Below are 72,089 nucleotides of genomic sequence, written 5' to 3' on the forward strand. Positions count from 1 at the left end.
TATTTTTTATATCTTTTTGTATTTTTTTTGTGTTTATTTGTTTATGTGTTCATATTTTGTGTGTCTCTTCCACTCTCGTACGCGCTTTCATTCACTAATCACATTCAGTGGTTGCTCATGAATGGAAATTCTGTTTATTAGACACCAATGCCTAGCCAAATCAATTAGTAACATTGGTCTAAAATTTATTAGCTGACGTTACTTTGTGATATCGGGAATTTTCCGCTGGAAAGCTTAACACAGAGAGACAGAGACTGTCAGAACTAAAATTGGAATATGTTGAATACTCCGAAAAAGATCAGTAACGTAATATTTTTTTGGACTAAATCATTTTTTTTCGAAATATATGGTATGATTCAACAAAATATAATTTATCCGTTTTTCGAAGTTATCCCCGAAAATCAAAAATATTTGTCTTCGAATTTCGATTAATTAAAAATGCTATCTATGGTCGAGCAAGTAATTTTGAAATAGAAAGTATTGATTTTTTTCGAATAACCGATTTTGTCGGTTTTAGAGGCTAACTTCGAAAAACAGTTAAATTACCTTTTTGCTTGAAAACACTTTACTCATAAAAAAATAATTTCTTGCCTTTCGAAGTTATCCTCGAAATTCGAAAATAATAAATATCTCGATTTTCGAAATTTATCTTATGAAAAAATGCAATCAGTAGTCAAAATCGGGACAGTGGTTTTGAAATTGAAAGTTTATATAATTTTTTTTTTTTCGAAGTTTGGAAAATATTATACACTACCCATATATTTTTAGTAATCACGTACTATAATTAATAATAAAATTTTTCAATAAGCCTAATTTCGAACTTCGAAGGAAAATATTTGGGCTTTAGAAGCTAACAAGCTCGAAAAATATTTTGGACACTCGGAAATAGATCTGTTAGGCGATAGTTTTGATATTGTTGTTACAAAAACATATATAAATCATGGTATAAATTCTAATCTATCACACTGTACAATGCCTGGATATTGTACAAAAAAATTTCGAAAAATATGTCATATTTTCCCGTTTTTCGAAGTTAGCCTCGAAAGTCGAAAATAATTATTTTCGAATTTCTGACCTAGAAAAGTTACCATAATTGATAATACAAATTTTTAAGAAACTTAATTTCGAACTTCGAAGGATAATATTTTAGTATTAGAGACTAACTTCGGAAAACAGTAACATTTCTTTCAATCTTGGGACTCGATCTCTCGCCAAAATTTTATTGTAGGATATAAAACTAGGATATTTTGCAGACTCCGAAATGGATCTGTTACGTAAAAATATTTTTTCGAATTTCGAAAGTGAAACTAATTTTTTCGAAGATCTCATATCCCAACTTCTTGAAAAAATTGTATGGTCAGATATAACATTGGGATGATTTGGCGATTCCGAAATGGAGTTGTTGTTGTTGCATATAAATTCCGATCTATCATGCTGCCCAACACTCGCTTGGGTATTGAACAAGAACACATTTTTTTCGAGAGATTAAGTTTATTGGAAAATTGTATCACTGTTTTTGAAATAAAAGTAATTTTTTCGCAGATCTGATTTTGATAAAGTTTCACCGCAAAAAAATTATCATTGACGAAAATCGAATATACATAGGTCGCCTAAGAGCGAAACATATACCAGTAAAGCAAGAGCAAGCTACCTTATTCACCAGACTTACCGTCATTTTTTCTGCGGGCTTAACTCAAATAATCCTGCTGATGAAAGTTTTGAATATAATATTTTTAGAATAGATCATTTCCCAAATGTTCGCTTCACGACTAAATACTGTCATCAGAAGTAAAATCTCCACAGTTACATACGAGACACACACCAATGTAAGAAACAGAAACTCGATCAAAGACTTATTACTTCAAGTGTTAACGTCATAATTTTACTTTTACTACCTTTGTTGTGCTTGTTTTTGTTTTCAATCCGTTCGATTAATTTGTGTGGCGTCAACTGGCGTCTCAAATAGTAAACAGACCAATAATTAATTAGCACATTTAATTCACAATTGTAGCAATCAATCAGCAGTTGACAGGCATTGCACAGGTGATTTCTCTCCGCGATTATTTTGTATCGACGAATTTACTGTGTGGACTTAAAAAATTAGCGCTTACGCTAACCGGTTCACTGAAGCTACAGATGTAGCGTTAAAGTTCGTAAGCTGCGCTAAAGTAGAAAGACATAGGTACAACCTGTACATATGTAAGTCCCGATTTAGCAGATGTTAATTCACAATTTATTTATGGTTTTTTTTTATTTGATGGTGTTTTTTTTTTATATTATATCAGATACTACTTAAGGTGCCTCCATTCGTAAGGTTGCAATGTGCCAAGGATTTTGTAAATATTTTTCTGAAGTTTTCATGTAGAAATCTTGTTCCAAGTAATAACTTTTCTCAAGAGACTCAAATTGTCTTCTATAACCTTTTGTTAAGATAAAAGAAAGGCATTATAGGCATAAGCTTGCATCCGTAAGATACATTGAAGGCACCAGCAGTTCCAAAACTAAGTCCTAAACCTGGTTGCAGCTGCGTACAAGGAAAAATATATCCTGGTTTCCTTAGTTTTACTAATGTGGGTTATTTTTTGTTCAAAGCTGTGTTTCATTCTTCCTTTCTTGGTAATCCTTCATGCTATATTTCTGGCCTAATAATGAAAATAGGAATATTTATCAACGAAAATGTTTTTTTTTTTCGATTTGGCTCGTCTTGGAAGACCCACACGGTCGATTGCTGTTTTGTTTCGGGCTCATACGCATAGATCCACGATTCGTCACCTGTGACGATCTTATAAACGTCTTTTGAAGCACCGCGATCGTATTTTTTCAGCATTTCTTTACACCAATCCACACGAGCCTTTTTTTGAGCGATTGTCAAATTGTGCGGGATCAAACGAGAACAAACCTTCTTTACGGCCAGCTGTTCATGCAATATCGAATGTATGCGATGAGAAATGCATAGGCATGCCTCTATCTGAAGGTATGTTACATGACGGTCTTGCATTATCAGTTCACGTACGGCATCGATGTTTTCTGGCACAACGGCTGTTTTTGGACGACCTTCACGGAATTCGTGTTTGAGCGAGCGTCGGCCACGATTGATTCGTTCTACCAGTTTTTCACAGTGCTATAGGATGGTGCTTCATAGCCATACAAAGATTTTAATTCATCGATGCACTCTTGTCGTGATAATCCACGTCGAAAGTTGTGAAAAATGATCGCACGAAAATGTTCACGAGTTAATTCCATTTTTTGGCCGAGATGAATTTTTTAATTCACTGTAAATAAAACAATTCACGATTAAATGACAAAACGTTCTGAGTGATGTTATGCTAAAAAATGTCAAACTTTCCAATGGAAATGTTTTGCACCTGGCAACACTTAGTGTTGCCTAGTCCAGAAATATATATAGCAGCCTACGTATGCCCAAAGATCTGTTTGCTAAAAATAATTTATCCGAATAATACATATTGAGTTCTGGATTCATTAACTTCACTTCCTGCGGAAGCTTCGAAGGAAGGTCCGAGTCAATGTTAGGATCTCGAAGCGTACGCACCTCTAAAACACTGGAAACGTGTTTCCGTCTGTCACAACATGATGGATCTGGTTTGTGATTTCTCGATCCGGAGGTAGCTTCACGAATTTTCTTATGCTGGAATCTAATACTTCAGATAACAATATTTCGTGCCCCGGCGAAGTCGATAAGCCTCAACCCATTTGAGGAAGTTTCATCATGGAGGACCGTTGTGCCAAAGATACCTTCTTTGCTCACCCTGATGTTAAAGTCCCCAAGCCCGAGTTTTATATCGTGGCGAGATAGCTTTCAAGCACTCATAGAAGACATCTGTGGACGTGGGCGCAAATCATCGATATGTCGCTTCCACCGGGTTGAATGCCAGGGTTTAACGACGGAGTCTCTCTAACACCACGAATCCCACATCGAATTTGTGCCCCTATATATAGCCACTGCAGTAAATTCCACAAGGACCAACCCGTCTCAGTTCTTGTCCCGTCCGTCACACTTTTTGGACATCGGTGATGTCAGCCTTTACTCTTGCGAAGGCATCAACCAGTTGGCAGCAGCACCTTACCAATTAAGGGACTGGACATTCCAGGTGAAAGCCCTTAATACGTTTGCAGTGGTCGTCATCAAAAGAGGTCTCTCATCCGAGGCTGTTTTCTACTTTTCATGTGGCATGTTTTTACGTGGTGGGTCCCAAACCCAGCGGATATGTGGATGCATGTTTTGCCTTCAAGATCTTTTATAATTTAGTAAGCTTATTATTTACTTTTATATGCCACAGGGTTACAACATGAGGTTCTTAAAGTCTAAAGATTTCATCATCGCCCGCTCCTTATTCACCACTCACGTAAAAGGAAAATTTCCAAAAACCCAAAAAATACAATTCGGTGCAGTGAACAGTAACTGTTCATTGTTTCGCAGCATTCCGTACAGCTTTTTTCGCATTCGCAATGCGCAAGCGCAGGCTACTAAATATTTTACGATCTTATCCGCAGCGCATTCAATGCAGCAGCCACAATGCGCCACTAATTGAGTGCCGCAGAAAACAGCAAAAGCGAGCAGGCAACCAGCGCAGTTGGCATTGTCATTGGTGAAGGGCCACTACCACGGCTGCAACGCGCCAGTGTCAGTGGCGGCGAAGGCGGCAGCGGTGGCAGTGACAGTGAAATCGGCAGTAAAAATTGCTTAATGTTGCAAATAAATCTTATTAATAACACAAATGCAGCGATGCGTTCGCGATTCAACTTTTTGTTCTTCATGTTGCATTTGTCATTTGTTGTAGTTGTTCTTCCACTTAGAGTTGTGTGCGTGCGACTGCTCCTTTGCGTTTGATTGCTGATGCGGAATATAAATTAGCGCTGTTGCATTTTTAATGCGCGCCGAAAATTTATTTCGTTAAATTCTGATGAGTTTCGTGATGGCGATCGTAAATTTTCATACTTCTTTTCTAGATTTGTTTCGCCAATGTGTTGCTTACAGTTCGGTGGCGTGCTGTGGCCCTTCGTTGAAGCGCAAATCGTAAAATATCAAAAATCACAGCGAATTTTTGTAAAGTGTTCTAAAAAATTTTCCAAACAAATTTCAAAATATCTGTCGGAAAGCGATCTCTTTCATCTCAATTCGTTTTTTTTTTAGTTTTAATGAACCTTCTATTATTTAGATATGTCTAATCTCTCGAAGTTGCCAGATTAAGATTACGTTGGGGTTACGTTAATTTCATGAAGAGATCCAGAATAAGAACTTAGGCAACCAAGTATGTAACACTCTTTTTATCGTTCAATATATCTTCACCTCCTCCAAGCAACTGAGTTTAATGTTTGTTAAATTTTTACCGACAAACATGATGGTGGGACAGTCGTGGCTAGGATCTTTTCTCCAGCCTATTCTGATGTATGGAAGAACATAGCATATCTGTTTGTATTTAATAATTCCTATGCCACAAATTAATCTCAGGTTTAACAAGTGTGTTATTGAATTATTGATAATACATTCATAAAATCAAGTACATTCCCTTTATTTTTATTGCGTAATAGCAAATTTATTTTCACTTAATAAATAACTAATGTGATTTTTTTCCATTTTCAGAACACGAGCCGTCGGTTAGTCATAACGCGTAATAAATCGTTCAAAAGTGATTCACAAAACATAAAATAGTGTATGAGTGTTAGAATATAAATGTTAGGGCAATAAAAAAAAGTGATCACGCGAAAGAATAAATGTCATGTGAAGGCATTACTCGATATGTGTTCCGAATAAGTCTAGCCAAAGTGATTATTGTGTATGAATATAGGAATAATGGTGAAATTGTGAAATTCAGGTAAGTGCATTAGTTATACTAATTTTTTAAGTTAAATGTTTGAAATAAATAATATTAAAAATTTTGAAAATATTTTTTCTCACATGAGATCTTCAGCATTAGATCGAATCGATTGATTTTTGGCGTTATTACATTTAGAAATTTTTCTATATATGTACATACTATTGATATACCATATACATGTGTGATCCATTTCGAAGTATCCCTTTATTTTTAAAGAAAATACAGATAAACTTCAAATTTAATGGGGAATGTTTATAGATAGGCGAGGAATGTACTGCGACCTTAAGTCCAATGTTTATTATAATTCGAAGGAACATTCTTTGACATTTATTTTTTAAAGAATATCTCTTTCAAATGTTGACCGCGGCTAAGTCTTAGATGGTCCATCCATTGAGTCCCATTTTCCAATGACTCATTCGAGTATTGCGACTGGTAACTAACGAATAAAACGAGTGATTTTATCTCCAATTCCTGAATCGAAGCGAGATTGTAGCATTGACTTTATTCTTTACATATCCCCACATGAAAAAGTCTAAAGGTGTGATATCACATGATCTTGGTGTCCAGTTGACCGTCCCAAAACGTGAAATCATCTGCTCACAAAAGTATTCTCTCAATAAATCCATTGATTGATGTGATATGTATGAAGTGGCGCCGTCTTGTTGAAACCATTTGCCGCCAAGACCCCGAGCTTCAATTTCAGGAACCAAATAGTCGGTTATCATGGTGTGAAAACGGTCGCTACTGACGGTTATGTTCTCACCAACATAAATTTTGAAGAAATATGGACCGATGATTCCACCGGCCCACAATCCACACCAAACCGTTTTTTCCGTATGAAATGGCAGCTCTTGAATCTCTTCGTGCCGATTTTCGTCCCAAATGCGGAGAAATGGTCTTTTCGCTGAACAAAAATTGCCTCGAAAACGTCGGATCTTCTTGGAACTTTACAAGATCCCATAGAGCGAAGCGATGTCGCTTGGGAAGCTCGAACTGCTTCAGTTCGTGCACAAGCTACATTTTGAGAGACCATAGAGCGAAGTGTTGTCGCCTGGGAAGGTCGAGCGGTTTTAGTTCTTGCCAAATCTGTATTTTGTACGCTTCTAATTTAATAATTGTATCTAGACTTAAAATGCGCCAAGTCGTTCCATACCTCAGTCTAAGTTACTGCGAAAGATACCGGATCGACCCTCCAAGGTCTTCTTTCTCGTTGCAACTCAACTCAATAACTTTTCTCTGTTTTCATGAGTAAATTTTATGATGAGAGCAGAGAAAAGACCAATCGAAGACAGCTATTATAACCCTGAACGACGACGTTAGTAATACCCAGAAGGAAACGTCTCAGACCCTTTGAAGTATATACACATAAGTATATAAAAAATCAGTGCGACGAGCTGAGTCGATTTAGCCATGTCCTTATGTCTGTCTATATATACGCGAACCAGTCCCTCAATTTTGGGATATCGAAGCCAAAATGTCGCGGATGTCGCACAAATATAATATAGACAGAGCCGCATTAAGAAAAGCAGAGATGGTTGTAATGAGTTGTTGAAGAAAAAATCTACAAGACATTGCTGCAGACCACCGGATCTCTTGAGAACTCCGTGCCCGAGAGGAGTTGCCGCCGACCTCCCCACTCTCATTTTCGCTGCATAAAGGCGCTAAACAAACTTATCGATCAATCTCAAATCCTTGCATGAATTTCTCTTTGAAATAATGCCCCTAAATGTAGGCAATATTTCTTAGATTGTGTTTGTTAAGAAAAATATATCGAATGGAGACTCCAACCGGCACCACTAAAGAATAAAATAAATCATGAGAATAATCTAGTAACGGAAATTATTGAAATTTTTGCTAAGCTTTTCGTTTAGTATCTCGTACAGTGGGCTGGTTTGATAATTTAGCAGACAAATGTTTTTTTTTTTCTTTGAATTTGAGCCGAGGAAGTTTTTACCTGCTTTTAGGGGTTTAATGGTAGGATCTATATCTATTATGGCTATCTATATATATTTGCAATGGATATATTCACTAAAAATTGATCAAATAAATGAATTGCATGTAATACATCCCTACTCCCCGCTTCCCCTGCTTTGGGTGTGCATTATTTTGTTGTTGTTATTGTTTTTGTTGTATTTTTCGCATATAATTAGCTGATGTAATTAGTTGTATTCATTGCGTTGGATTTATTATTAATTAATTTGTTTATTTACTGTTCAATGGAAAATTGTTCAAGCGCAACTGTTGCGGCGGCTGTTTTGTTGTGCTTGTTCTTGTTGTTGTTGCTGTTGCTGTTGCTATTATCGTTGTCATTGCACTTGTGTGCCATTAAAAGTGCACAGTTATTACCATTTCATTTTCATTTTATTTTTTATTGATTGCTTTTGTTGCTGTTTTGATTGTTGTTGTTGTAATATTTTGCCGCTAGTAATTTTTAATTTCATGTCAAGCCATTCTATTTTGATTTCACGGCATAAATTCGCTTAATGACTGCAAGTCCCCATCCACTTGTGTATGTGTGTGTACGTGAGTGTGTCTGTTTGTTGGAATTATTGCTCGAGTGTAGATTGCATTTGTCCGTAAGCATGTTTGTATGTCAATAAATAATAAATGCAGCACGAGCAAAATACTTACGTACGCCCCGGGTATAATATGATATGTCCGTTTGTATAGCGGTTTGTGCCGGCGGCGTCGCAGTTCAGTGACCCGAGCGCCGCGTAACATTCTCTACCCTCTGTTGTCAGCGGCAACAGGTGTCTCCTCGGGTTCGACGGCGGTTAATGCTAGCGAAATATTTTTTTATAATTTTACATTTGTTGTTGTTGTTTGGTATTTGTTTATTTTGCGCTTAATTGCACTGATTTTACTTGGAATTGGGTGACGAGCGAACTTTATGGCGACTAGACAATTTGCGTTGCATACAAGCGCTTGCATATATTTATACAATGCATTTGGGTATATACTAGTATATATGTAAGTATGTGTGTGTGTTTGCAAATTTTATTGTTTTTGGTTCGTGTTGCCGTTTTAAGTTATTAAAAATATATTTTCGAAGCCGAAAGTCGGGAGCTTGGTTTGAAATGTCAGTGACTCTTTTATCAGAGGCATTTCTTTCAATAAAGCAAAGAACACATAGGCTTTGCGATGGGTTCATTTTCTTCGATTTGAAAACATCAGAAAATCGCTAGAACTGGAGTTTTTTGACAACTGCTCTCAGACCTTTGTTTTTTTATCTGACATTCATTTGGCATCTGTTTGACGTCACTTTGACATATCTATCTGACATCGTTCATCTGAGGTCAGTATGCCTCATATGATGTCGATTTGACACCTGCCATTTGACGTTAATTTGATAAAAGTTCAAGATCAAGTTCATGTGATTAGACATTTGCTACCTGCCATCTATCTGACGTCCGTTTGACATCCTTCGTGTGATATTTTTTTGACATTTGCCCTTTGACATCTGTTTGACGTCTCCAATCGACAGCTGAGCACTGACGTCTGTAACTGGCATTCATTTGACAACTGAGCACTGACATTTACTTGGCATCTAACGTTGGTTTGGCATATTCCATTTGACGTAAATTTGATACATCTATCTGCCATCAATTTAATATCTGCCATTTGACATCTTTCATCCGACGTTCCTTTCCCATCTAACATCCATTTGACATCTGCCACTGAGTTCCAGTTGATTTCTTTCAACTAACATTAGTTTGACAGTTCCTATCATTTCCTTTGACATGTTCCATATAACGTCACTTTGACTCATCAGTCTGACATCGGGCATCTGACGTTAGTTTGTCACATATGACTTCGATTTGACATCCGTCATTAGTTTGATACATGTTGTTGACATCTCCGATTTGACACCTGCCATTTGACGTTAATTTGACACATCTGTCATTTCATATCTTCCGACTAAAGCCCATTTAATCCTCCATGGTTAAACATTTGCCATTTAAAATCTGTTTTACAGTTTCTATCTGTCCATTTGACATTCTTCATCTGATATTTGTTTGACATTTGTCCTTGGAAATCCGTTTGACAACTGTTTGACAGCTTCTATCAGGTCTTAAAATCTTCCAATTGATCTCCATTTGACATCTTTCATCTTACGTCCATTTGATATCCTCAATCTGTCGTTCGTTGAACTTTGCCATTTGAAATCTTCTTGACAACTTGTATTTGACAGCCTTTTGACATTAAATTTTGTTTAGAAATTTGTCCTCTAAAATTGAGAGAAGTCTTGGCTTGATTTAATATCTTTCAGTGACAGATTTACTTATTTGGTAATTTAAAACGTATAGGGTTTGACTATAGAAACAACCAAGTCCAACTAAAAAAACAGTGCATACCTCGTTGAGTCGATTTGTGTCCGGATCACGATATACCTACATACCTTGGTCCCAACTGACAAGATTTTTGAAGGCATATTGGGTGTGTTCGGGTTATGTGGTGCTACTCCTTCTCTATGATATTTTCAGCTATTTTCATCGAAATGACCTTCACTTTGTTTATTGTATCTCGGTGTATTATTGGGCTAAACTACTTATGTCTGAGACCCCCACTTGGCTTCCCATAACAAGTGGTCTCCAAACTGGTACTTCATGAAGGCCATACGGATTATAACTACACCAGATAATAACCTCACCTCTCAGTTCTGTAATAACTTAATTTTCAATGGTGCCATACTTGAAAACAATTTCATGTGATCCCCACTTTCCCTTCCCCTAGAACCCCGCTTTCTTGCTAAAACAATGGCATTTCCTCATATTGCAATCGGACAAGAAAATTACATCAGTTCATTCATGCAAAACCAGTGCGCATTCTGTTGCAGCGCATTGTTTATCAATCAATTGCCAATTGTAGCAATACCAACAACAGCAACAGCAACAACCGCATTATGCAGTTAAAACAAAAGCCATAACTTATCAAGTGTCCGATCGAAAGCAAGCAGGTGTTCTCCAACCGATCGATCGAGATATTGACTTTGCTCTATTGCTATTGTTGTTGTTGTTGATTGTTGGAACATGTGTAAGCGTTTTGTTGCTGTGTTCTAGTTTCGCCCACTCGAGAGTGACGTAAAAAGTCGCGATCTGCCTCCGAATGGCAGCGGCTAATAATCGCAACGTATGTGGTAGAGAGGGGCGTGTGCGCGCCATATGGCAGCCGGTTGCAGCGACAACCTGGCACTGTGTTATACGGCTGAAATTAATTATTGACTTCTGAGCTGTGATACGAGTATGTGTACATTTAAATGCATGTAAATGCCTTGTAAGAATTCATTGGTTGATGAAATGTTGCCGTATTTATTACTTCGATTAATTTGGTATTCAAAATAGAGATGATTTTATATACATATTCATTATATATACTGTTGTGGCCTGAATTATAGAATCGAAGCCATAATAACGGTAAGCGATCATCCATGTAAGGAAAAAAGATATTTTATGAAGTTCGTTTTGTTGATTTTGGTTGATCAATTTGTATGGCAGCTATATGCTATAGTGTCCCGATCTGAACAATATCTCTGGAGATTGCATCATTGCCTTCAATAATAATCTATGCCAAATTTGGTGAAGATATCTCCTCAATTGAAAAAGTTTTTCATACAAGCACTTTATTCCAAACGTTCAGTTTATATGACAACTATATGCTATAGTGGTCCAAACTGAACCATTTGTTCAGAGATTTTATCGTTCGTTACCTTGGCCAATAATCCACGTCAAATTTCATGAAAATATCTTGTCAAATAAAAAAGTTTTTCATACAAGATCTTTATTTCATTCGTTCAGTTTGTATGACGGCTATATATTGTAGGGGTTCGATATCGCCGGTTCCGTTAAATAAGTAACTCTTGGGAAGAAAATAACGTGTGCAAAATTTCAGATCGATATCTCAAAAACTGAGCTACTAGTTCGCATTGTAATCTCCGTCGTAGAAAACGCGACTGGCAACAAGTATCTGAGCTTCGACAGGTGAGGCTGTTTCTGGAAGGGATCGGTGCCAAAAGTTTGAAGAACTCCCAAAACAAAGGCAGTTTGTGGGATCTTATACAGATCACTATATGGTGCTAATAACAGCAGAGGGCACGATAGAGACCGCGGGTCGCAGTGCATTCCACAAATTCCAATATCTCTATCTAAAAGGTGATCCACTTCTAGGTTCCTTACTTTTTTAATGAAAAAGCACAGATACTTCACAAATAATGAGCACCGCGCCTACGTCTCGGATGGTCCATCTGTTCAGTCCAATTTTCCGTGGCTCGTTCAAGCATTTCGACTGGATTTTAACTGGCGAATGACACGCGTGATGGTTTGCTCCAAGGCTTGAATCGAAGCGGGACGAAGCGTCCGCATAGACTCAAGACTTTACATATCCCCACAAAAAAAGTCTAACGGTGTGATATCACATGATCTTTGTGGCCAGTCGACCGGCCCAAAAACGTCAAATTATCTGCTCACCAAAGAGTTCTCTCATTATATGCATTGATTGTTGCTATGTGTGGAAAGTGGCGCCGTCTTGTTGAATATGTCAGCTCTTGAATCTCGTCAGGGTGCTCTTCGTTCCAATAAAATTTGGCTCGTAAGCATCGGATTTCTTGGAAAGCCCATAGAGCGAAGCGATATTGGTTGAGAAGGTTGAGAGCGGCTTCAGTTCTTGTATAAGCTGTATTTTGTACGCTATTAATTTAAGATCTCGACGTGAAATGCGCCAAAGCGTTCCATACGTCAACCCGAGTTGCGAATCGACTCTCCAAAATAGTACAGGTACAACTTATCTCAATCTCAAAAACAATATTTATCTATTAGATACTAATGTCAGTATAATTACATAATTGTAATTCTTTAAATACACTTAATTACAAATTAAAACAAAGTAAATTACTAAATTTATCTCCAACAATATTTACCATATAAAGTCTGCCGAGCTCTTGATTTCATAACACTGAACGTGAAGGCGTCTAGCGCCAGATAAGCCCACAGCACTTACAGCAACAGCATATGGAAGAGGTAATACTAGGCAACTAAGTTGCCACCTGTTTTACTACTACTCAACTTTTTTGTTGTTGTCATTTGTCTCATTGTTTCTCTAATGAAGACGCTAATTCAAAATGACTTCGAATAAGCAATTTACTAAGTCTCCATATGCATATGATTACGTAAACCGTTATATGGCAGCTGACACATTTCTCCACTTTTTTGTTTTGCTCATTAAAAGCTTAACAATAATTGTCAGTGCCTTTTAATTGCGTTTGCCTGTTCATAATGTTCGTAATTTCATTTGTAATAAGTAATCGGTTGTTGTAATGTATTCGGTGATAAATACCACCTTGCCGCATATATAACGTTCAATTTGCATAAATATTATATATTATTACTTATATTTTTCTATAATACTCGTGCCTCGGTATAAATTTTCCTACAATGATTTGCATTTTTCGCGCAAACCGATTTCAGTTGGTTGTGCGGCAATTTGTGCGGAATATTACATCAGTTTAACTGGTTATTGTTCGTCGTTCCTCGGCTGTCGGTGATAAAGAGAAATTTTACAGAACTTTCGTGCGACGCCATTTTATGACAGTGAATTGTGTCGTGTTTTTGTAAACAGAACTCTGAAACACGTGTTAGAGATAACGGGTTTTTGTGCTTTAATGTCTAGATTTATTTTTAAACAATATTTTTCTATATTCTACTTTCCATTTTATAATGTTGTTATTTTAGTAGGCGTAACCGTTTAGCTTTAGTGACTTCCAGATGTTGATGATCGAGTAGTTCTCCCTATAAATTCATATGATTCGAATCTCAGTAACAGCCGCAGATGTAAGTCTTTCATGAACAGTTCCAGCTCTAGGCGTAAAGCTTGATGAAACCCCGTTTGAGCGCCGTTTGCTTGGTTTTTGTACGCTGAGACATAACCTAACATTCTTATTTACATCTAGAATTTCTATAACCGATAGTTTAAGCCTAAAACCAGAGTGAAGTAGCTTGCTGTTTCGAACTAAGCACTAGAGACAAGTCAGTCCGTTGTGATAGCTTCAACTTCCTCTTCGAGCGTACATATCATATCGTTCGTTCGCCCTACCATAGGACGGAAATGATGAGAGGTCTCTGTTCAGGAAAAGCCTTCAAGTGTAAACTGTTCGCTTAGAGTTCCTATGGTAGGATGCACGAACGATATGAGTATCAAATCTAACTTTTATTTCAAGTTATTTTTGTTTTGTTTCGATGATTTTTCGTAGATTAACTTAGGTGTTAATAAATTTATCATTGAGACTATAAAGGATAACAACGAGATGTCCTTCCGTTTCTTTCGGTACCCCAGATCGATTCGTCGATCGTTTTTTTGTATGCAGCCTTGGATTAAGGAGCTCACAAGTTGAACAGTCTCTGTTTTGGAAATCTAACCTATTTTTTCTGAAATATCTATTGTGAGCGAAACTGATGTCTCCCAATTATGGTTGCAGTTCTCTGTAAACGATCTTTCTTTAGGTAAATTATCCATTGATACATGTATCTTCTGGCAAAAATAATTTCATGATCATCTTGGAAACTGGTGGAATTATAGGTTTTCTCTTATCTATAATTTATAATTTCGAAATTAGTTAGTCTTAGTCCATTTCCGGAATGTTGTAACGGATGTTAATTTCTTCACCGTCGGATCTAAAATACCGTTCTTGTTATTCCTTTCTTAAGCAATTACAAAGCATATTGTTTCTTGAATAGAAAATAATGGAGCTCTCAAAGAGCCTCTTACTACTTACCGTTCCGAAGATCGCCAAAATTACATTTTTTATCCATATAAAATCCGGGTCAACTCTGCTTTTGTAGAACCGACTCTTGAAATTGTGTCTCTCTGAGTATATCCCCTTCTTTTCATTCTGCCCTTTTTCACGATATTTGATTGATTGTTCGTCTGCTTCTGGGTCGTAAGCATAGATCCAAGACTCATCGCCAGTTATAATAATTTTCATGACATTTTCATGAAGTAGTTGGAAAACATTATTTCCAAGAAGTTAACGCAAGCTGATTTTCGAAAAAATTTAGTGATTTGGAATCGATCGTGCTTTCACTTTTCTTGCGTCCAAATGATCTTTCTTTCTTTCAAAATGGTTTTCACTGATCCTTCCTCTATTCCAACGATGCCAGTAAAATCTCTGACCATAAATTGCCATTTCTCAAGCATCATTTCCTCTATTTTATTGACGTGTTGATCATCAGTTGATGTTGTTGGCCGTCCTGGGCGTTGTTCGTTGTCAACGCGTTCTCGACCCTTTTTGAATAATTTGTACCAACAAAAAACAATTATCACCGAAGGCTTTTCCGACATTCTGAACGTTTCGATATCATAAATATGATTCCGCACACAAATTTGAATGGAACTTCTTTGTTGAATAATTTCACAAAACGTAAAAATTGTCGATGTCACTGACAGTCATACCAACCTAGAAAAAAAAATATTTCGACGAAAGGGTTTTCGCGCGAGATTTAAAATAAAAAATCTTACCATTTTTTGCTCACAGTTATATATATTTATATTATATATGTATGTATATATACCTACCATATCTAATAAATATAAAACCTACGTATGTACATATGCACCTGTGGAAGTACACGTGCCAGCTATATTGGCCATATGGTGAGCCACCTGTTGCCATCGCTTATCAACTTATCGCTTTAATCACGGCAAATACTTAGAGCTGTTAATGATACATAACATTTTTAACAAAGGAAAAGATAAGCGTACTTTTTCGTTGCGATAAAATATATGAATATATAATATACTTATATTATAATAAACGAAATATAATACCTTTAATATCATACAACTTTATATTTGTCTAAATAAGTGATAGGTCAGTGTGAATTTTAGTTTTAAATAATTTATTTTCTTAAAGTTCTTCTAAGGAGATTTTAGTGGTGTCGATCTTTACTTGAATTGAACATATCTCACAACGCGGATATTCTGATAATCATTGAATGTTGTCAATTTGACTTAAACCAATATTGAAGCAGTTACTCTGAGCTTATTATTTCCGAGTTATTTCATCAAACGATTCGTAAATGAGCGATTACGATAAATATGTTAGCTGACGAATGTCTTTTGATTTAACAGGTCAGTTGAAAAGTCTCCGGCTTGACACAAAAATGATTTTACTATGATAGACCGAGGACTTTTCAATTGACCTGTTTAGATCCAGCAGTCTTAGAAACGCATCTCTTTCAATTATATCTACTGGAAGCTAAACTATCGTTAGTCCTAAAGCTTAAAAGTTAGTAGATCAGCCATCTGACGCCTATTCTAGCCATTAACGTTCTATCGACGGTCTCTGTGTTGTAACTAACGTAGTCTATTATCTACTGAAAGCTAAACTATCAAGAGACATATATCTCAAATGCTGGATTCTCTCATCTGACATCTATTTCAGCTCTGAACATCCTATTGACGACCTCTTTCCTCTCTAATTTGTTAATTTGTTTCTGAATTTACACCAAAAATCACTTAAAAAGTACACAGTTATGGTCCAGAGTGTCCTTAGTAGATTCACGATCCACATTTGGATCGAGCAAATTTTATTTTTTGCATAATAATATTAATTTATGAGTATTATTGCCATTTTTATAAAAAAAATATTTGATAGTATTCTATGACAAGATTTATCGTCAATTAGCAAAGCACAGGGTTGCATTCAAAGCTCAAAAATTCAATGATTTATCAAATCAAGTCCAAAGAGATATTTATATATAAAAGTCTTCTTCTTTATTGGCGTAGAAACCAAAAAGTACTCTTACATAATTTAAAATTTCGCAGTATGTGAGTGTATCACATGGGTTGTCATATTACTAGATCCCATAGTTCACCAGCACTCAGCCTGCGGCGTACAACTGTACCCCATAATCGAAATTTCGTTATCGAAGAAAGTATTTTCGTGTACTTATCTAGGCGTTGACGAGATATCAGCCTTCGGCGGGTTTACCTATGTAAATACAAAAGGCAGTAACTCGAAAAAAATATTTCGCTTATGTGCAGATGTATATAGTATAGTATATTAGCTTATGTGGAAGTACATATATAGGATTGTCGGTGCAGATGTTCCTGCATATCTTTGACACCTGTAGCACTTGTACTGCGTTTAACGGTTAAATATACGGGACTGGGTTATCAGCATTTGATAAATTGCAAGCTCATTTTCCGTCACACCACACAAACGACAAAATCCGATAAGATTAAATGTCGGTAATTAATATTCTATGTACCTTCGTGTTGTTTTTGTGTGGGAAATGTGAATAATTCCCTTAGTCATTGCTGAGACAACATGTGTAGATATTGCGGTCATTTGCACCGGATAAACAAATAGATTTTGGACTGTATTTGAAATAACACTCACGTTAGCAAAAATTATCTAAGAATACCTCTTTCATTTAGCTTATCAGCTTTTCGTTTCCTCTAGAACACCTTTTCACCTACGCAAATAAGAGCGTTTTTGTTTAAAATTCGAAACTTTTGATCATGTTTTCTACTTGAAAGCTTATGGCGGTAACAGTAAAATAGCCGAAGGTAGCTTTCAGCACTTAAGATCCGTTAATACTATTTTGCTTTAGTACACTAATCTAGTTTAACCTAACCTAATTTATAATTTATTAAATGTTTTTCAAAATTTAGTCGCAAAGTCTTCGTATACGTGGCTTGAACGCTTGTAAACTGTTGGAGAAGCTACCAAATATATAGGTTAGCTCAATACGAGTACTATTAGTACTGATTTCCGCGACAGTTGGGTCGCTGGTTCGCCTTGTTGATTCAAGATGCAGGGGTTATTTTATCTTGTCTTCTTCCAGCCAACTTCGACAATTGCCTTTAATGAGGCTTTTAGACTCAGCCTTCAGTAATGAAAAACACGAACCTTATTGAAGTGAGGAAACTCACAACTGATTAATTTGATTGATTTCAAAACTTATGGTACCAAAGGACTTACCTGTAATATGCGGTAAAGATGGATTTGAACCCTTATGTATAGACAAAATGTTTGAAACTCGTCATAATTAGCTAAGGCGATTGGTTTTGATTCCAGCTGGTTCACCTGGTTAGCTGAAGGCATGAGATTCAAAATGCAGGGATTCCTTGTATCTTGTCTTTCCAACCAACTTCGACAATTGCCATTTAATAAGACTTTTAGACCCATCCTTCAGTAAGAAAAAACGAACCTTACTGAAGGGAAGTAGCTTACTGGATCTCTTTCATTTCACTGCGAGCCAGAAAGAGCTTGCGATCTTACAGCATAATACCGGGCTTTTTCATAGGGACGCTACAAAAATTAGACCGATAGGAATAGCAAATTTACTACCGAAACTTGAAGTCAGTGGCCTGAACTTTAAGAGCGCTACGTCCCATTTATATCGTCCTGTCAGATCAACAACTGAGCGTCTAGTGGAAAAGTTTGAATCCACGAGCACAGTATAAAATATAATTCAATTTTAAATTTTATTTGATTGCTTCACTTTCCTGTATATAAATCAAGAAGCAAGTTAATGTAGCCAGATTAAATTTTGCATGAATAGTGCCTTTCAGGTGTGGCACTTTATGACCGAAAATTTTCTATATCGAAACAAAACTGTCTGAGCGCCTAAGTACCGAATATATGGACCACAGTGTCTATAGTTGGCTTTTTAACGAAGATATCGGTCAATGCATACCTCACGCATTGTAATTTGGAGTGATTCCTTTTCTGATACTAGTATATCTGTGTGGGTTGAATCGGGTCAATACTTCCCTTAACCCCCACATACCTAATAAAAAGATTTTCGAAAATCCGGCTGATTTTATATTGCATAAATCGGCCAATATGTTAGTGAAAAGGTTGCATATCTTTATGCTTAGAATGAATAAAATCGTATGAAAAATTGCGCTAGACCTCACATAACTAACCAACGTAAGGGTTACCCTGGCTTTAATCCTTGCAAGTAGGAAAAGTAAGGAAGTGTAGTTACTCCCAAACTTAACCCTTTCTTACTTGTTCATTATGTAATGCTGTTTCGAAGCTCTACCTGCATGAGATTATATTTTCATCTCATATTACTTACTTATTTATACTTATTCTTCTTTATTGGCGTATTACACCGTAATAGCCGAGTGATATACTTACCGTTACTAAAAACCATTTCTTCCATCACAAAAAGAATAAGACACGAGCATTTTAGATTTTTCAATATTTGTAGACACCATAAAGTGTAGCCTTGAACTTTATTTTCATTGTTTTTGTTTTGTTGTTGTGTTCTTTTTTCAACTATCTTTTTTAGTTTGCAAAATTTTTTTGAAGTTCTTGTAATTGCTGTTTGTTGTTTTTGTTTTGCTCTCTTCTCTCAACACATTTTATGGCACTTCAACTTAGAGACTAAAAACAATGAGATTACAGTTAAATATTAAATATATTAATTATTAGAGTAAAATTACTTTGCAGCTTATTTTCACAAAAAAGTAGCAATAGGATTTTTTTCTTCATAAATTTAACATTACATACATAAAAGTTATATAATATATATAGCTTGATTTAGGGTTGCTAGAGCGACATAAATATCTTTAAAACTATTTATAGATATATGTATATATGTAGTAGTGAACATACGTGTAGTGTGGTTGCATGCAACAATTACATTAATTTGTACAAGAGCGAAAGAGCCATGGTTGTTATATAATAAATAGAGAGTAGAGTTGAAATTTTATAAATATGTAGGAGCTTTTGAAAATTTTATTGAGAAAATGTTTTGAAAATCGTTTTTTTTTTGTATTATTATTTTTATAATATAGTTATTGTCATTCGAGTGTGTTGTAGCAATGAATAACTGCCATTTGTTGTAGTAAAAAATTTTAAAATTATTACTTATTTTTTTTTGAAATATTTACCGTTAATTTACAATTATTGTCTTGGCGGTAATTGAGCGATTTTAGTTTTGTTTTCCTAAGCAGCAAGCGAAATGCTTTTGCAACGGTACTTTATTTATTAAAAAATGTTGCAGATTTTAATCAAATTACTAGTCTTTTTTTACATAAAATTAAATTTAAGAATTTAAAATTTTTTTATTATTTTTTAATTTTTTTTTTAACTTTTTTTATTATTTGTTTTCTGCTCTAAGACTCAAAACCGTTATGTCGCTTGAAATATTTTGCGCTTTTCGCTTACTTTAGTTTACCGCTACATTTTTGTACTGTTTTTGTTTTCTTTTCTTTACTTTTAGCATGTTCATACTCTTCGACAAACCACTCCCCCTCTCCCTCTCTCTCTCCTACATCACACTGCTCTGCTCTCTCTGGCATACAAATAAATTTACGAAAAATTGTCTTACATTTTTAACCCCTTTTTTTATACAACTACTCATTGCCGAAAGCGTCATCACATCATACAATCATACTTATCAAAATAATTATTACTTAGTTAATATCAAATCGATTGAGCTTTCATGCGCGCTTTCATCGCCTGCATGTCATACTAGTATTAACTGATCGTTTTTTGTAAGCCATATCAACGCTTTTAAAGCTTTATTACACTTGCTCACACAGTTGAGCTTTCACTTCGCACGCGCAAAAGCTTCGTACGCTTTTAAGCGCCAGTGCTTAAAAGCTTCAGTCACAATAATTTTTTTTTATTTTAATTTATTGTTTTACTTAATTGCTCAGTAGGAAAATTAGCAAGTCTAAAATTAAAGTCTTATGTGCTAAACGCACTGTTGAAACCTGCTTGCTAACTAGCTTTCACTTTATCGCCGCTTAGCGCTTATTCGTCCTTCTTCTTTCTAATCTTGCCCTCAGTCTGTATGGTTTCGGTGACCGCATCGAAGCAATCGGCCAACGATGGCTCAGAACCATCAGCGCTGTAATCCTCACCAGCCATGCGGCTCAGCGTCAAAATGTAGGAACAAGCGATGCGCAGCACCGAAAGCTTGGACAATTTCTGCGCATTCGAATAGGAGGGCACAGCGCGTCGCAGCGTCTCATATGCCGCGGAAATGGTATGCACGCGCGTACGTTCGCGCGCATTCGCCTCGATACGTCTCTCGCGCGTCATATTCTTATAGTTACGTTGTTGCGGACGCGCGCTGCCGCTACCAATACTGCCGCCGCTACCGCTGGGCGTCTCATCCGCTGCGCTGCCGGGTTTATTGTATTGCAACGCGCTGCCATTAGCGCTTGCATGTTGTTGTAGCGCGTGTTCGTCCCGCGCAGCGTGCAAGTGTTGCGCGCTCGTCGTTAACGCTAGCGGTACGGACTCGTTGTTGACATGGAACTTTAGTTGACTATTTGCGGTTGCCTGTTGCTTCTTCGGCACATAAACGGACGGCGCTGCCTCATCGCTGGCAGGCGCGCACTTTGCGGTCGCGTGCGCATACGCATGCGCTTGCTCGCACTCAACCTTAACACTACTTGCGGTGGTCGGTTTCTTTGCAACTAGCGCTAGTGGCTCCAGCTGCTCTTCGACGGTGGTGGCGGGTATGCGATGTAGTGTCGTGACGCCCGGATGTCGCACGAACACTTGCGCTGGATTTGGCATCAATTCATGAGGTAACACTTGACTAGGATCCCAGATGCCGTGCGGTGGTGGCGGTGTCGCAAGCGCTGGCGGTGTCAACACCACTGCGGAATCTGTCGTCGAGGTATAACGTATGCGTTTCTTCAATGGCGCTGTGGCGAGTGCAGGAGCATGCGCGCCCGCCGCAATAGACGTCGCGCTTGCGTCCACCACCTTAGAGGGTTCCGAACTTTTGCGTTTATTGCGCACCAGCGCAATTGGTGTGACTTTGACTTCAACGGAATCCTCGGAGGGCTCTGTTGTCGCATCGGTGGGGCTGGTGGGACTGCTGCTGCTTTCAAGACGCGCATGCTCCATACGATCGAGATCGTCGCCACCCTCAGAACTGCCGGAGCAGAAGCCAGCATCGCGATCGTTGGAATTGGGTGAACCTGTTGCGGAGCAAAAGAAGTAGAAAAGTAAAAAATTAGTTAAGTCAAAGCTTTGTTGTCTGAAATTTAAATACTAGTAATAAATTACTAAACGTTAATAAAGTGCGCTCTCACATTGGCTTCGTCAACAATTTGCATAACTTAATTATTTCGTTGTTGATCAGCAGACAACAAAAGCCAAAACTCAAAAGCAAGAAATAGTGAAACTGCCTTCAGTCAAATACGAGAAATAAACAATGAAAATAATTCCGTCTCAAACAAGTTTGCGCCGCCTACGCGTCTGCGCACACATCACTATCAAAGCAAGGCATGCCATGCGCCGTTAATCTGCGTTGTTTATTTTTCGTATGACAACAATACAAGTTAATCGGTGCGCAGCTGGCGGCACCCAAAATTAAAAAACACAAAACGCTTTACAATTAAAAATCCCAAGCAATAAATTTAATCGTTTTAAAGCTAGCCGAACGCGTTCGCGCTGACTCGTCGTTGCCGTGCGCGTTAACGTCTGCGCTTTCAGGGCTTGGCCGTGACTCAAAGCTACAACTCTTTAACTCCCGCTTAACGACGTGCCAGCAGCATGCTAGCGATTCGTCTATTAAACGGGCGCTATGAGCCATTAACAGTTTGGCTGCTTGGTAGCGCTGTGCCGGCGCAGTGTCGGCGGCAAACGAAGAATTAATGCGTTATTTAACGTGCTGTTAAGCGTTCGAGCTTAGCAGGTGATGGCTCATTTACAATTCACACCAAGCGGGCGGTGGTACGGCTTGTGCGGTAATTTATTGTCATTTTTTTTTATTATAATAGTAATATTTTATTATAAAATATAATTATATAACAAAAGTAATTACAACTGAAACCTGTTTGTGCAAGAAATCTGTTGAGGCAACGAGATTTAATTATTATTATTTTAATTAAGTCATGATGTCGATTTTCTATATTTATTTCAGCTGAGCCAGCAGGAAATTGTGGGTCGTCATTTCCGTCACTCTCACTTTAGCGATGCGCCAATGATGCTCAAAATAATTTCTGTTATGGCGAGGTATACTTAAACGAAATCAAAATCTTGACCGTAAAAGACACATTTCCGTTGAAAGTTGGCTAGAAATTGATATTGTTTGAAACTATTTGAGTATTGACACGGCCTTGAAGTACAATAATTAAATATGAAAAATATAAATTCACCATTAAATTCGTAACTTTGGCTTAGTTACAACTTTGATAGATATGATTTAGCACGAAAAATCCAAAAAATTATTTAAAAATATCAATAAATGCTAGTATTTTAACGATATTTTTTCATTATACGCAATTATATTAATGTAATATTCAACAAGTTATGCATCTTGCAGCTGCTGGTTGCAAAATAATTATAAACTAGCAAAAACCGTTTCATAACCGATTCCAAAATTTTAGTGAAATCAATGAAAAAACGCAATACCGAATTCTAGTTGCATTGTAATTACATTTTTTATATATTTTTTATATTGTTTTATTTTTTTTATCACAACAACGTTTTTTTTAAGTGAAATTTTAATTTTGCAGCTGCTAGAGGAAATAATATTCCAAAACCATAAAAACCGGTTCATAACCGATTCAACCGGTTCGCTCAATTTTAGCGTTTAGGAAGTCAAAACACATCAAATTAATTTTTTATGTGCAAATTTCGAAATAAAAAACATCATTTCAAAATTTTCCATGCGCTAAACGTTTTCAAAACTATAATCGGTCATGTAAACCGGATTCTACCAAAAATAAAAAACAAATTTTTGGCTTGCAGCCTTTTCTCAACTCTCCTTAAAAGCCAGCCGACGTCGTAACTCAGTATACAATTGTATTTAACATGTGCTGGTATATTTGTAAATTCATGTGTATACTGTCATTGCAATGTGACAGCGCTCAGTTTTCAAGTTCACTACTTGGAAGCCAACAACCTCTACAACAAAAAAACAGTATAAATTCGTGGAAGCCCACAAATGAAAGTGCTCGAAGGCAGGTTTGCAAGGTGCAAAAAAATTCTCAAAAAACATTTTCAAAAATGTTCTCAACCACTTGGCTTAAAACTTGCTTAACTCCGCACGGCATTTACATACACATATATGTAGATACATATATTTTATGTAGTCTCCACAAGCGGCTCATTCGCAATTAAGGATAATGTGTTTGGCATGCAAATTTTTTGCAGCTCAAAAATATTTTACTCACTTTAGAAATACAACAATAAAAAAATACCAAACTGAAAGCTTATTAATGAAACTGATAGGGTCGCGGTGATGGGTTTATACATATTTTGGCATTATATGCATATGCAATGTTGCAGGAACAGGTGTAACTTGTTGAGTTTTGTGAGCGCCATTTAGCTGCCAGCTGTACCCCTTGATGTTCAATCGAGGGGCGTTGCTCGCACTTTTTGTGCTGCGCTTGTCTACTCATTATTTGTTGCTAATTGTAGTATTTATGCATAAGTAAAATTAATTATTTTGAAGCAATTAACTTGTTAAAAGTATATATTTATTGCAAATATTTAACATTTTAATTTAAATTGAGTTTTAGGTTGTTTTATTTATTTTTTAAGCAACAAATGCTTACAAATCTGTAAAGTTGCGTACTATTTTAACATATTTCGCTCTATTTATGCGTTTTGTGCGCAAAAAATTAAAAACCGTTTCATAACCGATTCAACCGGTTCGAACCGTTTCACGGGATTGGTTGTGCTTAGGCATGTAAAAGCATATCTCACTCGAAAATGTTTATATTTATGAAAATTTTGGTTTAAAATTTATGGTTTTCATTTCAAAAGTTGAATTTGCTTATTTTAACATTTAATTTTTTAGCAAATACATACGTGCGAAACGAAACGAAACTGCCCAAAATCCCAAACCGCAAAATTTCAGAACCAGCCTCGCACAGTGCACGCAATGACCCACCTCCAGCACTGTGTCAGTATGCTGAACCGCTAATCAGCACACACACACACACTAACACATGCTTCAGAATTAAACATTTAAAAAGTTGAATATTTATTAGCGAATCAATAAAAACGCAAATGCGCTGACGCATGCGTTACAATTTATGCAAAACCTGCCTGTATTGGTAATACAACAACAGCAAAAACCATACAAGCATGGCAAATCGCAACGTAAATTGAGGCAATGACCAAGAGGCCGCGACACAGCGATCGACAGTAGTCGCCGACAGCCGAGTGCCGACCATACTTGAAAGCGCATGCGTGTGTGGCTTTGTATGTTTGCATGTGCGCTCATATTAATATTTGTAAGCACATGTGTATGCATATTATGGTAAAGCTGTCGTTTTTCCACCAATAACTCCGCTGCAACACTCTCAACGCTGCCTGCTTCAGCAAGTGGCACGTTGTTGTATTAATTACAGTTTTAATCTAGAACATTTACTGTGCCATATTTACTCTGTTTACTGCTATAATTTCCAATAATTTGCTGCAGATTGCATCAATCAATCAATCAATAAATGTGTATATGTATATGAAATACCCCTTGGCAGACTCAGGCGACGCTGGGCGTGTTCTGGTTTGAGCCCATCCAACCTTCGACTCGCAGCGCTTTGGTGTTGCGGTGCTGCCTGACGCCTAGTACCGTGCTTCACTTAATTGTTATCGTTTTAAATAATATTATTAATATACAACTGTTTTAATTTGAAGCGCGGCACTCGCCGACTGACTCACTTGCGGGACTTTTTGTTTGTTTATGTTTTTATTGTAAAGCTGTTTTGCTGAACGCTGTAAGCATGTATGGGTTAAAATGTAATAAAACCAGCGAAAACAGTTGCGTTTATTGCGCGTTTGTACATACATATGTGTATTTCAGATTTATTTTTATTAGTTTGACCCACAACCCCAAATTAAAATAAAATCCCAATAAATTGTTTGTTTCGCAAGCAAGTGTATATAAAAAGAAACAAAAATATTCCACGATTTTTTTTTATTAGTAAGAAAGTCTTTTGAATGTTTCCAATGTTTCCAGAATTGTAATTATTATATCTCTCGACCGTCTTTAATTAAATAAAATTTGATATACATATGTATGTAATGAATTTAGTAAACTTAAAATTTTAGCTGAATTAATAAAGATTTTAAAGCTAATATGTGAAAAATTACTACAAATACTCATTTTTTGGTAATTGTTTTCAAAAATAAGCAAATTTGTAAAATAACCGTTTCAACCGGTTCGAACCGGTTTAAAATTTATGTGTAGAAAAACATGTAAAAGGCATTATCTGGTAGTTTTTAAGTGTTAATAATAATTTTTTATTGTTTTAGTTGGCCAAGAGTATATTTTAATGCTACTGATTATGAAAATTTCAAATATTTTATAATGCTAATGAATTTTTAATTTTTACATCACAACAGCTGCCCAAATTGTGCAGTAACCGTTTCAACCGGTTCGAACCGGTTCAAAATTTTTTTAAAGCAAAACATGTAAAATGCATTATCTTACAGTTTTACATTTTGTATAAATAATTTATATTTTAAGATTTTGCCAATTCAAATTATCATGAAATTTAAAAATATTTTTATTTACTATATATTATTTTTATGTATTTATTTATAAAAACACAAAACGCGCAATATATTCTGCTAGTAATAAGCATTTAGTTAACGCTAAGAGCTTTTACTTAACAACAGCGCACTTATGTATAGTAGAAATAGTAAAAATATGACGACATTTGCGTATAGAATTTCAGCATTCACAAAAAGTGATAATAATTACTCGGAGAAAATCTATTTCTACTTTTTTTCAAACATTTTACGAGCACTTAAAATCATCAAAAGATTTTAGTGATTTTTTTTCCTTCAATACTAAGCACTTTCACACTTACTCCACACACCCAAATGGCGCGTTTAGCGTACTCACAGCATCCGTCGCGCATTCACTACAATTCATTCATTCATAATAGTGAAGGCCAACACAACGCCACCCGACTGATAAGCGAAATTCTAAATAATTAGCTATTATATTCATTTGTTTACTCATAATTGCAACACATGTCCCATGAAATGGAATATAAAATAGAAATAAAAATTAAACAAAATAAATAAAGTACCAAAATACGTGAAATATTACTCGGTTTTATCAGTCACGTCAGGAACGTGCGTCCGCGTCCATTTCACTAATCTGGAATTGCCGCCACCATGCGCTACCATCTGACGGGCAAAATACTTCGTGCATGAGTGCGAATGCCACTCTCGCTGATAACCTATTGGCGAAGTCAATGCGCAAGGGAAAATCACTAAGAATCGCCGCTGTTGTGACTAAAAGTCTCACGATGAAAAGTAAAAATAACAGCAAGATGATGCTACAGATTTTTCTAAAAACGAAGATTATCGCTACACGCCGCACATAAGTGTGTATACATATGTATGTAGTATAATGGCATTGTGCGGGAGGAAGCGCAAATATTTTAATTTTTTACGTTTTTGTGAACTAAATTAGAAATTGTTCTAAATATTTTTTTTCTTTTACTTTCAGTTTGATTGAAATTATTCAACATCTTCGTAAATTTTTTCGGTAAGTGATTTATTTTATTTATTACTTTTTTTAAATTTTTCAAATATTTTATTAAAAATATAAAGACAACTTCCTTTACTCGAAAATCCGTAATCCAAAAAACAAAAAACTTCGAGTTATGGTAGGAAATTTGCATGAAATTTGATTTCTATTGCCAATTCAAGATTTCGAGTTATGGAGAACTTCGAGTTATAGAACTTCGAGTTATAGAACTTCGAGTTATAGAACTTCGAGCTATAGAAGTTCGAATTCGAAGTTCAACTTTATTTCAAAGTTTTCATATTTTAAGCTAATAATTTTTAAGCCCATTTCATGCTATTTGAAGAATGAATAATTTGTATCTCTTGCTAACAGTTCCATTTGACATTTTTGTTAGAGAATCATTTGGGAATATTGCCTTACTAGATCTCTCTCACTCTTTCTCTCTGTCCAACTCTCTTTTCCTCCTTCATGTTTAAGCCCTTCTTAGGCTCTCTCCTTATCTTTCTTACTTTTTCCATCCAAAAAATATATAAAAGAAAAATTACAGCTGACAAATGACAGCTGACAAAAGACAATTTAGAAACAAATTTTTTCTTATGCTGACTGCTCAATTTTACATTTTTGAGAGAAAATTTATTACTGAACTTGCTCTAGGATATCTTTCTTTCCATACTCTCTTTTTATTTTGTTATCATTCATTTCACCCATTCTCTAAAAATTTACTTGTTGACAATTTTCAGCTGACATTTTGAGATTTTCTTGATAGAATTGGTTGTGAAATTTACTCTCTACAGCTCTTTAGCTTTCTCTCTCTCTCTCTCCCTCTCTCTCTCGCTTTCACTCTTTCTTTAGCTTTTCCTCATTTTTGTTATAGAATAAGTTTATCTCTTTAAGGATAAATAAATACTTATAAATGTCATAGTGCCACTTTTCAGTTGTCACTTCAGCTGTCATCTGTTACTTTCACTTGACAGCTTTAGTTCTTTAGCTGTAAACTTCAATTTAATTTTAAGGCAACAAAAATTGAAATCAATAGAGGTCAAAGCATTGTTTATGTAAAAATATTTTTTGATATTTTTTTAAATTTTTTTGTTTTAATTAATTTTTTCTTTTAACTTTTATTTTAATTAAATTTTTTTTGTAATTGTTATTATAATAAAATTTTTATTTTAATTAGTTTTTTTTAATTTTTATTTTAAATTTAATTTTATTTTTATTTTAAATACAATTTTTTTTTTATTTTTATTTAAATTTTTTTTTTTAATTTTTACTTCCAATTTTTTTATTTTTTTATTTAGAAATTATAATTTTAAAACTGTCATCGAAGTCATTTGTAGGCTTCAAACATTTTTCAACTGCAAAAAAAAAATATTTTTTAAGCCAAAACGGACTTCGCTTCATATTTGATTTGTATAACACAAAAAAATAAAAATATAAAAAAGTAGGGGCTTCCAGTGCGTACAAAAAGTGGTCGTACCCCAAACATTTGTTTTGTCTTAAGTTTAAGCTGGCGCATTAAGCGGCTAACAGCAGTCTACGAGAAATAATAAAGGAAATATATTTGATATTTTGTCAATATGTACATGTATCTGTGTGTATGTTTGCCGTAAATTAAAAGCGAGTGTGAAAAGGTCACTTTTCAGTTATTCTTCAATTGCCTTGGGTTGCAACAGGTAAATGCCGCCGCACATGTGTTTCTAAGGCAAAGGTGTTCACTTGTTATACACCGATTGTTTGTTGTCGTGCCACATATGGTTGCACACACACACACACACACATTTACGCGTCTTTGGGCACATCTGTAAGCAAGCCGCGTTGCATATGTGAAATTTCCAAGCGAGGAATACAGTTTTCCCCCCTATTAGTTTAAGGTCGTCGGATTTTCCTGCCAGCGCGCTTGCTTTGTTGCTGCTTGCTTGTGTTTGTGTGAAGATTTCTGTTGCATGAACGGGGGAAATTCCTTTGAAATTGTGCTGCAGTCCGCATGGACTTTTACTTTAATCGCAGATCTTGCTATCTTTTGCTTTTCTGGTATTGTTTTTGGGTAAGAAGGCACAGACACACTTATATGTTGGCTTACATACACATACGTGCTTATATATAGAGAGTGTGAGTTATTCAATTGTGTCTGCTTGGGGGTTGCTCATTTCTTTTATTATGCATTTACGCGTATAATTTTGATTCCATTGAAAAAATGAAAAAAAAAAATAAAAATCTTGCAACGCGACGCATATTGTGTAATTATTAGTTTTTTTGTGTTACTTTTTCATTTATGTGATTTTTTTCTTTACTTTTTTCATAATTTTTTATTTTTTCTCTATATTTTGTACATACATATGTACACATGTATGTGTGTGTATATAATTATATATTTTTTTGGTTGCTGTGACACCAGCAGTTACTTTAACATTATTTATTTGCCGCTGAGGTGTTCTCTGGAAATCAGTGTATTATTTTCTCTCCTCGCTCCCTTCAAATCTGATATTTTCACTGTATTGGGTTTGTTTCTTTTTTATTATTTTTTCTTTCTTTATTTTTTTTTTTTTTTTTTTGATATTCTTTCATATTTTTTTTTTTTGATATATTTTGTTCCTTTTTTGATATTTTATGTCGCTTCTGTGACGTGACTTTATCCTTTACAGGTGTCTTCACGCTTTATTTCAGATTTCCCTTAAACGCTGCTAAAATGAAGACAATGCATTTGGCGGCGCTGCTGCCCCTAAAATCCGCTGAATTTCTTCCTTAAGCCACTTACTTGTGAAAATATTTTCTTTTTTTGGAGAAATAAAATTTTCGGAAATTTATTACACTTGTTTTTATGCCGTTGGTAGCGTGATTGTGTCGTCGTGATAAGCTGATACATTTTTTATGCCTTTGATTTCCAACAAAAAAAACTCGAAATGCAGGACAGTGGGCTTTGAATATGATTTTGTGACTTTTTAATATTTAATTTAAATTTTTTTTTTTGATTGTATTATTATTATTTAATATTTTAAATATTTTTTTTAATTTTTAAAATTTTTTTAAATTTAAAATTTTAAAATTAAAAAATATTAAAAAAAAAATTTACAAAAATTTGAAAAAAAAAATATTTAAAAAAAATTTTGAAATTTTTGTAAATTTTTTTTAATATTTTTTTTTAATTTTAAATTTTTAAATTTAAAAAAATTTTCAAATTTTTGTAAATTTTTTTTTAATATTTTTTTTTGTTTTTCAAATTTATGTAAATTTTTTTTTTTTAATATTTTTTTTAAATTTTATTTTTTTACTATCTTTAATTATTAATCTTTTTTAATATTTTTGTAATTTGTTTATATTTTTTTGTCACTACTTTTTTCTTAAAAGTGCCTTTAACATCTCATTTTAGCCTCCTGAAATTTGCTACCTTTTTATTGTTGTTTTATATTTATATGTTTTTTATATTACATTTCTTACTTCACTCCGAGTTTTGTTTCGAAAATCGGCGCATTCATAAATTATGGCCACGACGTCGAAACGTGACCCCTTTTAGCGATCTCTATCGCCAACTGTTGCACATGATGCGCGCAACCAGCGTAAAAAGCAACAAAAACACACATTCATGCTTACAACTCTTGGCTAAATTTGTATATAAAGCAACAACATAACACTCGTTTAACTTTTTACTGGTTTTTTGCACACTTCTTATTACCTTTTTAGCTCAGCCCTTGAGCGTTGCAACCTGCCGCACCGCTTTTGACTGGTTCGACACTTGAGCGCCGCAGCTTCTTGGCTCATTTTGCAACGTTAAAATGTGCTTGCAACACATACATACATGCATATTTACATACATAAAATGTTAAAATGGCGTTGAGCAGAACGTTTTATAGCTGCTGCTGGCGACTGTGCGGAAAATTTCGAAAAAAATAAAAATCATAAAATCTGGCTGTTTGCTCGGTGTGAAGCTGAAGAGCGGAACGCTGATAAAATTTCGTGTGTGAATAATGGTAGTGTGGTAAAGGGCGCAAAATCTGAGCTTTACTTTCGAATTTTTCTAAATATTTAATGCATAGCTGGAATAATTTCACAAAATTATTTGCTAATTTTTAGAATACTTTTTCAAAAAGAAAAAAAAAAATTCAAAAAAAACTAAACAATTTAAATTTTTAATATACTATATTTTACGCATTATTTAATTTAAAAATTAAGAAAAAAAATATAGATAACAAAAAAATTACAAAAGTTAAAAAATAATTATTAAAAAAAAAATTATATATTTTTCATAGATATGTATATAATTTTTTTTTAATTTGCCTTGAATTGCGGAAAGAAATTAACATATGATTTTCTCAATTAAAAAAATTTTAAATTAATTATTTTTTTTCATTTCAATTAATTTTAATTAAAAAAAATTAATTAATTTTAATTTAAAAAAATAATTAATTAAATTAAATTAATTCTAAATTATAAGTATTTTTTTTTGCAGTTCAATGTAAATTAAAATAATTATAAAAATTAAAATCAAAATGATTTAATTTTTTTTAAATTAAAATGGTTTAATTTTTTTTAAATTAAAATGGTTTAATTTTTTTAATTTACTTTAATGTTTTTTGGTTATTATTTTTTTAAATTTTTTTAATTATTATAATTTTTTTTAATTATTATTTTTATTTTTTTTTAAGTTTTATTGTCTTTTTAATTAATTTTTTTATTATTATTATATGTTTTATATTTTTCTATATAATTACTGCAAATAAAGAATTAAACAGACAGTCAGTCAATGTGGCATAGCCACCGACAATCCAACAATTAGTTGCCTGATCGCTTGTGTCCACACATTCAACATCTTTGTTGCTTCTCATTTGCCTGCTTTTCAATCAAAGTCTGCCAACACCTTCTGTTGCTACAACGCATTGGCATTCGTTGATGAAGTTGTTATTTTTTATTTATTTATTCTTTATTGTTATTTTTTTCATCCTTCCAATTGCTGCTGTGTTGTTGCTACAACTGTCGATCACACACGTTCGATTTTGCTGTTTTCACATATTTTTGTCTTCTTTTTCACGTGCAACTTAAGCCGCACGGCAATCAGATTTAGCCTTCATCCTTCACTGCGGCTGCTGACCGCCGCTCATCGAAACAGATGTGCAAATCCGCTATAGAATTTCACACTTGTTTGTGCTGAAGGTGGCGCATTTTAGTGTTTTGTTTTTACACAAATTCTTGCAATTTATTTCCTGCTACTTGAATTTTCATTTAACAAAGAATTAAAACATTTTTTTTTTGCTTTTCCGCGTGTTTTCCATTTGTTTTTAAATTTTTTTATTTTTTTAAATCTTTTTAAATTTTCTTTTATAATTTTCTAGTTCTGTTTTACATACATGTATTTTTTAATTTAATTTATTTTTTTAATTTTGGTATTTTTTTTTTTTTAATTCTTTTATTTTTTAAATTTTTGTATTTTTTTCTATTTGCATACCTTTCTTTTATCCGCAATCGCTTTATTTTGGCAAGTTCGCTCGAAAATATGGTTTTATGATTGATCTGTTTGGCGGATTTGTTGACGCAGGCGGTTATTAGTGTGTACATATGTACACAAGCAATGCCAAAAATATGTGTAGATATGTACTTATGTCTGTATGTGTTTGGAAATATTTTTCTTTGAGCTTTTGTGGCGTGTTTTTGCCTTTTTATTGCTTTCTTTTTGCTTAATCACATACTGCCACAGCTTTTTTCATATTTGTTTGCTTGTTGTAGTTGTTTTTGCTGATTTTGGTTTGGGTACACATGTTAATAGTCGTTTGGCAATGCTACTGGCGCCAGTGGTGGTTGATATGTCATTCGGCATTGTAAGAGAGCAATTTTGGTCTTACTTAAAATTTTAATTACAATATTTTATTATTAAAAAAACAATCGCAGATGCAAAAAAAAATTATGTTGTATCCAATATTTTTGTTTTGTATAATTTTTTTTTCAGATTTTATTTAGGTGTAGTGTTCTTAAAATTCGATTTAAACTTTGTTAATATTTTTGTAAATTAATTTTTTTCCTTATTATTTTTTTAAGTTTAATTTTCTTAATTTTAATTAACTTTTTTTAATTATTTTTTTTTAATTTTAATTTTAATTTATTAATTAATTTTAATTTTTTCGAAAATTAATTTTTTAATTTAATTTATTTTTTTTCAATTTTAATTTTTTAATTTATTTCAATTTGTAATTTAGTTTTCTTAATTTTTTTTTCGAAAATTAATTTTTTTAATTTAATTTTTTATTTTTATTTTTTATCTATTTTGATATTTTTTTTTTATTTTTTTTTTAATTTTTTTTTGTTTAATTTTGTTTTAATTTCATTTTTTATAAATTTTTTTTTTAATTTTTAATTTATTTTTTTTATGTAATATTTTTTTTATTTTTTAATATATTTTATTTTTTTTTAAATTTTATTATTTTATATATTAATTTTCCAAAGGTTTGTTTTTAAGTTTATTCTAATTTTTTTATTCTTTTTTTTGTTTTACACAAACACACACATAGTTTTGTTTCAAATTTAACCTGACAATTAATGATTTTATTTCCTCCTACTCACTTCCCCAACTTGCCTTCAACTATATATACATACATTATGTAAGTATGTATGTATGTATGTACAACCTATGGTATGTTCACTGCAGCAATCAATTTTTTATCGCCTTGTTCATTACCCTTGCATATATTACGGCGCATATACACACACACATATACATTTGCATCTATGCATTTTTAATAAAAACATGGTCGTCATGTTTACGTCTGCTGCTCGTCAAAGTCCCGCTTCGCTGCAATGCATAAAACATGTGTATATTTATGAAAGCACACACACACACACACATGCACGCACACATCCAAAAAATGCCGTGCAACATCTCTACTAGCGCCCAGCGTCAGCCTTCGATTGTCAATTGCGCGAGTGTATTCGTTACGCTATCTTCATAGCTGTAGTTTTTGTTGTTATTGTTGTTGCATATATATTTTTTTGCGCGCAGCTTCTCCTTGTACGCAATACGGACTTAACGAATCTTAATTATGTGCGGCGCTTGCAATTAATTTTTGCACACACATATAAAAAACATATGTACACACATATATACACTCACACACACACATAGGTATGTGATTAGCAGTACTACACATGTTTTCCATCACTATTCGTCCGCTTAATTATGCAGCCACATGCAATTGCGCTGATCGCTGCGTAGTTCATATTGTTGTTGTTGTTGCAACTACTTAGTTTGCCGTTAAAAAAGCGATTTGATTTTGTTTTTATTGCTTTTGTTTTGGTTTTTTTTTTTACCTTTGTCTTACTCATTTGCTATTGTAATATTTACAAGCGTTGTTGTTCTTATTGTTATTGTTATTGTAGTGCGCGCTTTCATTGCATTTCCTTTTGTTTTTTGTTATTGTGTTACATGTTTTTTCAATTTGCTAGACATTTTTCGCATACAACAACTAATTGATTGCAGTTCAATCAGCAAATTGTGCGGAAAACTTGGAAGTGGCTAAGGGAGGGGAAGTGGAGGTAATGCGTTGAACTAATACTATTATTACAAATATGGGGGACTCGTGTGTTACTCTAATTTCCTAGCTAAATATGCATCCAGGCAGTTAGCAGGCTTGTGGGTGTGGGTAAATATTTGTTTTTGTTTTCCGAATTATCATTGATTTGTAGAATGTCTACTCTCGAGGCGACATGTGGTGTGTGATAATTTGAAATAATAAGCTTTAAAAAACGTAAGATTTGGAATAGTGGGGAGGACGAACTGTGAAACGGATCTGAAACGTTGTCGTTGTCAATAACCTGAATCTTACAACCAGTTGAAAATTCAAATTGAAATCGATGAAGTGGCGAACTTCCTCTCTATGACACTCTCACAGTAACACTGTCTCTTTCTTTCACGCTCTTTCTTCTCTCACACTTTTTTCACACACTCTCTCTCGCTCTCTTTTGCCTCTCTCACTCTCTCTTCCTCTATTTTTTGCTTTATCTTTCACTCTCTCTTGCTGGTAAAGTATGCGACTGGCTCTGTCGTACTCAAACAATTATTGATCCCGAGGTTGAACAATCGGACCTTTGAGTTCCATGGTTCACGGGGGCTTTTCAGCGCGTTTATAGAACCGCTCATGAATAAAAACACATTTATGAAACCTTGAAACCCACATAAAAATTCCAAAAACGCCCTTCTACTAAAAAGGAGCTTGAACGCCGAGCCACAAGTGCTTCGTCATTTATTTTTAACACTTGAGCAAATAGCGAGAATTCGCTGCGAGGCAACGGAGAGTGAACTTTTGCACAATTATGGCCATAAAGCGCAATGATTGGAATTTGCTGCGCATAACCCACACACACACACACACACGAGGCAGCGACCCTACACTTCTATAAGGGCATATCAATCGCGATCGTGTCGATCATTTATGGCGCGATCGTTTATTATCGCTGCCAACTGGCTGCCGCAACGCGTCGACTTCACCTTGTAAACGGATACGTTGCGGCGCTGCACGCTTGGCTGGCTGGCTGGTCGGCCACCAAATGTGGCGTGCAATATGCGTAGCAAAAGCGGCAAATGCGCATATGCGCGCCCCGGCAATGCCGATTTGTGGCAAGCCAGTTGGCGCCTGAGCGCTTAATTTGAAGCTGCCTCACCTACTTAGCCGCCAACTGCGGACACACGCACGCATGCAGTGCTGCAAGCGTGGCGGTTGCATGTACCGGCAGGCGCACTCAGTTGGACGCATGCCACTTAAGCATGCAACAATGGCGTTGCTGCAACAATGTGCAATGCAAAGCGAAGTATGCCAGCAGCAATCGTTTGTGTTTTTGTTGTTGTTCTTATAATCATTGCATTTGCTTGCTTGCTTGCCCACTCTGGCCACTGTTCAGCTGTGTGACTGTTGACCGTGGCATGCGTTGCAATTCTCATTCTCCACTTCTGCATTTGTTGTTGCACCATTGTGTTGCAGCAGCTGCTGTCGCTGGGCGCTTTTGTTTGGCCATCGCTTGGCATTTTTCTGCGCTGCACCATATTGGTATATGGACACATTCCGCAGCGTTAACATTTCATTTGTGGCACACATGGTAATGGTATGGTGGGTCGGTCGATTGGTCGGTTGCATGCAACAGGCAGCTCACATTTCAACTTGGGGCAGGTAATTATGGGCATTGCATGTAATGCATGTTGACTGCTAAGTTTTGTCTTATTATTGTTGCTCAGAGACTGCTGTTGTTGCTACAGATATTGTTGTTGTTGTATTTTTTTTTATTCTGTGCCTGCCATAAAACGCTCCTGCCTGCCCAGTGTCTGTCTGCTATTTACATTCTGCGTTGCAACGTCACGTGCCACTTGCTGTTGCTGCCACATGCCCCATGCAAGCATTTGCAAATGCATGACCGTCAGCCTGCAACATTCATCTATCAAGCATGCCGATTTGCAGACAGTTTGAAATCTGTCTGTCCGTCTGTCTATCTATCTGTTGCATTATCTAGTTTTGCGAGTTTAATTTGTTTGACTTTTCTATACTTTCCAAATTTGGTTAATCTGTATGTTGCTTAAGTTCCTTTGCTGCCCCTGATTGTGTTGCAGTTGCGCATGTGTGTGTGTGTGGTTTATGCCATTTTTGCTTGCTAACTTGCTATTAATAGCGCACCATTGTCATTCTATCGTTAACTGATATCTGTACTAAGATTGTTGTTGTTGTTGTGTTGGCAATGATTTACTGGAATTCTTTCAGATTTTCAGCCAATTAAACGTCTGCAGTTGTCCGCTTAGCATTTTATTTGTGGCAAGTTTGAAATTTTTTTATTATGGTTTTCGAAAACAAAACTTTAAATTTTAGAAAAAAAATAATTGTAGAAACAATTGTAGAAACAATTATTTTTTTATTTTTTTTTTATATTTTTTTTATATTTTTTTTTTATAAAATTTTTATTTTTTTTAAATTTTTTTAATTTCTTTTTTTAACTTTTTTCTCTACAAAAAAAAAAAATAATTTTTTTATATAAACCAATTTAATTTTTTTTTAATGTAAAATTCAAACTTTAATTTTTTTCCAATTTTTCTAATTAAAAAAAAAAAAGTTTGACAAAAGTTTTGTTTTTGTGTTCATGACTATATTTCTGTGAAAAAAAAAGTTTGTTATTTATTATTTTATTTATTTATTTTTAAAATTAATTTATAAATTGTATTTTGTTTTTGTTAATTTTTTAAGTATTTTGTTCAAAAATTTTCAATTTATATATTTTATTTTATCTCATATATTTATTTAAAAAAGTTTTGAAAAAAAAAATTTTTTTTTTATAAAATTCTCTTTCTTCTCAAAATTTTTTTACAAAAATATTTTTTTTTTATAAAATTTTTTTCTATACACAAAAAATATTTTTTTTGTATAAAATAATTAATTTTTTTTTAATTTTAAAATCAAATTTTTTTTTAATTTTTTCTAATTTCAAAAACAAAAAATGTTCCATTTCAAAAATCAATTTCCAATTTTTATTTCAAAATTACATTTTCACATTCAGAAATTCAAATTTTAAGCATCAATCAAAATCAAATCACAAACCTTCATGTACTACACACAAAAACAACAATAAGCCACAAAGCCACCGAACCCAAAACACCAAAAAATAAAATATGATATTTCAAATAACAGTATCCATAACAATAAAGGCAGCCAAACCACGCAACCACTGATAGCTAACTGAATATACTATACATGCATCTATGATTAGTTGTTGTTTGTGTTGTTGCTTTGCCGCAAATTGCGGCGTTTGATGCTTTGTGTAAACTGAAAAATTATTTGACGCTGTCTTCGGTGGCGTTGAGCGCTGGCGGTGGCGGCCGTTGCACCGCAAAACACTTAATGCTATTTCCCCTGTGAACGGACGCCGACCAACCCCCTGCCAGCTGCTCACATTGCACGCCAACGGCTGGCTGCTGTCGCTAGCACGTTGTCTAACGCCAACGCAAAACCCTCAAATCAACTCAACTCCACGCCGCGCCGCTTTCAAGTTGCATTGCCATAACAAATGATGTTTGTCATAGCGCTTGTTGTTGTTGTTATTGTTATTGCAGCGCTTAAATTGATGCGCGCATCAACTGCACGCGCCCGCCGCCGCCACACCACGCACATACGCGCGCAAATCCAATGCCAAACTGCAGCAACACTTCGCCGGCGCTGCGTGTGCTACTTGCAACAACCCCATAAAAGCCAACATAAAAGCTGCTTGTAGCCACCACCAGCTGTGCAACAAAGTAGCAAGTAGTTTTTTTCCAGTTTCGCTTTTATCTATTTCCATATTGTATTTCCTGCTGTGTCTTTTTGTATTTTTCTTTTTTACGTTTTGTCTAACCGTCCGTGCGTCCACCCTTTCGACGCCCCTTGGTCTGGTCTGTGCGTTGGCTCTTGGCTTGCTATGTGCCCGCGGCTGCCAGCCAACGAGCTAAACGCCAGTTACTGGAGCGTCATTATTCTCATCAGCCATTCAGCGCCGATGATGCATGAGCACGAGCGTTTCGGTGGCTGTCGGATATTTTCATATTTTCCGGTTTTTATTACCACTGCAGACTGTCAAGCGAAGTTAAGTACGTCAAGAGCTGACAGTAGGAGTAGCAAAATTATTATTTTATACTGTACTCTTCTTTTCCGATCATATTTGTTGTTGTTGGTGAGGTTTTCAGTCAAGCAAGTACCAGATAATATCGAAATTTTGTTGACTGAGCTTTGTTTGGGCATGAGATAAATTGTAGAGTTGCTTATCTTTAATTAAATTTTAGTTTTTTTTTTTGTATTTAATCAGCTCATTAATTAGGTTAGTCAATTTTAAGTTGTTAATTAAGTTCTGGTTGACAAACCGAGACTCCTTCTTTCGGTAAAGAACCTTTCTTTAACCAGAACTTAACATAAAAATTTAGTATCGAGTTCAAATTCATACTCACTTTAGGTTTGAAGGTCTCTCTGAGTTTTAACCGGCACTTTAAAGTGCACTTTAGCTAAGTATAATGCTGAATGCGAGCTTTTAGTTCAACTTTACTTCTAGTATTCACTGCTAAAATTAACCATTAGTTCAAAAATCTAACCGTCGGTTAAAAAATTGAACCGTGGGTTAAAATTTAACCCCATCTTTAATGCAAATTTCAAGGTTTTCTTCTAATATTCACTGGTAAACTTAATCATCAGTTAAAAATCTAACCGTCGGTTAAGATTTAACTCCACCTTTAAGGCAAATTTTAATCCTGTTTTCTAACAATCTTTGTTACACTTAACCATTGGTTAAAAAATTTAACCGTCGGTTAAAATTTAACTCCACGTTTAAGGCAAATTTTAAGCTTCTCTCAAACTTGATTTAAATTTTCATATAAACTCTTGCTGACAGTGAGAATTCCCTACCATAACCATTTTCCACATACAGTCATTGTGCTGTCTGCACCATTTGGCAAAGGCATTACTTGTCGGCAACTTAAACCAAAGCGCTTGAATGCCCAACAGCCGCCCAATACCATTCAAATCAGTCAACAATCCAACCGTCTCAGATGACCTACCCCAAAAACCCAACAACCAACAACACTTGCTGTCTACTAGTCTATCCCATAGTTCTTGCCACATACCACCCGCTAGCCGCGCCAACTTGTGCCCATTTTCTTGGTATTCCCAACGCTTTCGTCTCGCCATTAAATCGGCAAGTTTAACTGCTGTCATCTGCCGCTGATGCGGCTCACATTTCTAAAGAGCATGCTTTTTATGCCTTTTCTTTTTGCAGCACACGCTTTTCACTTTTATTTTTATTATTTTCGTTCACTTTTTTATTTGCCTCGATTTTCTATGATTTTTATGTTGCTTGCTGGTGGCATGACTCCAAACCATTGCTGCTCGGTTCGTGTGCGTGTGTTTCTTTTGTGGCACGAATTGCGCTTTGAATGAAGTCTTCTTCGAGGTCGTCCTCAGGGTCTGCACGTCCGCCGCGCCGCATTGGCCGTGCCGCGTCTGGCCGTTGCATGATTTGTTGCTTGCTTTGTGGCGGCAGCCTCAGCCTCAGCACACATCCGTCCAACAACCAGCAGTTACTTGCCAGTCGATTACTCATTGCTGCCCGTTGGCCGGGTGTTGGCGTTCAAATTCGATGGTGCTGCCTGCCACTGCTGTGCGCTCATGGTTTTCTTATTTGCCTGCCTCATCTAGTGGTAGCAGCAGCTGTTCTTCCTCAACAACAACCATTGTTCTGGCTTTTATGATGCCTTGTTTTGCTTGCTTTTTGTTGTTGTGACTGTTGTTGTTGGCCCTTTTTAGCAATTTGAGTTTTCCACAATTCGCTTGACATGCCACCTACACCTACAACATGCCTTGCCACACAACTATATTGCTCGCTCTCCCTCCCCCGCCTTGCCACTGTTGACCCCTTTTCGCACTCTCTTTCGCCGGCTTTTTGTTATATTTTGTTGTTTTTGTTGCAAACATTTGGCGCCATCTGTTCGATTAAAATCCAAACTCAAAGTTGAGTGTTTCCCAACGCGCGACGCTTGCTTGCCACCGCACACTTTGCATCGCCAACAATGTCGGCATCGTTAGCTCTAGCCTCCGCTCCTTTGCTGGCATTTTGCTATTGCTATTGTTGTTGTTTTTTTTTTGTTTTGTTGAAAAGCATGTGATTCACGCTTTAGCCAACGTTGTGGCGCTTTGCCTCGTCATAGTCGTAGTCATCGCGGTCGTCGTCATCGTCGGCGCCGCTGCCTTTGCTGCTTGCCGTACGTTTGCTGGCTCACTTGTTTGCCGCCGCCGCCAACACATTCTGGGAAAATCGGTCGCGCATTGCTGGCAAAAGTTGTTTGCAGCATTTATCGCCAACACCAGTCCTCTGTGTGTGTATGTGTGCGTCTATTAGCACATGTTGTTTAAGTCCGTGTGTGTGTGTGTGTGTTTGCTTGGGTACCGCATTTGGGTTGTTCCCGTGCTGCTGGATGAAGATGTGCCATGCTGATAACTTTGTGAATTATGTACAAGCATTGTCAGTGTAACAGATGTGCACTTTTCGAAAAAGCAACAATAGCAACAGCAACAACAAGTACCAATAGATATGCAAAACAAAAACTGACACTTGGAAGATAGCGAACAAATGTTGCCATTATGAAGATAGAATATCGAATGAGTATTTAATTGAAACATGGCGATAACAATGTGCACGGCTGAGTATGTGTGGGAGTGTGTGTATGTATGTATATAAAGTAGAGCTTAAGCGGCTTTAAGCAAGGGTCTTTTTATGGGAAGTTTGTTTAAAGATTATACAAATTTGTAAAGTGAAAAAAATTACAAAAAAAAATACCAAAAAGATCACAAAATAAAGATAGCTGAGTTCAAAAATAATGAACTGAGCCGTGAAATTAGTTTGGGAATTTATCAGTTCTTAAGAATTGGTTTCCGGCTGTCTGCTTATCATATTAACTGTCTCTATTTTTAGTTAAAGGTTTAGTTAAATATCAGGTAAAGGAACATATATCATCGTACTCGTTTTTCATCAAAAAATAAGATTTTTAGCGTATAGAGTTGCCGCGTTCTATTTTATAAACAAAAACAATAAAATTTTATTTTTTTAAACTGGACCTTTAAACAAAAAATATTTTTTCTCTTTTTTTTATTGAGTTTGACACATTTTTCAGTAATTTAAAAGAAAAAATTAAGGAAAAATTAATTAAATTAATTTAAAAAATTAGAAAAAAATTATTTAAAAATTTTTAATTAAGTCATTTTATTTTATATGATTTTCAATTTTTATTTTCCCTAAATTTATTAAATTTTCTTATTTGATTCATACTTTTTTTAATTTTATTATTTTTTACTTAATTCAATTTTTCAAATTTTTAATTTGTTTATTAATTTTCTTCTCTGACATTTTATATTTAAATTTTTTGGTGATGATGTTTGTTTTATTTTTAATTATATTTGTTTAATTCTAATTATATTTTCATAATTTTTTCATTATTTTATTTTTTTTAATTAACTTCATTATTACTTGTTAATTTTTTTCATTAATTTTTTTAATTAATTATTTTCTTAATTTTTTTTTAATTAGTTTTAATTCCTGCTTCTTACAGCTAAAATCTCTTCCTCAAAAAAATTAATTTAATTTTTCAAAATTTTTTTAATTTCTCTGACATTTTATTTTCTAATTTTTTGGCAATGTTAATTTTTTTATCTTTATATATTTGTTTAATTCTCTAATTTAATACTAATTTAATTTAAATTTGCCATTATTTCATTTGTTTTAATTATTTTCTTTATTTTTTTAAATAATTTTGGTTATTTTATTTCTATTAACTTCATTATATAATTTTTTTGATTAGAATATTGTTTTTTTTAATTATTTTTCCACTGTTTTCATTATTTTTTTGTTAATTATTTTTTTAAATTATTTTAATTTTTTAATTAATTTAATTTTTTAAAATTATAATTATAATTATTATTAATTTTTTTAAATTAATTTAATTAAAATTTTTCTTAATTTCCTGCTTCTTACAACCAAAATCTCTGCCGCAAAAAATTTTCACACAATTCTCCTTAGTTTTTTTTTTTTAAATCAGCTCCCTCTCACTCTCTATTATTTATAAATATTTATTAATATATTTTTAGCAAAAGAATGGTACGCAATAATATTTCATTGCAATCTATTTTCGCTTGTAATTTATTGCTGGTAATTCATCTGATTTGCGCTGCCAATGACACATACACATACACACCCTGCTGACCAATCGATGGACAGCAAACCGTTATGCACATGGCTAGGCCAGAATATTTATTGAATTGCAGGCAAAAAGACACAGAAGAAAAATAATTTTTATAGACAACACAATTTATATTTACAGCAAAAAGCATAAAAATGTCGTCACGTTGTAAATTTGGGTGTGTGCGTTTAAGCGTATGTCTGACAAATCAAGCAAAAAACAATAATATATGACAGAAATACTTCGAATTCAAGTTTTGTAGGGAGGGATACAACACATTAATAATAAGGAATTATTGTGTATGTGGAACATAGAGGAATATATGGGATGTGTGGGCAATTTTTTAATATTTTTTGTATTGCTTCTTGCAAAAAAATTTTTGCAATGCTGACCTACAAATTTTTTATAAGAACCAATATTTTTTTTAACCTTTTCCATGCAAATATGAATTATTATTTTGTGTTCAATCTCTCACCAGCATTTGACCGCTGTCACACCCAAAAATTCTCGCTTTCAACCAAAAATTTCCTACTGGGTATTTGAATTCATTAATTTTTCCCCACATTGATACGCTGATAGTTGAAATTATTTGCATTGCATTTGCAGATTTTCCGCCACCATTGCAATTTGCCCATATTTCTCTTTGGATTTTTTTGTTGTATTGTCGCCTACACGCCGTGTTGGGTGCCATGTGGTGAGCCATCAAACAATAAGCTTATTATTTTGGCGCCAACAATATGCGCGCATAATGACAATCACTCAGCTGAAGCAAATCGAGCGACGAAAGCAATGCCAGCGATGCCATAAATTCTACCAAATCAGACTGAATGCCAGCAGACCACGAACAACAACTACAGCGCGACCAGCACGCCAATCAATATTGTGCCGAAAATGTGTGGAAAACAGTAGTTGAATAACTTAAAGAAGCAAAAGACAAAGCAAAAATAGCGAAAAAAGCAATTGGTTGGCAGCGCCACTTTGACTGGAGCACTTGCGCTTGGCTACATATGGTCGGGCGCTGCGTATGAGCAACATGCATTTGGTGTGAGATTTTATGTGCGCAGATGTGATTATGTGTATGGGTGTGTGTGTGCTGAGGGTGCTCAAAAGTAAGTTGTATGTGGGCTAAAGCAATCTGTGCGCATTAAAACTGCGCCCCTCCGCACTTTTCCTCTTGCAACTCCTCCACCTTCATTTGAATGCTTTTTATTGTTGTTGCCGCTGACTTGCGTTGGCCTGGCAGGCGACGACAGCATGACATTTTTATTATTTGTCGCATGCCACACCGCTGCGTCTGTGGCAGCGGCAAATATGAAAAAAATAACAACAAGAACAACAACGGTGGCAAGAGTAATTGTAGCAAAGTTTTGCCGCAACAGCAGCGCGCTTAAATTGGACTGCGGCAACAACAACAGCAAGTAAAACAAAGGCGCAGCAAGCAATCATCAGCGAGTAAACGCAGCTGTGACAACAGCTTGTTGGCCAACTTGATTTTTCCAGCGCACACACTGGGGTTGATTGGCAAAGCAGTAAAGAAAAGCTGAGCAATAACAACAACGACAATGAGAACAAAAACACCGAAAGCAATTCATTTGTGTAACAACGTCGCAACTGTCTGTGCCCTCTACATTTGCCGCTATCGCTTTTATGGTTATTGTTCTTATTGTGTGGCTCAAGCTTTTTCGACATATTTGCTTTAGTAGTTGTTTTTTTTGTTGTTTTTCTTCTATTTGCTTGTAGTGTAATTGTTGCCGCCAAGCTGTTGACGAGATTTGCTATCGTCGCCCGAAATAAATTGTGTGGCGGTTTTTGAGTCACAAGCACAATTTTGGCGCTGCTGTGGCGGACAATGTGGCAAAGCAGGAGTGGGGGATGGCGGGCTTGTTGTGTGTGTGCGTACACAAAGGGTGCGCAAGGGCATTTGCCAGCTTGGACGCGTCATCCAGATTATATTTATGCAAAATCACAAGCGCGCAATGTAATGCCACACACACACAGATAAGAAAATTCATACATGCATATATATTTACACACACACATGCATATATGTACATACAATTTAAATACATCACATCTGCATATATTTGCTTAGCAAACAGCCACCACTCGGCGACGCACAGCAGACAGCCAGACCATTTGTTAGCATACTTCTAGGGGTTGCCAAGCGCCAGCAGCAGCTGCAGTGGTAGTGGGTGGCGAAACGCAGGGGTAGCTCGTACTCTGTGCATAAATATACAAGTATGTGAGCATATTTGCTATTCAATTTGCCATAGCGAAGAGCTTATGGCATTTGGAACGCTTGGATTTTCTGAAATTCTTAAATAGTTATTAAATATTTGTGCAACAAAATTAAAAATAAATTCCAAGTTAAGGAAATAATTTTTTTTAGAACTGAAATTCTCATATTCGAAATAAAAACGGATTTTTCAAAAAAAATTTTCAAAAACATGTATTTTCAAAAAAATTTCGAAATAAATTTTGGAAAAAAATTCAACTATTTTTGCATTCAAAGCGAACATTGTGTTGATAGTTTTTAGTTTCGAAAAATTTTCGAAAAAAGTGAACTTTTCGAAAATGAAACAAAAGTTTTCAAAAACAAAAATTTTCGAAAAAAATTTCAAAATAAAATAAAAAAGTTGCAAAAAAAATATGTAATTTTATAAAGGAAAAATTTTGAAGAAGGTGAAGTTTTCGAATTATCATTTCAAAAAAAAAAAAATATTCCAAAATATCAATTGTTTTCAATGAGCATAAATTTGAAGATCTCGACATAAGACTTGGTCTTAAACCAGTCCCCACAAGTCATACAAAATTGCAAAAATCTATGCTTTTGCCACAACTTTGGCACACCCATACTTATATACACACAAACCTAACTACTTATAGAAATTTCCAAAAAAGCTTATAGACCAAGCCCAGACAACCCGAAATTGCACCCACACACATTCACATAGCAACGCTCATAAATTGATATATTTACAGTTGTTGGCAAATCAGTCGTGTGGCATGCAGCAGCGCAGCAGCTTATTTGAATACATCTCTTAATGTGTTTGCTCTTATTATTGTATTTTCGTTACAAATTCCCTCTTGCCCCACCTCCATTTCGAGGAGGCAAAAACAATGCATAACCCGAAACATAAAAGACAAAGAAAAATGATTTGTCAACATTTTGAATTTATCGCAAATACACGCATACATATACACAAGCAGACCAAAGTGACGCAATCGTCGCCGAAGTATATGTGTGTGTGTGTGCGCGTAGTTGTGCTCCACCATTTCAACCGCTGTGGCAGACAGCAAGAGCAACCGCAGCTCCAACAGCTGTTGGATTGTGGTGCGGCGGTGACCCAAGCAAAAATAGAATATCCACAAATAACGGTTGGCCTCCACCCACCCCTCTTACCAATACTTGTGCCTTGTGCTTTGCCATTGTTACAGTTAGCAGCTGCGTGGCGCTTTGCGTGCTGATTTGTTTGCGCAAGTAATTGATAGCGTTGCACAAATGTGTGTGGCGGCAAAAAGTTTTTCTATTTGCTAAAAGTATTTGTTTGTTGTTATTTGGGGTTAGTCGCATGTCTGGTGGGGCATTTGTTTGGTGAATGGTTGTTTGTGTTTGTGCAGAGAGCACTTGAATTTTGTCACAATTAATCAGAGTTAGAGCAAATAACGTCTGAAATGTCTTAAATGTTTCTAATTCTGTTTGGTAGGCAACAAATTTGTGAAAAATCAAGCAACCGAAGTTATCATTTTTTCTTGTTTTTATAATTATTACTTTTGGTTATTTTTCATGCATTTTTTTAATATTTTCATATTTTTTATTTTATTTTATTTATTTTGCTTAATTTTTTGAGTATTTTTTAATTTTTTTATTTTATTTTTTTTATTATTATTGTTTTTTTCTGATTTTTTTTAAATTATTTAAATTTTTTTAGTTTTTTCTTAATTTTTCCATTTTAAGCAAGCTAATTTTTTCATTTAATTTTTTTAATTTTTTATATTTATTATGTTATAATTTATTTTTTCTTATTATAATAATTTTTTTATTATTTTTTTTTTGTTTTTAATTTTTACTTAATGTTTTTTTTATATTATATGTTTTTTTTTATTTTATATTTTTAATATTTATTTCATAATTTTTTGTTTAATATTTTGTTTTTTTGTTATTTATTATTATTGTTTTTTATTATTTTTTTAATTTTCTTTTTTTATATTATTTAATTTTTTATTTTTTTTATTTTTTTATATTTTTTTAATTTTTTATTATATATATTTTTTTATTTTTTTATAATTTTTATTTATTTTTTTATAATTTTTTTTTTTTTTAAAAAAATATTTTATTTTTATATATTTTTAATTTTTTTTTTATAATTATAAAAATATTATGTGTTATTATTTTGTTTTTGGGTTTTATTTTAATTTTATTTTTGTTATTTTTATTTTAAATTTTTATTTATTTATATTTTTTTTTTTTTTTTATTTATTTTTTTTTATTTTTATTTTTGTAATTTTTATTTGTTATTGTTATTTTATTTATTTATTTTTTATTTTTATTTTTTTTTAATTTTTATATTTTTTTTTTTTTTTTTTTTTTATTTTTATTTTTTTTTTTTTTATTTTTTTTTAATTTTTTATTATTTTTATTTTTTGTTATTTTATTTTATTATTTTTTTTTTTATTTTTATTTTTATTTCACCCCTTAACACCTTAAATTCAATGGGTTCCCTCATCAGCACCTGCTTTGATTTTATTTCATAAACTTCACGTCTAAGTAATTTAAATTCTTGTACCGACATGTCTATGCATGTATGCATGTATGTATGCCTGTACATCTGCGCATAGTACTTCGCACAACAACGCAATTATTTCAGCGCCAAGTGCTTATTAATGCCCTACACCTGTTTTAATTATGTTTTAAACGCGCAGTGTTTTCTCGCTTATTTATTATAATTTTTTTTTTGCTTTGCCCAACACTTTTCCTTAAGCTTTTTGCTAGCAAATGATTTAAAAATTATGTTAAATCGCAGCAAAAGTGCGAAAATTTCCACAAATATGATGCCGAGTCCAGCACGAACACGCAGTGCCGCCCCCCACCAATCGGCCTCATCTGCCGCACCGTCAAACCAACCCACTGTGACGCAGCGAACGAACAGCAGCCAACATCTGTTTTCGTTCGCCTCAATTGCCGTGCGGGCAAATTGTACAAATCGTCTAGTCAGCACTTTAATTCCTGCTTTCACACACACACACACGCACACATGTTCAAGAGGCGGCCAACAGCTTGCTTTTTTTCTTTATTATTGCCTCCCTAGCGGTAATTTCGTTGTTGTTATTATGATTGTTGTGTGTAGCAAAGCATGCTGAAAATTTGTTGGTCGATATGAGAATACAAATAATTCCCGATATCATAGCGGGGGTGGCATTTTATTAACAAAACACACGCAGCGTGCTTCACCGACTGAGTGAGTGAGTGTGGGTGTGTGTGTGTGCGTTATGGCTGGCAAAGCGGCTGTGGGGGTAGCGGTGACGGAAAATTGTTTCATTTGTTAAGTATGTGGAATTTTAATTGTTCAGTGGTTTTCAGTTTGTACGCCTGTTGGTATGCTTGCATATATGTATGTATGTAGGTATACTTGTGTGTGCGTGTGTGTTTGTGCACATATTAATAAGCTGTTTGAAATTTTATTGTTATTGCTTAGTAGAGTGTTTATAAAAATATACACCCGAAATGTACATGTGTGTATGCTAACGGTAGTTTTTGTGTATGTTTGTAAGTATATATCTATGCATGTTTAGCCATTATATTCACGAAAGGGGATTTAGAAAATTCGATGATCAAATGTAAACAAATATTAGAAGGCACACATAATTATATTTGTGTATGTGTGTGTTTACAAGTGCATTCGGCTTTTTGTTCTTATTGTTACTGTTTAACGAAACAAGGTCGCAGTGCGCATAATTATAAGTGCAAATGCCTCACACAGCGCTTGCGGTAACACACGGCTGAGCACTTAAAAGTTAAAAAACGTATTAATTATTGTATACAGCGGCTAATTCAGGTGCTAAACGTAAATAAATTAGAGTAGCGGTGGGTATATGAATATATGTAAATACAGGTGGAACAAAAAGAATATTTAAGAATTTAATGAATAAAAAATACAAATAAAAAAACCAAAATTAAAATAAAAGATAATTAATTATTTTCAAAAGCAAAAATATTTTGAAAATTAATTAAACTTAAATAAAATTTGAAAAAAATTAATTAAGTAAGGAAAATAAAAATAAAAGAAATAACTTATTTATTTATTTCAGAACAAAAAATATTTTGAAAATTAATTAAACTTAAATAAAATTTGAAAAAAAAAATTAATCAAGTAAGAAAAATAAAAATAAAAAAAAAATAACTTATTTAAATAAAACGAAAATTAATAAAATGTATTTCATACTGATATAATGAATAAAATTAAATTTAAAAAATTAATTAATTACGAAAAATAAAATAAATAATAATAATAACAAAAATTATATTGAGGAAACAAATTTTAAACTGAAGCTAAGTCAATTAATTTTTAATTCAAAATAAGTTTTTAAAATAAATAATTAAAAAAAAATTAATTAATTAAGAAAATTTAAATAAATTTACATACATTTTTTTTTTAAGGAAATAAATTCAAAACTAAAATTAAATTAAATAACAATTAATTAAAATAAAATATAAAAAATTAATTAAACTTTGTGTATTTGTATTATTTAAGAAAAATTAAATTAAAAAAATTTTATTTAATTAAAATAAAAAATAAATCTAGTTTAATTAAAAATTTGTTAATTAAGAAAAATTAAATAAATTTATAATAACAAAAATTGTAGCAAGGAAATTAAATAAAAATTAAATTAAAAAAGTAGTAAAAATAAATTACAAAAATTAAATAACATTGAATTAAATAAGTGGTTTATAATTTTGTATAATTAATAATATAATATTTTATATAAAAAAATATAAATAAATAAAAAAATTAATAAATTAAGAAAAATTAATTTTTTAATTAAATTCTTTTCAAATTAAAAAAAAAAAAAAATTTTTAATAAATAATGAAGTAAAGTGAAAAACTAAACATAAATAATAAAAAAAATTGTTGCAAAGAAATATAAAAATGTAAATAAAATAAAATCAAACAAATGAAAAATGTGCTCGAGCTACAACAACAACCACAATTGTAAAAAATTTTATTAATTAATAAAAGCAAAAATCAAGAAAGCGCACTTAATAAAAATTATAAAAAGCTGCTTTAAAAAAAGATACGTTCATATACACTTATAAATACAAATAAATAACTTTTTAACGCAATAAGTATTACGTATGTACAAATAAATGTCAATGTATTTGCACAGAAAACGATACATTTAGTTAAATATTAACAAGGTTTGCGACACGTCTGTATACAAAAAATCGCGCAATATATATTTTTTATTTTAATTTCGCAATTTTTTATTTATTTTTTTTTTATAAATTTTTTACAATTTTATTTTATTAAACTTTTGTATTATTTTTACAATTTATCTTTTACTTTTTGTTAATTTTTTTCCACTTTTTTACTTTTTTTTATTTTTTTTATTTTTGTTTAACTTTTTAATTTCTTTTTTTATTTAAATTTTTTTCTCACTGCTATTTACTCGAACTTTTGGCAATTTTTACGACTACAATGCAGTTTGCATACGAATTTCGATTGCCGCGTTTAATGACCTACAAAATTCACAAAAAACAACAGCAAAACTCGTAACAACAGGCAAACAACAATGCGCAAATGTAGCAATTCAAGAAATATTCAGCCAATTTACATATGGCTGACTATATTATAAACAGCCAAAACAAATATTGTACCAATTTATTGTAATTTCAGAAGCAAATAACGGCAAGGTGTTGTTGACAACACCACAAAATGTGCACAACTTGGCACTTGACGTAACACACGCAAATATTTGTATTATGAATTTTTGCATTTTTATTCGGCTATACGATACGTACATATATCAATTTGATTTGACTATTTATAGCTTTGAGCAAAGCTATCATCACTCACCTTTCCCTATCACTCGCTGCTTGTGTAAGCAATCGTTCGAAAGGTTTAATTACCTTTTGATAAAAATGCATAGCTTACAAATATCGCTCGAGCTGAAGTGAGTGGTGTGTGTACGTGTGTATGTTTGTGTTATATATTAAAGGCAGTGCTATTGTTGCCGATTTATTGCCGAGCAATCGGAAATTTTGCAAATGAATTCAATAATATATTTTGTTATTTCGATTTGAGTTATTTGTGCAATTTTTATTTTTTGTTATTATATCATCACTATTATTTATTTACTTATTTTTTTTAATTTTTTTTTAATTATTTAAATTTTTTTTATTATTTTTTCTCATTTTTTAAATATTTTCTTAAATTTTTTTCATTTGTTATTTTTTTTTAATTTGTTATTTTTTTTTTTAATTTTTTTTTTAATTTTTTTTTTAATTTTTTAAGCTTTTTTTTACATTTTTTGTACTTGCTTGTTGTTGCTCTACCGCACGGAGGTCAATTGTGTGGGCAAAGTCGGCGTCGTGTAACCAGGTGAACGTCTGGCACTCACTTGCTAAATATATGTAAGCACATACATATGCATGTCTGTATGTACATATGTATGTGCGTAAACTGAATTAGCATAAGAAAAAGACAATGTCTGCATACATTTGGCGATTAAATTTGCATTTCTCATGACGCCAACGAAACAATTCGCACCTTCACCGTGCTAAATTTTGATTTGTAAATAATACTGATTGAGCAATTTGCGTTCGAAATCATTTTTTCCGCTGCTCAGCATTATTGGCGCTGGCTGACAGTCAGTCAAAATAGTAAAGAAGCAGAGGCAATAAAAAATTTGTAAAATATTGAAGCGAAAATTTTATTTTTGGCATAATTAAATGCCGTAAATTAAGGAAAAAAGCTTGAACGTTAAGTTGAAATTAAAATTAAAAGGAAATTAAAGGAAGTGAGTGGAATTATTTTGTTAAAGTAAATTAGAGTTTAATTAGATGCTGAATTGCGAAGGAGAAAACAGTGCAATTTACACAAAAAATAATTACTCCGAATTATTCCGAATAAGTCCGAAAATTATTAGTCGCTATCAATGGAAGGAAAACATAATTTTAAGTGTAATTACGTCATACTAACAAAAATAAGTTGAAAAAATTAGTCCGAATTGTTTGTATAAGACAAAAATTGTGAAATTACGTACCGAATATGAGACCGCTATCAATTTTTCAATTCAAACTCCTCATAATAAATTTTTTCTACTCAGAAAAAGGTCTGATTACATAATTCGCAAAATTCTAAACTACTCCGAAAAACCCTACATAACTATTCTGAAAAAATCATAACTACTCCAAAAAACTTATGACCTTAAAGCAAGTTTTATTCATCGAAAAAATTTACTCCGAACTATTCCGAATAACTCCGAAAATTATGAGTCGCTACCAATAAACGGAAACGTAAGTTTTTAAGTTTAAATTAGTCACATTTTCAAGAAAAAACTGAAAAAAGGTTAGTCCGAATTGTTTGTTTAAAACAAAAATTTTAAAATTACGTACCGAATATGAAACCGCTATCTAATTTTCATTTCAAACTCTTCGTAATAATTTTTTTATACTTGAAAAAAGTTCTATCTACTACACTCATGTGGAAAAAGAAACGCATAAAGAAATAACAAAAACAGCGCCTGGAATTTTTCACCTCCACAACTGAAATTAGAGTATTCAATGCGGCGATTTAATTCGATTTGATTGCAAGGCATTAAAAATTTTATACATTTAGCACGCTGATAACCTGCAACAGCAACCAACAACAACGCAACTGAAGTGAGCAAGCAAAGATGTGTCATAAATCAGGCAACCGAAAAAACACCAACAGGTGGTGACAACCAGGCAGTTAGCATGTGCAGTTAAGCAGTGCCTTTATGCAGGTAGACAGATAGCAAGCACCGTTGCTTACGGCGCACCAAGCAATTACGCGTCCCTTTTGCGGCAGCCAGCGCCGTGCAGCGGAATGGCAACACTTTTACCTGCCGAAGAGTTTTATGCGGGTAATTTGATATTAATTTTTAATGTGGATGAAGGAAGAGTGTGTGTGTAGATTTATACATTTATATGTATGAAAGTACATAGGAAATTTTTAAGGTGAATATTCCCCTTTGCCGATCCTTTCACCGTATATGCGGGTGACTTTCTTAATGAGTTGCTTATGCAACAGGCAATGAAGCAACAAGTTGTGGAAAAGACTGTTGACATGCCATATTTACATTTGTGTTTTTTTTTTCAACTTTTTAAGTGGAAACTTTATTATTTTTTTTATTATTAATTATTTAAAAAATGATAAAAATTTATTACTATCCTGTTTTTGGTGTAATCGTATAATTCAATCGTTACTCAATTAACCTCACTTGTGTCTTCGACTCCTTTCTCCCTACATTCGGCTGCGTGGTGCTCTGTGTTGTTTTTTTTTCCCGTCCGCTGATTGGTCAATTTATGGCGAAGTGCCGTGCCAACGCCACAACCTACGCAAATTTTGATTGGCTCAGCCAAACTACAAATTTCGTTAGATTTCATTTTATTTATATTTTTTCCTGCTTTTATTTGTATTTAATCAGCTAATTTGCTGTTTGCCACCTTTTCATGCATATGCATACATACATGTGTGTATTTATGTACTTTATATGCTTACTTATATGCATTTGCTTGTATGACTTTTGGCATTTGATATGAACATTTTTTTTCTTGTGTGTTTGTGTTGAAACAATTGTTATAAGAGTTTTTTATCAGCTTTAAAGGGGGTTTTGGTAGCAGCATACTGTATTTATGTTTGTGTGTACTTGGTTATGTGATTATTTCTCCTATATAAGCGATATTGGGTGATCGTTTGAGATCCACAGTGATTATAATTTGTCTAGCGGTTTCTGCCCTAATCTTGTTTTTGAAGTATTTGCCTTTCCTTTTAGTTGAGGTCAATAAGTGGAATGCCACATTTTTTAACATAACATAACATACTATAATTAATAAATAATTACATAACTTAACATACCGTAACTTAGCATTTTCCTTTAAATATATTTTTTTTTATTGGTTTCGTTTAAAATAATTTGTTTGTATTTTTTTTTAATATTTTTATAATAATTTTTTCATATTAATTTTTTGTTGCTTTTGTAAATATTTATTTTTGTTTAATTTTGCTCTATTTTCATAAAAGTAAATATTTTTAAATTTTTTATTATATTTTTTTGTAAGTAAATTTGCATTTCTGCTATTTATAGTTGTTTTTGTTTGCTTTAAGTTCATAATTTCTTGTTGTGTGCTTTTATAACTTATTTTTAAAATTAACGAAACGTAAGACAAAAACAAAAAATATATATTTTCGTCATATTTGCGTCTAAATAGTTACAAAAATATTTATATACAAATATATTTACATGTTAATAATAGAATTCGCTCTATTTGTTAATTGTTTTAACGACTAATCTAGTTGTTTGACGTCTGTTAATTAGTATTAACTTATTTCAAGAGCAACGCGTAAATACAACCACACCCACGCAATCACATACTACACACACACACATAAATATGTTTACATGAATGTGTATCACAACTAATTGACTGTCTACTAGTTGCTACTGCACTTGTAATAATATTTACAAAAGCACTAAACACCTGTGTAAAAACAAAGCCAACAACCAACACAAACAAGCAAAAGTTATGTAACAAATCTACGCATGTATGTGGGTGTGTGTGATACAATAATAGTAACATATTCCGTAGTAAGTACCAAAAACAAGGCTTTACTTGACAAAATTGCGCGATTAAATCCAGTCATAATATTTGTCACAAAGTGAGACACACATATGAGCACACACGCACACCCACACAGATGCACTTTAGCATCAACGCAATAGCAACTGCCGCAACTTAGTCGCAATAGCAAATTTGTTAGCATTCAATCTGTACGAAGATCACGCCTAAGTATTTCCTAGTAAAAAAATCGAAAACAACAACAATAACAAAAACCGCTAATTAAGCTGTGTAGCAGTGCTGCAGACAATAAGCGATAATCCCAGTCTAAAGCGCGTGTTTGTGTGTGTGTTTGCGTGGTTACGTCTGTTTAGCTTGGTCAAAGTGCGATCGCCAGGCAGCGAACTGCTGCTGCCGTTTGTGGGGGTGGCGTAAAATCTGCCAATTCGTTTGCGGTATTTCCGCTAAAGGTGTTAACCAGCGCAACGAGTGCAGGCGCACTTTGAAGTGTTTGTGTGTATGTATGTACATAGCTGTATATAATGCACTTAAGTAAGAGCTGATCAGATTTGACCCGGACTGCTACATTTAAAGTGCTGAAATGATAAATATTGTTTTAATGAAGTTTTGAAATGTCTTGAAGAGCTGATCAGATTTGACCCGGACTGCTATGTTAATTTTTTTTTCCGAGATCAATATGAAGAGTTGAAATGTTTTGAAAAGCGGAAGAGATGATCAGATTTGACCCGGACTGGTCCATTTGCAGTATTAAATTATATATACGAGTATATTATCTTCGAAAAACTGCCTACCGTTCTATTGTGAAAAGTACTTCGATGAGTTTTCACATTAGATCGTTCACTTGAGTTGAACTGTTATTGGATATTCTTATTTTCATCAATGATCTCTAATAAAGTATTGTGAGGTTCACTAAAATAATTCTCGAAATTGATATACCATACAACATATCTTTCCAAAACGGCATAAATCGAACTACATAGTTTCCGTAGAAATCAGATGGAATGTTTTGGTAGATCTGTTATTAGTTTACACTAGATAGCTAATAGTGCTCTACGAAGATCTATTATTATGAGAATCCCCTAAATAGTGCTTACAAATTGTGTTTTAGGCAACATACCTGTATCTTCTAAAAATAAAACTTCTGATCCCTCGAAAATTGCAGATCCTACATGTCCTCCCAAAAGCATGTAGAGCTAAAAAATTTCCAATTCCCAAAATTGCATAGATCAAACTCGTTGCTGGTTTCAGAAAAAAATGATCAGAACAGTCTTAGTGTGAACCAAACATTCCTCCTGATTTGTGTAGAAACTACTTAGTTAGATTCCCCGCCATGCTGTGGGATCAACCATCTAACCTAACGTAACCTAACTTAACTAGTTTCCACACAAACCGGCAGGAATATTTCGGTTGTTCTGGTATTAAATTATAACTTGTACTCTACGAATCCATTATTATGAGGATTGTTTAAAAATATTTCGCAAATTGTCAATCAAGACAAGTTGTCAGGTATTCCGAAAAATGCTTGAATCCACTTCTGTGTATATAATAATTGAAAATTATTATAGATATCAGTTTTAGTTCAGAAGAGTGTTCGTTCTTTAAACTTTTGAAGATCGTTGGATCAAAAGCAAGTCTTTTATACCTAAAACTGATCCACAAATCATTAGAGTGCTTAGACCTCATTCGAATTTTTAATGTATCTAAGATGGTCTTTATAGACCAGAAAATCTTTATAATCCAGATTTCATCTGATTTTTGAGGTTCTGAAAAAGGAAACCAGATAATCTATAAAACTTAGATTCTTACGGATGTTTCAAGTTTCAAATGCGGAACTTGCTGCGCCTAAGCTTCGTGTATTTTGAAAGATCGAGCGGCTTTGACGTTTAATATTTTATTGTCGTTTCTTTTATAACTTTTTAAGTGTTTTCTTATAAATCGAAATTCAAGTAATAAGTAACTGTTCTTTTTGCGCTTACCTTTCATTATGATCGCCGTTAATTCTGAAGCATTTAATTGCATACAGAATTGTTGCTCGCTGCCGCCAATAGCTGTTGCACTTGCTGTCGCTGTTGCCGTTACGCTTGCTGTTTTTGTATTGGCCATATATTGTGTTTGTGTTTTTTTTTTAATATTTACTTGATTTGTGCTTTAACCGTTGCAACTAACTAATTGTAGTTGTAATTTTGTTTTTGTTGCAATTATTGCTGCAATTAACAGTTTATTTGTGTTTTAGGATTATAACTGTTTGTTTTTTGTCAATTTTCATCACTCACTTATACACTTCTGACATTTATACTCCGATTTATCCCTGGGGTTGGCGTACGATTTGCCTAGCCAGCACACTAACAACAATAATGCTATTTTGTTCGTTGCTTTAATCCGCCGTCAAGTTGTTTTTTCGCGTTTCGCGGCGCTTTGACACGCCGTTTGCACGTTGGTAGCGGGTGTTGGGCCGTCTAAGCTAAATTGCCTGTTGTTTGTTGTGCTAATTGGCCTTTTCTACGCTTCCGCGGCAGTTTAGCGTGTCCGTTGGTTGACACTGTTGCGTTTTTGGGGGTTGCGGGGGTTATAATAACACTTGAGTTTGAGTTGTTTCAACACTTTTGCGAAGTACTGTGTGTGATTTATTATTTTTTTCAACACTTTTGTAATTCAATGTATGAAATTTACTTTTTACACTGTGAATTGCTGGTTTTTAATGTTTTTTAATTAAGTTTTATGGTTTTTTGGTAATTTTTATTTTTTTAATTAAAGTTAAGCTTATTTCTATAATTTTTTTTAATTAAAATTAAGCTTTTTTGTTACCACTTTTTTTTGTAAATTATAGTTGTAAAAATTTTTTTCAACTTTTTTAGTTTAAAAATGTTTGTTTTTTTGCAAATTAATTTTTTTTCTTTTTAAACAAAATTTTTTCTTTTCAAAATATTTTTGCTTTTCAAAATATTTTTGCTTTTCAAAATAATTTTTTTTCTTTTTAAAATATTTTTTTCCTTTCAAAATATTTTTTTTTCTTTTCAAAATAAAATTTTGAAGTAACCTCAACCGTTTTTTGTATTTCTTTTACACAAAAATTTATTAAATTTTGTTTTTGTTTTGCGCTTAAAATTAATTTTCCGCTGATTTTTACTATTCAAATCTATTTCGGGTTATCTCTTAGAAAAAATCACTTTCCGCTCCATATAATTTTCATATGCCTTGTCACTGCTTATTTTTTGTTTATATTTTCAAATTTAATATCTAATAAGCTGCGCGGTTTTGAGCCTTCAATGACACTTGCCACACAAAATACACTTGCAACACCTGCGCACAGTTGAATAGTAAAGCTTATTTACATACATATGTATGTATGTATTTCCAATAATATTAACGTAATATGCGGCGCTTAATGTTTTACAACAACACTTGTCGATTTTCCGTTGGAAATTGTTTGATAATAATTATTTTATAGCTTTTTGTTTTCTTGTTCGACACTTTCGCACAATTGTTTATTTTTTTCCTGCTCCTCTTCCGTTGTTAATTTGTTTTGTGATTACTTTTGATTTCCTACTACAATAAACACCGCTCCGTTCTCATGCACTCACATCCGTCAACGAGCGAGGTAGCGAACCGAATGACACACCAAACTCAGCCGTTTCATACAACAACCCAACCGAAGGCGAACGCCAGTGCCAACGACGACGACGACAAGCACAACTCCGACGACAACGACTACGACGACGATGATGATGGCAATGGTGATGGCGATGATCCAGCAGCGCAGCAGGGGTAGACAGGCGCAAGCAGGCAGGCAGGCCGAGCAAATGTATGGGCAGCCAAGAAATCAACTGCTGCCAACCAGTCCGGCTGTCAGCCAACAAGCAAGCCCAGTAGTAACCAAACAAATGCAGAAGCACAAACTCACTTTCATACACATATACATATGTATGTACGTGTGTACAAATAGCAGACAGCAATAGCAATGGTTGTTGTTATTGTGCTATACGGCGCTGTGTTGTGTTGTGTTGCATGGCGTTTGGCTGATTGCATTGCATTTGCTTGCGTGTGTGTGTGTGTGTGAACAGTTGGTTGTGAATTGCTGCTGACTGCTTGGCTGATCAGTTGGTTATTGCTTGTGTTTGTTTTTGTTGTTGTTTGTTGTTGCTCATTGCCGGCATCCCATACATACATATGTATATGCATTGCAATAACAAATGTGTTATCGGATTGCAATGAGCGTGCCTTACCAGCTACACATGTGGGGCGCCATGCGAAAACACACACGCTTACATATGTATATACATAAATCTACATATGTATATGTATGTATAAATATACATATGTTTGGTATATACATATGTATGTATGTGCATTCTTGTATCCACTTCGCGCTCGCGCTGCTTTGTTGCGTGTGGCGGCGTTTGCAGTTGTGCAAATATTCAATTTATTAGAGCCATCGTGAGTTTAGCAACAACAATAACAACAGCAACTGCGTGTTGAAGGACAAAAGTGTTGCTGGTTTGTGGTCTCTTATGGTTGGGTGCGACATGAAGAAAGTGTTTTTTCTTCATAATCTCAAAATATGTGTGTATGTGTGTGTGTGATTAGAGGGGTGCTGTCGTGAGCGAACATGTTTGAACAAAATTAACAATAAATAAAATTATGTCAATACAAATAAAAAAATATAAAAGATTTAAGAATATTTTATATGTTTTTAGACTTTCAGCAATTTTTTTTTTATTTTTTTGCTAATTTTTTACTTTTGATAGACGTCGGCACGTAACAAGAAAATCAGTAATAAACAAATAACAGCAGCAGCAAAAAAAGTTAATATAATTTTAAGCTTTTGTTGCATAATTAGGCCAGACATTGCTAGAATTTGAATAAAATTTTTTTAGAATAATATTTAAAAGTAAAATTTTACATATGGAAACACTCTGTAAGTAAAAGTACTTAGGTTGGGAAAAAAACATTTTTTGTAATTTGGAAGTTTTTGTGTTACCAAATGTTGTTAGTACATACCATAGTGCTCCATTATTTGGATATTCTGTTCTAGACGCCTAAATTTTAGGCATTTTTCAAACTAAGCTAAAGAAAATTAAAAGCATTTTACTATAATTTTAAAATTTTTTTTTAAGAATAAATATTTTTTTTAAGAATAAATATTTTTTTTTAAGACTAAATATTTTTTTTTAACAAAATATTGTCGAATGACTGCAAAAAGACACAGTGCTTCTTGGTTGCCTTGATTCCAATAAAAGTCAACTCGTTAAACTCATTAAAAAAAAACAATTCTTCACTAGTAAAGTTACCGGTATTGGACTGATCTTTGCCAAAAAGAAAAAAAAACCAAAATGGCTTGGGCTTGAAAAAAAAAATCTTTTACTACTGCCTTTTTTTACTCTTTTTGATTTTTTTTAAGATATTTAAAATTTAAATTTTCCAAAATCCAAGGCAAGCGCGATTGAGAGATAATTAATAAATATTTTTCCGATATTTTTTCAAATTTCAAAAATATCGGTTAAGTAGCACTTCTGATATCCTGTCAACCATCTCAAGTGTAGCTTTGCGAAAAACGCGCTTAAAGTTTTACGTTAAAGTTTAGTCCAGCTGGCACGACACTAAAACAGCTATAACTTCCGAAACGATTTGAATTTTGAAAATTCGTTTTAACGAGTTATTTTAAATATTTAAACTATCTCATAATGAAAATATTTAAATTTTTTTCGAATTTCTAGCCAACATTACTTCCTTAAAACGGAATTGTGTTATAAATTGCTGGGTGGGGTCTTAATGATATCGGTATATAACCGAGCTATATACTTTTCTTCTTGCGGTTGAGGGGATGGAAAATGCCTTCCGCCTCATCAGTGCTGTCGTCACAGTGTATGCCACTTGCAGACCACTAAAAATCCCCCTCTCAGGAACCGTCGCCCACCCTGACGATTCGTTCTATTGTCTACCAATAAAATAAAAAATGCTTTTGTAGTAAAAATTCTTTGAACCAATCATTTGTACATGCTCCTCAACCAAACTAAAATCTTTGCTCAAATTGCTACTCGTATTTAGTTTTCCCTCTTCTGCTGATAATTTTTCGGCTGTCGTACAATTCGTTGCTTGCGTTTTTTGAGATCCTTTGTGTATTTTTGTGTCTAATATTAAATACTTTTAGTCTTTATTCGCATTTTTGTGAAACTGAATCTACGAATTTCAGTGTAAATGAAACTATTTTTAGGTTAAATATAATCGAGCTCTAGCTTCCTTACACTTTTTCCTAAATTTATTAGGATTTAAGCTCATCTTGCTAATTAGTTGTAGGGCCAATCGGTATTTTCTCGGAATAAAGATATTTTATGGCGATTTTTGCAACAACTAAATCCTAATACATACATACATATATATTTTGTAAAGAGGAAATTTTTGATAAAATATCCTTTTTCTTAAAATCTATAATTTTTTGTTGTTTTGATTTTTATTCAATATTATAAATATAAATTTTGATATAATTTCCTAGTTCCTACTAGTTATAATTAATACATTCCAAATTATTGCATAATATGTATTTAATTTATAATTATGATAGTTCCATGTATATTTTTATTCTTCATTCATATTTTTATTCTCCACGATATATTTACGTAAATATTTATTGACATAACTTTTCCATCACTCATGTTCGCTCAAACACGCTCGCTTGCAACCGATTCTACAACACAGCATTTAAATTTTCCTCCAACATTTACTATTTCATGCTTTTTTGCTTCTCCACACATTTCGTTTTTATGAATGAAATCAGTCGCTTTGTTGTTGCGCGCTCATATCTGTTTATTTTTCTCGCATGCTATAAATTTGTGCGCTTTCGCATTTGCTCGTCAAACTACGATTCGCTGAGTGCATGCGTACTACGACGAATGCGGCCACAGCACACCACTCTTAAAACGAAAGTAAACACACACACATTCACATATACATATTTATGGATATAAATATTTATGTGTGTGTGTTCTTCTTTTATTGTTATATTTTGTTTGGTATTTATTTGCAAATCAAAGCAATGGCAGTTTGTTTGGTAATATGTTTTTTGACTTTGACAGCAAGTACTTTAATCAGCTTCCAAGCAATGTTTTGGCATATGGCTGCCATACAAACGAGTGTATCAACAACAAGATAAAAATCTGTATACTTATATACTATATATCTATGTAACTATATACTATTTTAAGCTATAAGAAATTGCATAAAAAAATATTAAATCCACTTGTACAAAGCTGAACTCACATTTGAACTAGCAAGATTGCAAGAATCGCGAACTTTTGATAAAAAAAATGAAAATGAAAAAAGCAATACTAATATTTTCTTGTGCATGCAAAAATATGTGTTCAAAGTAAGAGGTATTTTTCAATATTTTAAATGAGGTAAAAACTTGTTAAAATAGGCTGAGCTCAATATTAAACATTGAAGGTTTAAAGTTGGGGAATGTTACATTTCATATACAATATTTTTCATTTTTTTCTTCTTATTTGTTTTTTTTTTTTGTAATTTTTATTTTATTTTATATTTGTTTAATTTTTATATTATATTTTTCTAGTTTTTAATTTTATTTTTACTTTTGTTATTGTTTTTTTTTATATTCATCATTTCTTTTTATTTTTATTTATTTTTTATAAAAATTTAAAATTTTCTTAATTTTCTAAATATTTTTTCTATATTTTTAATTTTTTTTTTTTTTTGATATTGTCAATTTTTTTATTCTTTTTCCCTACGTTTTTATATATTCTTTATAGACTTTTCTTGTTTTTACTGCGTTTACGTATTCATTATATATATTTTTTTTAAATTTCTCTCGTTCGTTGTTATTATTATTTTTATATTTTTTTATTTAATAATTTATTTTATTTAATTAATTGATATTTTTTAAAAGCTTAAAATTTTTAAATATCTTTTTATACATATTTTTTTTGTTATTATTTTGTATTGTTTCATTATTTTAATATCTTTAATACATATATTTGAATTTTTTATTATTATCATCTTTGAATTCGTAATTTATTGTTAGTTTTAGAAACTTATAATCCTTCTAGGTTTTATTTTTATTTTTTATATTTCTAATTTTTCTTTGTAATATTGTTATTATTATTTTTCTTTTAAAACGATCTCTTGTAGCACCCTAATGTCAAAAGCATTTGTATAATTTCGCATCTGTACTGTCTGTTCGTGAATTTTGCACGTACATATATACATACATATGTACACAGGTAAAGGTATATATACTGTTCATATATCATTATTGACACATATGCCATGAAACTTTTCCATTTTACATATGTACATATAAGTATGTACAATATACATACGTACTTATATGTATGTATATCGTTTAGTGCCAAAAAGAAGCACAAAAACGTGCTTGCAGACTAAGAATGTTTACTGAATTAAGGCAGCGAGCAAACAGATTAAACAACAGTAACAACAATAACTTAACCGTTGTCTTATATAGCATATGTATGTACATATGTATGTATGTATACATTTTATCATATTATCAATTGAATTAGACAAAAATTTCCGCAGATTCATACTAATTAGTAGCTGTACAAATGTATATACATACATGCATACATTCAAACATAGACACATCTAGTAGTCCATGATAAGGTTCACTAATGCTAATCTAGCAGCTGTCAGCATGCAGTATACTTAACTCTTAGATACCTTCCTTTCGTAAGTAACACAACAAAAAAATAAATTAAGCAAAATCGTTAAAAGATTCCATTTGATATAAAACCCTTTCAGAATGGAGAGTAAATAAGATGATTCAGCAATAAGCGTTTAAAAGATACTGTTATAATATTTTGGGGTTTTATTTTTACGACACCGTCCTACTGAGAAAGCGATAACTTACGAAACGTGCAGTTTGTGATTTGATGAGTCAGAGCATAAAGCGTTAGTCTCTAACCAGTGATAAAATTATATCAAGTTTATATATGTAAAAATATCCAAATAAATGTGTATATAGTATGAGACACATATTTGCGATTTTTATACCCTGAATAGGATACTTTAAATTTGCCATGGTACCCTATAAAAAATACGTATGAATCTTCAACATGACGAGCTGAGTCGATTTAGCCATGTCTGTCTATAAATACGCAAACTAGTCCCACAGTTTTTGAGTGTCGATCTGAAATTTGCACACGCCCTTTTCTTTCAAGACGCTGCTCATTTTTCGAAACCACCGATATCGGATCACTATAGCACATAACCATATAAAAACATCGGATCAAAATGAAGTGCTTGTATAAAAAACTTTTTCATTTGGTGAGATATCTTCATGAATTTCCATCAAGTCATTTCTAATTTATATAGAGAGTATTCCTGGGACCCAGTTAAAATCGGTTGAGGACCAAATACTATGTATATCATCATTTCATTCTCAGTCTCTTTCTCCGTATCTTGTGTCTCTTGTTTTCTCTAATTTTCTTTCTCTTTCTCCCACCTCCCTTTTTTTTCTCACACCATCTCTCTCTTTCTCGCATCCTCTGTTCCTCCGCTCCATTTCTATCTATATCTCTCAACCTCTCTCTTTTTTCACTCACTTTCTCTCTTAATTCACTTTTTATCTCAATGGTTTTCTTAATTTCTCTCTAAGGTTTCGATTTTTTCTCTGCCCTTCTCACTTCTTATTTCTGTCTTGCCTTCTCATTTTCAACACCACTCTCTCCTTTTCTCTCTAATTTTACTTTTTCTCCCTCTTTCTATATCTTTCTTTGTCTCTATCTCTTTATCTTGCTTTTTCCCTTTCTCTTTGCCTCTATCATCTGTCTTGCAGTATAAATCTACTCTCCTCTAAGAATCGATCCATCCATTTATTCTATTTCCTTCCAAGTCCAGTTGGAGCGTAGGTCCAAATATAGTGTCTGAAGATTCCAGTAAGTGGTCAATGCTGATTTACAATTTTCCTTCTTAACTTTCTTTTTAATTTCAGTACTTCAGTATTTTTAGAAAAAATTTGTGATTAGCCCTGGTTTTTTAGATCGTTGGTAGGACGCTTCCTTGTACTACGACCCTGCCATTACATATACGCAGACTGAAGTTGTCGCAAACCCTAAGAGCTCCCTTCTAGAATAATTTTGGATTATTTTAGCTTTGGTACTCACCTGCGATCTCATCGATGTACTTGGCCCTGCCAGTGGGCGACAAGATAACAATCCTTGAGGAAGTCCTTTTTACCAAGGCAATCACTCTATAGAGTATAAATGTTCTTTTTCTAAACCAATTGCATTTTGGATCCATTTGGATTCTTCTATTTCGGTGATGACTGTTAAAGCTGACATTCTTAGGTCGTTTTTTCAATGTCTGTTTAGTTTCTTTCGACCGATGTCTGCTAACCAGACATTGAGGATACGGCCCTTAGAGTCCAGGTTCCCTCAGTATTGTTAATTGATGTTTTTGTTGTACCCACCCACACAAGATTTCTCACACTTCCTTCAAACCGAAACCAACAAAACTCACACATTGGTGCATCGCAAACCCACCACTCACGCCCAGCTTCTATGGCGGCCAAGGCAGTGTCAATAGAAGACGCGCCACATCTGCAGCACACGTACAATTGTAGCAACAACAATGAAAATTGGATTAAGTACGAATTCTCGCAATAATGGTGAGTCAGACAAATCAACCGGTCGAGCGTACACAGTCAACCACACCAAGCCAACTCGGACTGAAACGTGTCCCAGGGTAATCGAACAACCAGTCAATGCAACAGTGCGCCGCTTGCTGCACACACGCTTAAGGGCGAAAGCTCGACTGCCGACTGCAGTCAGATGAAAGAGAAGAGTGGCGCGGCGTGACGAGCCGACAAATCGAAGGGCGCTCGATGCCACAACAGTCTGTCCGACTGCCGGTCTGCTGCATGGACTGTTTTGTTGCTTGGCTGCACAGCGCTTTCGGCTGGGACTGACAGCCGCGGAATAACAAAAACATGATTTGCATGATTGCATGCAACGACCAAGAGGATGGCGAAGATGGAGGCAGAGGAGAAAAAAGTAAATAATAAGAAGCGCCATAACACACGGAATTTCAAGTGCAGCCGTGCAAACAGCAGCATAACTGATGGAGGTGATGGTGCCACCAAAGCCATCACTGGCGCTGCCGCTGCGGTGGCTACACTGCTGATCGGCGCGGCGCGATGGTGTGGCGACTTTGGCGCGCACAAACGCGACAACAATAAACACACTTGCAAATGACAATGCGGCCATCCGGCACGGCCACAATCATACATACGCACATACATACTTGCAACATGCAAAAAAACGAAATCAATCGAATTGGGATTTGGACACAGATGCGCCAACTGGAGTACGCCTTCGCCGCGCCGCGCCGCGGTAGAGACACGTACCAAATGGCTGCTGGCTGCTGCATGCTGCCACCAACACAATTGCCATTGCTGTTGTTGTTCATATTGGCGGGTGCAAACAAAGGGCGCGCATGCAGAAATAATAATAATAAGGAGGAAGAAGAAGCAGAAGCGGCAGCAGCACCGACGCAATCGTGGCATGCACAGCGTCAATGGACATTGTGATTGCAATCGCATAAATTGGCAGTGGCAATGCGGCAACAGAAGCAAATGTGCATGCGTCGGCCGCTGGTAACAACTGTGGCAACAACAGCAACAACAACGACAACGGTTAAGAATATAAGATTACAAAAATAATGGCAGAACTCATTGCGAACCGTGTCGGCAACTTTAACAATAGTTTGGCAACTGCTGCAACACCAACAACAATGAGGTCACAGTCGAGGCCGATCGTCTGCTAAGAATTCTGCATGGATAATACTCTTCGTTGGTCGCAATTCTAAATTTCTACAGCCTATGTTATTAGTCTAAAAAATTTTCTGGACTTTGTTTTGGTTTAGAATAGTATAACCGATATAAACCGTCTTTTCCCATCGCCTTATTTCGCAAAATATTTTTTATGTTAAAGCATTCATTCCTGGCTTGATCAAAGATGGAATCTACAAGGTTGAAAGTTACTTGACCAGAAGTGACATCTAGAGCTTCAAATATTGAGCTGCGTCCGCGTCGGTTAGAAGCAGGTTAGCAGTGGTCTACAAGTTTTGGTGTAAGATGTGGTAGCCAATCCGTGTGTAGCTTGGAGTCCCGGCTAAAAGAGAGGAAGCTTCAGCGGAGCCACTCTGACATATGCGGTTTAAGTGTTCGTGGAAGTCTAACTCCAGCGTCTGTTCACTAGAGGTGCGGCTGCGAGCGGGCGTCGGGCTTAAAGCAAGCGGCTCACTATAAATGTGTATAAAGCTCTATACTACTCATCTTTCGAGGTGCTGTAACTGCGTAAGCGGTGTCTTTAAGGAAGGAGAACCTCTACAAGCTTTCATTGAAATTCACTTATCTACCTTTGATTTGAAAATGCTATGAGACCCTATAAAAAACTCACCTTTCAGTTCTAAATTCAGTCTAAGCATCAAACTGACTCCTTTCGTCTGTCACCACATATATATATGCACATATTTATTTTTATTGCCCCTGACTTCATCCCTGCTTCAGTGATTACTGTCAGTATGTGAGCCAGTCTACATCTCTGCAATCCAAATTATATTACTTTAATGGAGAAGTCTGTTACTTCGGACCACCACAGCCAAAAGCTTCCACACTTTTGGTATGTATTTTCCGTTAGAGCTTGAGGATGCCGCAACTAAAAACACTTCACAAAAAGTTTATAAGTCGGGACTGGTTCACCGTAGAGTCCATCTCACTTTCTCAATATACGATTATTTACTGCTCTCTTTCTATCGTTCGCTTGTGTTCTTTTCTCTGAGTTCCAGACTTTTCAAAACCCTGGATAAGGGTCTCCTCAAGCAGGATCCTTCTAACTTTCAAACTATGGTTACTCACGCACAAATCGTGCTTCGTTTCTTCTTCGTCTTTATTGGCGTAAACTCCGCTTACCCGATTATAGCCGAGTTTACAACAGCGCGCAAGTCGTTCTTCCTTTTCGCTTTTCGGTGCCAATTGGAGATTTCAAGTGTAACCAGGTCCTTCTTCACCTGGTATGAGGTGAAGGTCTTCGTTTTCCTCTGCTTCCCCCCGCGGGTACTGCGTCGAATACTCTCAGAGCTGGAGTGTTTTCATCCATTCGGACAACATGACCTAGCCTGCGTAGCCGCTGTCTCTTAAATCGCCAAGCTCTGTCAATTTCGTCGTATATCTAGTACAGCTCATCGTTCCATCGAATGCGGTTTTCACCGTTGTCAATGCTCAAAGGATCATAAATCTTTGATAGAACCTTTCTTTCAAAAACTTTAAATGCCGACTTAGGACGGTCCTTCGTCTCTACTTTTTAAAAATTCTAAAACTTTTTGCGAACTCTACAACTTTAAACACCCTAGTAAGCGAAAACCAACATCATACCCTTGCAGCCGAGCAGCATCAGCTGGCTACATTGTGTATTTGCCTTCGCTTGCACGCTTTATTTACACAAACCGCACAGACCGCTCAACAGCCCACCGCCGCACTGGCGCATGCTGATATGAAAATCGAAAACTAAATGGAAATGGAAATGAAAATGGAAATTGAATCGACGAATGTCATCGAAATTTCCACTTTTTTTTCTGTGCTCATTTATATGCATCGACGCCTACCAGCACAGAGCACAGGGACGACGACCGCAAGCGTGAGGGTTGCTTGAGATCGGCTGAGTGTTGCATACATGACACACAGTCGCTGAGTGGCACAGCTGTTGCAGCAGCACAAGCATATCGCCACAGCCGATGTGTACAGAGCAAACGCCACACCGACCGGACGACCGACCCACCACCACCCCGCCGAGTCATGCAGAGTTATCAGCGCGTCGCAGTCAATGCGCTTCGTTTCAGCAACTAAAAGGCTGTCGAGCTGCCGTTGAGCCACTGCCGCATGACAATCCACTGCGTTGGCAACAATAACAAGAACATGTCAGTGGTTGTAGTTGTTGTGGCAGCAGCAGTGGCAATAACAATCATAAGATGTGTATAAGCGATGAGCAGAACAGGGTAAGAGTGTAAAAGCAGCTTGAAGGGATTTGTCTGCACATTTGTGCCAGCAATTCCCAAAGCGCCTGCCGCACACTGACACACACACACCCACACACGAGCGCACACATTTATGCACGCCGGCAAACAAATCAGCGAAGTGGCCAATTTACAATGCCTGCAAAGCTTGAGCAGCGAGTGTGTGCTTGCATTCAAGCATTGTTACATATTTAGCTCATATGCATGTGTGTGTGTGTGTGTTGGTGCGCGCTCTGTGTCACATTGCATGCCACACTGGCTGGCTGTCTGTCCATCTGTCCGTCCGTCTGTCTGTCTGTGCAACCCAGTCCGGTCGTGCATTTGTTTATGCCGCAGCTCTCGAACGTCGCGTCTGAGTGGAGCAGTAAGTGGCAGCCTTTTGTGACACGTGTATGGAGCTCGACAACAAACACACGCACATGTACAGCGGTCCATGTGTCATCAGCATGCATGCATATATGTACGTATGTTGTATGTACGTACATATGTATGTATGTGTTGTGCTGTACTTTTGCACGTTTGCATGTTAACCACCGACTGCCTGTGTCACTTGAGCTCAGCGCCAGCGCCATCGCCATTATCGGCGCAACCAACCACCGCCACCTTTTCGCCTGCTCAGCTTTGCATTCACCGCACACACACTCTAACACATGCATGCCATAAAGTATATGTATGTGTGTAGCGTGTCCTTTGGCATCAGCATCAAACAAACCATCGTTAACAGCTTTTGTATGCTTGAATGTACTCCCATTTGTTTGTTTGTATGTACGCATATGTGTGTTTGTTGTCAGTGGCGCATCTGTAGCTGCCGCATCAGCTGCTGCAGAGACAATACAATCAGCTTTCGTGGCGGCACAGTGGTGGAAAATTGCCTTCAAAGAAGTGTATGTAAAGTAAATTTGATCTTTCTGTAATTTGAAAATCTGAGCGGGTTCCTCCACTTTCAGCTCATCAATCGATGATTATGTTTGGAAATATGCTCATTTAGATTTTGTCGATGATAAATAAATACAGCAGGTGGCGAATTTCTGGCTTTTATCGTCTGCTGAAATCTGAACTTTGCCCTAAAAATTATAACTGTATCAGGTTCTTGAGTTATTTTTTGTTAAGAATGAATAATAAATTTTGCTATCGTGTATCAGTGGCAGCGAATTCTTAGCAAGAGCTGTCCACCCTCAAAATATGCCCTACCCTGTCTTATTAAATTGACGATTTCAACATCGAAGGTTTTTTGTTGCACTCAAAATAAATGAATTTATTGCATTAAGGGGTTTAATGGATTTCCTTGGGTAAAAAACAGCTCTTTTTCAACAATTTTTTTCTCACATAAAAATTTAAATATTTTATTCGCATTTTTTGTTGTCATAAACATAAGCTATTAACAAAAAAATTCTGAAATTTTTGGAGATATTTTAAAATCGGTCATTGGGACGTTATTTCAATGACCCCTCGGAAAAAGATGCGCCCGCGCTGTCAGGATAACTCCTTACAGGATCAGCTAAAGTGAAAAATTCGTGTTTTAGTTAAAACCTTAACTTAGAACTTAGACGAAGAAAAAAATCTGAAAATTGAATTTTTGGCAGTCATTTTACAAAAAACTTAAAATTTCGCGAATTGTCTTTTTTCAAATAGTTGTAATCGAAAAAGGAAGCCTTCGTCCAAGTCATTAAGAATTGTATCTCAAAGACCTGTACAAAGTTTCATGAAGATCGATTTATTTGTTCACGAGAAATCTTGCTAACCGACTTCGAAAACACAGTGAGCCTCGACCGCATAAGTTCTCAAGGTTGTATCTCCGAAATTATTACTCGGATCAACTTGAAAATTTAAGACAATAAAAAAATTCGGTTTTGTGAAACCCGTAAACCCATGTAACCTCTTAAAGCTCCAATTATAACCACATTCCATCAAAAATATTACAAACCATGCATTACGGCTAAAAATTGTCAGACTCAAGTTTGTTAAAGTTGTATGGAAGAAGATGTGTTGAAAACAACCAGACATGTTCCTCCATATTGTGCAGCCTGGCAAGACGTCAGTTAAAACTTTTTTGCTGTCTTACCTTCAACGAACCCGGAGTCATAGCCAAAACTGATATTAGCCGTTTCAACAAATTTGTAATAGGCTCAAAGAGCTCTGACGATTTGTGAGGTTCTTTGAGATAAATTTTATAGTATTTTTTGCCACCACAACGAACGGGCGTTCTGCCAAAGTGACATCCCTTTTAGGATCAAACTCTTAATATTCTTAATCTAACCTTACCTAACTTAGACTTCAGCGCCATCTAGCGGAACAGGTTTTTAACAAAGCACTTCACTTTCCCATGCCGTTATTGCTTCTGTCATAAAATAAATTAAACCATAATAATTCGAAACAGACTTTTCCACATTTTATTGTCGGTAATAGACACAACCTTCTTCGAATTGTAAGAAATACAAGTAAGTTGATAAATTTTCATCGAAATCGGTCCAAAAATAATATTCATATTTCGAACTGTAAGCATAAGAAGCATATTTTTGGTGTTTCAGTACCCAAATTCATCATATTTGCCTTCGTAGACCCATAAACTTCCGAAAAATTGGTATTGTCGTCTATTCCGTCCCACTTTTCATTAATGGGTGCCACTCATTGTTCTTTGATTATGGTCGCATTTTTTAAGCTGAGCTTCCGTTCTGTGGCGACGTTATTAATTTTTCATTTTACTTTGCAGTTGAAAATTTTAATAATGAGAAAATCCTCAGTGATAGTGGCAGTATGTTCTTCTACCCTTTCTTCCAGCCATCAAAAACTATAGTCGGTTTTATGCGATTGTGCTGTTTTTCTCTTGGAGTATATAGATAAGAGCAAATCTTTCCATTGAACTATAGAATATTAAATTTGGTTGCTGTTGTTGTAATGGTTATCTCCGATTAGGTGGTAAGGTTCAGGTTAGTTGTAATCGAAATCATCAATAGGCGCAGGAAATGTGCTGTTTCGACGTGGTCGGACCATAGGAAGAAGAGTGTTAGATGAGTTTGCTGTGCATGCAAAGAGGTGACTATAATCATGCGAGGACTCTTTGCATACTGGACATATATTTCGTATTGCGGGGTCGATTCTGGATAAGTAAGAGTTTAAAGTACTACAGTATCCAGAACGAAGTTCACTCGCCAACTCTAGTTTGTCATCTGCATGGGTGGTGCTTTGACTCCAACTAGGCCATTCACTGA

General features: G+C 34.3%; 1 protein-coding gene across 1 annotated transcript; it reads right to left on the reverse strand.

Moving 5' to 3' along the window:
• Window positions 1-19,030: 19,030 nt before the first annotated feature.
• On the reverse strand, window positions 19,031-58,490 carry LOC105222733 (uncharacterized). Its single transcript, XM_011200180.4, has 2 exons — window positions 56,817-58,490; window positions 19,031-21,791 (listed from the first exon to the last, which is right to left on the reverse strand). The coding sequence occupies exons 1-2, from the start codon at window positions 56,941-56,943 to the stop codon at window positions 20,608-20,610; spliced, it is 1,311 nt and encodes a 436-aa protein (XP_011198482.2). The 5' UTR covers window positions 56,944-58,490; the 3' UTR covers window positions 19,031-20,607.
• Window positions 58,491-72,089: the final 13,599 nt, after the last annotated feature.

Source organism: Bactrocera dorsalis, chromosome 1 (genome assembly GCF_023373825.1).
Source record: "Bactrocera dorsalis isolate Fly_Bdor chromosome 1, ASM2337382v1, whole genome shotgun sequence".
Classification (NCBI taxonomy): Eukaryota; Metazoa; Arthropoda; class Insecta; order Diptera; family Tephritidae; genus Bactrocera; species Bactrocera dorsalis.

Bases quoted from the DNA above. Each gene is read 5' to 3' on its own strand.
- LOC105222733 (XM_011200180.4), bottom strand. From the start codon at position 56,943: ATGGCCAATACAAAAACAGCAAGCGTAACGGCAACAGCGACAGCAAGT. The intron at 21,792-56,816 runs GTAAGCGCAAAA...GCTCCGCAACAG, and splicing joins AACGGCGATCATAATGAAAG to GTTCACCCAATTCCAACGAT.